This window comes from Chlorocebus sabaeus, chromosome 2 (genome assembly GCF_047675955.1).
Source record: "Chlorocebus sabaeus isolate Y175 chromosome 2, mChlSab1.0.hap1, whole genome shotgun sequence".
NCBI lineage: Eukaryota > Metazoa > Chordata > Mammalia > Primates > Cercopithecidae > Chlorocebus > Chlorocebus sabaeus.
The window spans coordinates 95,694,434-95,763,641 of record NC_132905.1 but is presented as its reverse complement, the minus strand read 5'-3'; the positions used below and the strand labels follow the sequence as shown (position 1 = coordinate 95,763,641).

At 51.4% G+C, this 69,208-nt stretch overlaps 1 protein-coding gene across 1 annotated transcript; it reads left to right on the top strand.

Annotated features, from left to right (window-relative positions):
• The first annotated feature begins 12,080 nt into the window (after positions 1 to 12,080).
• RIPK4 (receptor interacting serine/threonine kinase 4) lies at positions 12,081 to 38,808 on the top strand. Its single transcript, XM_007968795.3, has 8 exons — positions 12,081 to 12,319; positions 21,307 to 21,598; positions 26,844 to 26,992; positions 28,900 to 28,949; positions 31,370 to 31,528; positions 32,276 to 32,379; positions 34,025 to 34,289; positions 36,162 to 38,808. The coding sequence occupies exons 1-8, from the start codon at positions 12,138 to 12,140 to the stop codon at positions 37,319 to 37,321; spliced, it is 2,361 nt and encodes a 786-aa protein (XP_007966986.1). The 5' UTR covers positions 12,081 to 12,137; the 3' UTR covers positions 37,322 to 38,808.
• Positions 38,809 to 69,208: the final 30,400 nt, after the last annotated feature.

Here is a 69,208-nt window from a genome sequence, read left to right as displayed (position 1 = left end):
TGGAAAGAAGAGCCTACCTATGGCTGAAGGATAAGCTGATAGCTGAGTCGTGCGCGCAGTGTATTTCTGAAGAAAATTGCAGAATAAATAGAACAGGAATGTTTCAGAATGTTCAACAACTCCTATTTCCCGAGTCCCTGGAGGGCAGGCCGGGTCCCTGCACCATGCTGCCTCTGTTTCCCTAAGGCTGGGTCCCTGGGCTTCTACTGAGCATGGGCTGAGAGGCGGGCAGGACAGAAGCCAGGCCAGGCCGCGAGTGCCTACAGCAGTGCCCGCAGCCAGGCAGGCGGCCCAGAGTGTGTGTGGAGGGCATCAGTGACACAGGCTGGGAGCTGGGACGTCCTGATTCCTAAGCAGTCTGGCCGCAGTTCCCAATGCCGCCCACAGATGGCAGGAGGCGCCCCGAGGAGCGTTCTTGTCCAGCCAGAGGGCTCTAGGAGGAAGGTCTTGGCTGGGGATGTCGGATCTGGAGCGAGATAACAGAGGCCCCGCTGGTCCGCAAGGGGCAAGCTGGACCCCCACACTGGGCTGGGCGTGCCCCCCGGGGGTGGGCGCGCCCCCCGGGGGTGGGCGCAGGCGGCCTGGCCACCGAGCTACATAGCAGGCAGTGGGGCAGGAAGAGCCAGGCCTCGAACCCGCAGGGCAGCCCCACCGCCAGCGCTGAGATTCTTGTCCCACAGCCCAGGGAGCGCCTGGGTTCTTGATTCTCTGCGTTTTTGTCTGGGGACCTGTCCAGACAGGCCGAGTCCCATCCTCGAATGCTCATTTCACTGACCATGAACAGTAGCGTCAGGCTTCACTGCCCTGGTTTAGAAATGCTTTTTTAAAAATGAAAACAAAACAAAACAAACCAAAAAAACACGTCTGCAAAAAAAAAAAAAAAAAAAAAGGTGCCTACCAGTTTTGCTGACAAAAGGACTAGCCTGGTGCTAGAAAATAGCATTACAATGAAATAGGTAACATTTAAGATCCTGAATTCATCAGGGTTATCCAGAGAAACAGAACCAATTGTGTGTGTGTGTGTGCATATGTGAGTGTGTGGATGAGTGTGTAAGAATGTAATTGTGTGTCAGTGTGTGTGTGCATATGTGTGACTGTGACTGTGTGTGAGTGTGTGTGTGGGCATGAGAGTGTGACTGTGTGTGTGTGTGTCTGTGTAAAACTGGCTCACAGGACGATGGTGGCTGACGAGTCCCACAGTCTATCTGCAGGGTAGTCCACAAGCTGGAGCCCCAGGACAGCCAGTGTGTGCTTCTGAATCCCAAAGCCTGAGCCCAGGGAGAGCTGATTGTTCAGTTAAAGCCAGTGTTCCAGTTGGAAGGCCGTCTCTTTTACATGAAGATCATCAGCTTTTCCTTCTTTTCAGGCCTCCGGCTGCATGGACGAGACCCACCTGCATTGGGGAGGACGATTTGCTTGACTCGTCTATTGATTTACATGTTAAACTCATCCAAAAGCAGCCTCACAGAAACACCTGGAATAATGTTTGATCAAATACCCCGTGGCTCAGTCAAAGGGACACAAAAATTAACCACCATAGACCCCAACACGAACTTATAGACCAGCTATAATCAGCGGGCCTGGAACGTACACTGAAGTTCGGTGTCTTTTGTTTTTGGATAAAATAAAGATTCCTGTAATTGTGACAAAAGATACTTATCTAGTTGGGTGTATTAGGTTCTGTGGCTGCCACAGCAAAGTGACACAAACCAAGTGGCTTAAAACCACAGGCATTTAGTCTCGCACAGCTCTAGAGGCCAGAAGTCCAAAGTGGAGGAAGGTGTCAGCAGGGACCCGCTCCCTGACAACTCCAGGGGAGGCTCCTTTCTGGCCTCTCTCAGCCTCAAGATGACCCTTGCCCAAAATGTCCGATGCCCCCCACCCACCCACCCGAGGAGTTGGTGAAATATTCTAGCCATTTTTGTACCCATTAGAGCTGCTCTGTCCCTCTGGGGCTCAAGAATGAGTTTATGGGCTGGGTTGCACACAGCACTGCCCATTAGCTGTAACTGGCCCTGGACCGGACTCCAGGATAGGTTTGAACCCCACAGTGTAGGCCCTTCCTATGCCTGGGTTGTCATTTGGAGCTTAGGGACTGTGCAGGAACCCTCTCCCCAGCTTCTGGTGCCCCAGGCATCACCTGGCATGCAGCTGTGTCTCTGCAGTCATGTGGCATCTTCCCAGTGTTTCCCATCTGCTTCCCTTAGTACAAGTGTGTGTCTGTGTCCAGACTTCCCCTTTTTACTTTTATTTTTATTTTTTATTGAGACGGAGTCTTGCTCTGTCACCCAGGCTGGAGTGCAGTGGCACGACCCCGGCTCACTACAAGCTCCGCCTCCTGGGTTCATGCCATTCTCCTGCCTCAGCCTCCCAAGTAGCTGGGACTACAGGTGTCTGCCACCACGCCCAGCTAATTTTTTTGTATTTTTAGTAGAGACGGGGTTTCACCATGTTAGCCAGGATGGCAGACTTCCCCTTTTCATAAGGACACAGTTCTGTTGCTTTAGGGTCTACCCTAATGACTCCCTCCCTCCCTCCCTCCCTTCCTCCCTTCCTTCCTCCCTCCCTCCCTCCCTCCCACTTGTGCGCTCGCTTTTTCTTTCTTTCTTTCTTTCTTTCTTTCTTTCTTTCTTTCTTTCTTTCTTTCTTTCTTTCTTTCTTTCTTTCTCTTTCTTTCTTTCCCTCTTTCCTTCCTTCCTTCCTTCCTTCCTTCCTCTTTCTTTCTTTCTTTCTTTCTTTCTTTCTTTCTTTCTTTCTTTCTTTCTTTCTTTTTCTTTTTCTTTCTTTCTTTCTTTCTTTCTCTCTCTCTCTCTCTCTCTCTCTCTTCTTTCTTTCTTTCTTTCTTTCTTTCTTTCTCATCTTTCGAGACAGAGTCTCGCTCTGTCTCCCAGGCTGGAGTGCAGTGGCACCATCTCGGCTCACTGCAAGCTCTGCCTACAGGGTTCATGCCATTCTCCTGCCTCAGCCTCCTGAGTAGCTGGGACTACAGGCGCCTGCCACCATGCCTGGATAATTTTTTTTTTTTTTTTTTTTTGTATTTTTAGTAGAGACGGGGTTTCACTATGTTAGCCAGAATGGTCTCCATCTCCTGACCTTGTGATTCACCTGCCTCGGCCTCCCAAAGTGCTGGGATTATAGGCGTTAGCCACCGCGCCTGGCCCCATGACTTCATCTTAAGTTGATCATCTTTAAAGTCCCTATTTCCAAATGAGGTCACATTCCAAAGTACTGGGGGTTAGGATTTTAATATGCGTTTCTGAGTGGACACAAGTCAGCCCGTGGCTGTAGGTCTCACCGGGTCCTCTGGGCAATCCAGCCCCAGCCGTTCCCCGGGACCTGGGGGCACCTTGGACTTTTTGGCTGTCCACTTGATAATGCCATTTTCCTTTGCCCTGACTTCTCATCCCTGCAGAATTTTTTGCTAGTTGGGCTGTCAAGACCCTCAAAATAGCTGTGATGAGCCCACAGTCAACTCTCAGCCTCAAGAAGACCCTTGCCCAAATGTCCAATGCCACCCTCGAGGAGTTGGTGAAACATTCTGGCCATTTGTGCATCCATTAGTGCTGCTGTGTCCCTCTGAGGCTCAAGAATGAGCTAATGGACTGGGCTGCACCCAGCACTGCCCATCGGCTGTAACTGGCCTTTCTATGCAAGGGTTGTCCTTTGGCGCTTAGAGGCACGCAGGAACCCTCTCCCCAGCATGAACCCTCTGAGAGAAGGCGGGCCAGCCATTCTTAAAGGGCATTTTTAGCAGGTCAGGCCTTCCATGGCATACCGAGTAAAAATAAGCCAGGGACTGTGTGGCACTTCCTGGCTCCTGGGACCACTCTGTGGCCAGGCTCTGCTGCCCTATTCTTTGAAGTCAATTCTACTTTCAGGCAACCTCCTGAAATTTGCATCCAGCTGCTGCAAGAGGCCTGTGGCTGTGTTTCTGAGCCCTTTGCTGGGCCTCTCCACCAGACAGAAGATGGGTCTAGCCTCTGCCTTTCTCCTAAAGCCACCGCTCATGAGCCAAGATCAGATCTCCATCCGATGACCCAGAGTGGACAACTTTCTCTGGCTCCACTCCAAGCTCAAGGCCTGTGCCCACCTTGGAAAGAAAAGCGGCTTTTCAGGACGCCTGCATGAGTGTGAGGAGTAAATGCCTCTCCTCATTCCACCTGCCCTGGATTATTTTCAGCCTCTCAGGCATACATCCTCCTCCTCAACTCCTTTCCCGTAAACAAACACGCAGGGGTAGATCCGGGTCAGTGACACTGGAGATGGCCAGCCCAGAAAATCCCGACACTTCTCCTCGCAGTCACTGTCTGTCTCTCAAAATAATTCAGGCTGGTTTTCAGGGTTGTAGAGTTTCATTTTTCCTCAATATGCTTTGTCACCATAAAATACACTTAAAGTCTGTAAAGTATTAAGAGGAGACGTTCAGGGTTTACTCTTCCCATCCAGCACTGTAACATTTCTTAAGGGTGGCACCTGGAGCTGGTCTTATGCCTCTTTCTTCTGTCTTCAGAGCAACAGGACCAGGTGCCTTTTGCTTGTGTTGTGGTTTAAAAACCTCTGGGCTCATTTTTTCCATGAGCTCTGACTGTCTGCTGATGCAAACAGCTGGCAAGTGTCCCACTCCCATCCACCTCTGTTGAGAGAGGGAGTCAGTAAGTGCAAAGAAATTCTCCAGGGTGTGTAATATTTCTTCCAGAAGTGGGTGTTTTGGGGAAGGAATTGGCCCATATTTACAAAATTATTTGAAAGGTAAGGTTGATTACAAAACAAAGAGAGAGAGAGAAGCAGCAATGGATAGACATCTTCAGGATGTATTTAAGAATTAACCTTATAATTAATTTAATCCAGCATATACATATTACTACAGTTCTCAGACTGGGTGCTGTGGCGCTGTGGGGCAGCACAGGGAACTCCTGCAGGTGCAGGAGGATATTTTAAATTTTGGGGGGAGCCCATAAAGTCTATGAGAAACTACGTGAACTGCTCACTCCAGGCAACTTACACTTTCAACATGAGATTGCACCCCATTTCTTCTGGCGATGCCATATCTTTGCAAAGTTGGGTTTTTGGAGGTTGCTGTGACAAAAAGCAGTAAGTGAAAATTAGCATAGAACAGGAAATGTCCAGGCTTGAGAAGTTGTATAGTGCCGAACAGGGGAAACCATCCCACAAGTATGTAACTGTTATTAAGAATGAGATCAAACATTTTTTCTTTTAATTGATGCAGGTCATTTTTTAAAAATCTACCAAGTTGTTAAGATGTAACTTTTTGAAAACAATTGAGATAAAATTCACATCACATAAAACTAACCATCTAAAAATGTACAGTTCAACTGGGTAGGGCGGTGTGTACCTGTAGCTCCCTGGGAAGCCGAGGCAAAGAGGGTTGCTCGAGCCCAAGAGTTCAAGGCCAGCCTAGGCAACATAACAAGATCCCCATCTCTAAAAATAAATAAAAAATAAAAATGTACAATTCATTTAGTGCAGTGCGTTCACAATGATGTGCAACCATCATCACCACCGTCCAATTTTAAAACATTGTCATTACCGGAAAGGACGCTCCAACCCCTTAACTCCCCATTCCCTATGGCCCTCAGCTCCTGGAACCACCCATCTTCTTTCTGCCTCTGTGGATTTGCCTGTTCTGGATATTTTATATGAATGGAGCATATGAATGTATATATACCTAACATCCATATACAATATTGGATAGAAATGTATCATATGACTGTATCATACATATGAACTTATTTAAGTTTCATCCACATTACAGCATGTATCAGAACTTCCCTTAGGGATCCGGTGAATTTTCGCAGCATGCCGAGACTGCGTTTTGTTTATCTATGCATCCGTGGATGGACATTTGGGTTGTTTCCACCTTTTGCTATTGTGAATACTGCTGCTGTGAATGTACAAGATTATGTGTGAACGCCTGTTTGCAATTCCACAGGCTAATTCTATATTTAACTTTTTGAGAAACTGCTAGACTATTTTTCCATCAATATTTTTAAAATTATTGGATCCTAACCACTGAATAAATGAAACCGCTGGACGTTTTCTTGGTCTAGGGATGCCATAAAAAGATTACTGATGTACTAAAGGTGCCATGTGCAGAGAACCTCTGATTTTTAGCGGCATTTGCTTGTACTTCTCAGGAGGCACTGTGGGGGGCGCTCTGGAGGGACTGTAAGTGGGGCTCACCCTTGAGTAACCAAAATATTGACTCAAGTTAATAGTACCATGCATTTTAGGGTGAGTGTCAGTAGAGAGGTAACCCCTAAACTATTGAGTGGCTCCCAGAAGGGTGGCGGCCAGCAGGAGGGGACCAGTGCTGTCTTAGATGGGTCACCCAGGAGGGCAGCTGTGAGGAGGTGATATGAAACTGGAAGCAGTGAGGGCAGAGGGATGACACAGCCCCCAAGGAAGAGGCAGCAGCAGTGCAGAGGGCCTGGGGAGGAGGGCGCTGGGTTGAGGAAGAAAGCAAGGAGGGTCAGGGTGGCTGCAGCAGAGACAGTGAGGGTAGCAGAGGCTGGCCAGGAGAGGTGGGCAGGGGTGGGTCGTGGAGAGCCTCTGCATGGTGGGGGAAGGGGCAGAGACTGCTCCACCCCACGAAGCCTAGAGTGGAGGAGGCAGGGCAACGTGTGCACGGGCTGGTGAGCTTGTAACAGAGGAATGTGACCAAGCCTGGGGCTGGGGGAGACACCCATGATGGGCCGAGTGGGGCAGACCAGGCAGGCATCAGGGAGTGGTGCAAGGAGAGAGATTTCCAGGCCCCAGGACGGCGTGTGCAACAGTCCAACAGCACCAAGCTGGAGGAACTAGGAGGAGCCCAGTCAGGGCAGAGGCGGCTGGAGGACCCGAAGCAGCAGAGGCTGCAGGCCAGAGCTGGAGGGGCCAGGCTCGTTTCCATCCTGAAAGTGAGGCCAGGGGTGTGTTATCCAGACATCCCACTGCAAGTGAAGAATGGGTCCAAGAGGGCCAGGCTTGAGAGAGGAATAGCACTCGGTGGTCGTGGGAGGATGGAAAAACCCAAACCACAGCTAAAACAAGTACCAGGCAAAGGAACCTCAGGATAATAGAAAACCCAAATAAGGGAGCGAAAACAGCCGAAAACCCTGTCAGGGTGACACGTCCAGGACGCTTCCAAGCAAACACAAATGAGGGATAAAAAGGGTGGCAATCAGGAGGTCCCTGAAATCCCCTCTGTTTTCTAAAATACTTAATGATTATTCCACCCCCTAATTAAAGAGAAGCCCACAAAATCAGAAACGCAAACTTCACTGTGTGTGACTTGTTCTCCCACACAAGTCCAAGCTCTCTCTCCAGTGCCCACTTTCTCTTTGCAATAAAAGCAAAATGGTGCCTTTCACACCATTACCACTTGTCCCTGAATTCTCTCTCTAGACTGTGTCAGGACACCCTGGCTGGGGCTAGGGTCTCATGGGTGTCTGGAGACCCTCCTGAGCCCTCTGGACACAGGGTGACTGCTGTCATGACCAGATGGAAGCGACCTTGACTGGGGTCCAGGCACTGGCTCAGGGGACAGAATCACAGGCAGGGAGGCTCAGGATGGAAGAGCTGCCAGGCTTGGTGACCAGACCTGTGGTGATGCTTCTGGACTCAAGAGGAGGCTACAATAACCAGGCCTAGGGGCCACATGTCTGAATTGTTGAAAGTTCTCCACCAAGCGAACAATGAATTAAATGAAGTGTGTTCTGTCCTCTGACTCTCAGCCTAGAGCACAGCTGAGGATTCTCAGCTTCTGGCCCCCGAAGAGCCCCCGCTCTTGCTGCCTTCAGCTCTGTCCTAACCCACGAATGGCCTCACTGGCACATGCGCGAACATCTGGGGCTTCAGGCTGAGCTCCGCCCATGGCCCTTGCACACAGCTTTCTCTTGGCTGCACTTAGGGGCTCAGGTGCTCACACCTGTCGTGCAGTTGCCCTCAGGGGAATGAACACGTGCAGGGGCTGCAGGCAGCTGAGGAACATTTGAGCTGGGAATTTCAGCGTCCACAGAGCTTTCTTGATCTATGGTGGTGGGTGTGTCCTGGCCCCATGGACTCCAGGCACTGGGTACACAGGAAGGTCCAAGGAGCAGCAGACTGGAGCCCTTTAACATTTGGGGCCAGGGCAGGTTTGCCTCTTGTCCTGGTCAAGGTGGTGTTGGGACACAGGACTGGATTGAATGTGCAGTGGGGGCCATAGGCTACTCTGTCTTGGCCTTCAGAATGGAAAGAGCTCATTCACAGAGACAGGAATGCTGCAAAGACCCAGTTTTGGGGGTGAAAAGCAAAGGCTTATCTCAAATGGGTAGAGGTGCCTTAGGGACATCCTACTGTGCGCACCATGTTAAGTTTTGGGGGTTTGAGGCTCAGAGGAAAGGTCTGGCCTGCAGAGAGAAGCTTAGGGATCTTCGTAGAATACATGGAAGCTGATGTGGGCTTGGATGAGCTGCCTGGGGAAAAAGGGGAGGATCAGGGAGGCTCCAGATTGGGGTTTTAAGAAACCCCACATTTAAAGACTACGGAGTGGAGGATGAGGGTGCAAAGGAGATTAGAACATAGCATTATTACAATTATAATTCATCCCCCGTCTGCTTGATGGCTTCTGCCATCAGACACAAGCCCCTAGGTGGCTGAAGAGCACCCCTCATTCTGTATTCCCAGGACACGGAATGAATGATCCTGCAGGAAGACTTATGGAACCACTGGGTCAAAGGAGGAGCTGTCTCTGATAAGGAAGTATTTGTGTAAACAGAAAATATTTGCTTGAGTAAAAGAGCGAGGAGTTGGGTGTCAGGTGGAGATGGATCTCCCAGAGGTGGTCTGGGAGCCCTTGTGAGTCAGGCCCTCAATGTCTCCCTTAAATCGCTTTGTCAGAATTAGTGAAAGCAGAATCTCTGCAGTGAACAAGTTATATTATTTTAGAAAATAACACAACACACAGGGAATTCTCAAAAACAACCATGCACGTGGTGGCAGGAGTGGCTGTTGTAGGGGAGTGAGGAGCCTGCTAGACAGAGGGGAGACTGGGTGCAGAGGCCTGGTGGGAGGGGACACTGTTTCCAGGTGGCCAGCCCAGCTCAGCTTCGCTCCCCTGCCCCATGGTCATGCTGGCAGGGGGACCCCAGGGGCTCTGGCTTTATTCTGGGGCCTCTGAGAGCCAGGTCAGCCCACGTCGGCTCCACGATGTCACTGAGCCATATGCTTATGAGGGCTGAGTTACTGTAGGACCCTGAGAAGGACAAAGATGAAAATGACTCCGTTTAAAATCTCACTATTCATCCACAGCCTAGCATGTGTCACACACATATAATTATCATCTGCTTGGATCCCCACGGACATCTCGAAGCACGTACCTCTATCCCACACATCAGGGACAGGCAAATGCACCATGGTCGCATCCTGGGACCCCATCTGAGGCAGGCTGGCTGCAAACCCAGAGACCTCTCTATCCTGTCTTCTCCCTGACCGGCAACCTTCACTGTTCCCTGCGCTACGATGTTAAAGGCAGCTTCCCGACACTTCCAGACCAGGGACCTTGGGCTGCCTGCTGGGTCAGTGCTAAATGGCCCCCTATGAAGAAGGGCGCAGCTTGAGGACCTGGAGGTCAAGGGATCACCTATTTCGATTCGCAGTCAGGACATCCAGTACAGGAGGAAACTGGATTTGGAATTCTTCTGGGAAAGGGGCCAGGAGGCACACAGGGTAGTCGGGGAGTGGGGACTTGCAAATATCAGCAGACAGCCCCCTTCCCCGACTCCTCCTTCCCACCTCCCACCCGCCATTGTTTCCCCTGGTCGTCCCTCCCCTCCTCACCCGCACTCCCAGGCGGGTCGACAGTCTCTCTGTGGAGCTTCATGCCCTCGGAGCTCACCTCCTGAAAACCTTCAAGTCTGCACCGCTACTGCGCCTGCGTGACTGCGCCCTGCTTTCCACCCAGGATCTGTGCTGATTGGTTTGTTTGTAACCACACCGGGCACATTGTCCATGTAGACACTTCATGAGGTTAATTAATGTTGCCCCATTAATCCTCAGGACAGCCACCTCCCAAGTCTGAGATGCACAACTTGCCCTATTATTCATTTCATCTTTTTCTTTAAATTGGTCCACTTTTCTTTGGCCCTAAAATGTATTTAAAGCGAACCTTTAAATTACTTTTATACTTGGAAATGCTAACCTTCCCAGCCTGGGACCAAGGACTGCTAACATAAATAGCAATTGCGCTCCCGGAATCCCAGCGGGTCTGGAGCTCGAATTCACAATTCCTGTAAAGGTGTTTGTTTTTCTTTTATCAGTTGTCATGTGAATCGGTAAAGCACTTCAAAGTCTGCAGAGAAGCCGGATACCAAACCAGGTTCCTGCAGCCCAGCCCATGATCTTTGGACTCGATCTGCTCACAGCTGGGAGCTGGCTATTTTGGTCTCCAGGGGCTCTGGTCTCCAGTCCCAGGCACCCGGTACTGAGCCAGCAGCAGACACTCCATAAATATTTGTCAAATGAAGGACACAGATGATTAAATATATGAAATCGGAGCGTTTTATTACTTGATGGTGTGGGCTGTTAGTCAGCCCCAGCAGCGGAGCTGTGTGCCTTGGAGACTGTAGAGGCAGAAAGGTACTTTGCTAGAGCTGAGCCCCGGAAACAGTGCAGATGATTCACTTTCCAGTCCATACATTTTTTTTTTCCCACCAAAATAATAACTATGTTTACTTCCAGGTTATCTTCACAGATTCAAAACTCCAATTATTTTTTTAAAACATTAGTTCAAATGTAAGTTACATTTGTGACAAGCTTAAAACAACTATTTGCCACTCCAGCCTTAAGGAGACCAGTTTTAATTTCCAGAGTATGTGGGAAAGGAAGTGGCTCCCTGGTGCCCCCAGGAGGCCCCCGAGCAAGCATCGTCATGTTGGGATGTGTGAGTTCGCTCCAAAGAGCGGCCGGATGGGAGCGGGGAAGCAGTGGGGAGACGCGGCTCCCCGCTACAGGCTGTGAAAGAAGGTCCGTGCCCGATTGGAAGGGGGAGCCTGGAGACGCTAGGTCTGCAGCTTCCAATGCGCTGACTTGGGGCAGCCTCTCTCTTTCCAAGTGACTAACACAAAAACACAGTTAATGTCGTTAAAATACCCTCTCCTTTAGCTCCTCCCTCCTGTCTTCATTATTCATCTCCTGTGGCCAAAAATAAGCCTTCACTCACTGTTGCGTCTCAGGAATGTGTGAGTGTTTTCTGAGGTGTGGACGTGTGCGTGATCTGTGATGCACTTCGGCCTCTAACCCAAACATCCTTCCAAGGCTGGGAATTTTTTTTTTCCCATATGTGGAAAAAAAAATCTTTCCTTTTCAAACCATCTGTAAAAAGAGGCTGTTATTTAGGAAAGGATGAGGGAACTCTTGCATTTGAAAAGTACTTTAGATTTGCTGTTGGGTAATTTTTTTAAAAAAGTTACTTTCTAAGAGGAAACTCGTGTAAAAAAGCAAGACATGAACCTGCAGGGAATTAGGCTGACGAGTGAAGAAAGCCAATTTCAAAAAACTAGGCGCTGCACGATTCCTGTATCTAAACATAATATTTCTGAAAGAAAACAGTTTTAGAAATAGAGGAAAGATTAGTGATGCCAGGGCTCCGGGCTGCGGCTGTAAAATCGCCACAGGAGGGGCCAGGTGGGGGTGGGTACGAGAAGCTACACAGGTGATTACATTGTGTAAATCTAATACATGCAAAGGAAGACGAGTAAAACAGGGCAAAACTAATAAGATCGGTGACTGTATCAAAGTCAATATCCTGGCTGTGAGACTGTACTTTTTTTTGATAAAGTTTTGCAAAGTGATAGCACTGGGGGAAACTGGGCAAAGTGAATGATTTCTTCCAACGGCATGTGACTCCGCAATTAAGGGAAAAAAAAGCAAAGAAAAGCAGGGCAGCTGATGAGCACGTCGAGGCCCTTCTCACGCCCTGAGCACCCAGGGGAGAGCGCAGTGACCCCGCGCGTCTATTCATCGGTCCGCAGTCACCGGGCGCTGGCAGGGAAGTGGGCGGGGTAGAGGGGCGGGGCGATCGACGGAAGTGACGTAACGGGGCGGGGCGCGCACCTGGGCACCTGGGCGGCCGCGGCGGCGCTGGTTAGACGCGCGCGATGGAGGGCGACGGCGGGACCCCGTGGGCCCTGGGGCTGCTGCGCACATTCGACGCGGGCGAGTTCACAGGCTGGGAGAAGGTGGGCTCGGGTGGCTTCGGGCAGGTGTACAAGGTGCGCCATGTCCACTGGAAGACCTGGCTCGCCATCAAGTGCTCGCCCAGCCTGCACGTTGACGACAGGTGAGCGGCCCGGGCGGGGTGCTGGGGCGGGCGAGGCCGGGGTCGGGGTGTCGGGTCCCGGGGTCCTGCCTCTCTCTCCCGAATTCACCCCCGGAGCTGCTTAGGGGGGTAAACCAATTGCCGGCGAGGCTGCGGGACTCCGGCAGTGACCACTTGGCCTGTCCCGGCCGGAGGGGCGCGGGGGCTTTGGCGAGCCTGGGCGCGATCGCGCACATCGGGGCCGGGTCAGGAGGCTCCTCTGGGGCTCCTTGGGGGCCGCGTCTGCCCGGACGTCCGAAGGCGCCCAGTCGTGCTTCCTGACACTCCCCGAATGGCCCCGGTTTTTTGGGGTCTCCAGCTTGCCTTGCGCCTCGGACCCGTGCCCTTGGGAGGCGCGTCCGGCCCGCCCGGGACCCACCAGGGAGTTGCGGTCTGCGCAGGGCTTAGAAAAATTGCCGTGTGGGCCTCTGGGCTTTGTGAGTGGAGTTAGCCTTCGTTCGACTTACTTAGTAATTTACGTTGGAGCACAAATTGGTGTAAGACAGTAATTATTTCGGTCGGAAGCTTCGGCTTGGCTCGGGCGAGGTTTCCCGGGTGCCCGGCGCTTGCGCGTTGGAACTCCAGGGCTTGGACCTGGCAGTGGGGTCCGGCATGGGGTCCGGGGTGTTGATCCGTCCACCCAGCCCCTTCTCGCCGCACACTCGTTTTAGCTGACTTAATTTCGAGACCGAACCGCTGGGGAAGGGCCTTGCGTTAATGCTCTGTGGCCGTGCCATGGGGCCCTCCTGCAACCCATTTTCTCTGTCCAAAAGTCAGAATGAAGCCTGTCTGTACCTAGTACCTAGCAGGAGTGTTCAAGGTAACAAAGACGAATGGGAAGGACGCAGAGCCGCCCCTCTTAAATTCGGTGGGTCGATTGTCGTCTGTGCATAATTTGAGAGGTAGGGAGAATGTTCTTGAACAGCACCTCTTTGTTGTTGTAGATTTCACTGTTTACAGTTGATTTTGATGGTTTATATGTAAGGCTTAATTTAGCACATTTTAATTATTTATCCTTTAATGAAGCTTACATTCTACATGGAAGCTACGCTTGTATTTTACCTAGAGATTCCCTGGACACATACACTCAGAAGCGGCTACTTTTAAAAATACCATTTAGCCTGGCAGACCTGGTTTTGAATGTTTGGCTGATTGAGTGATGGGGCCGCTAAGCCCCAGCTTTTCTGCAGAATCTTTGTGATGCTTGTGTCTGGGGTGGGAGCGCGTGCTGCAGCCCCATGTCGTGACTATGACGCCTCTGTGGATGAGAGACACGTCCTCTCCCTTTGCATTTTCGTCCTTTGCTAGGAGACTACACAGCAGAGCTATTGGTGGCTTTTTGCCGTAACCTTCAAATGCAGTGTTTCTTGGAAACATCAATAGAGTGTCATCCAGTCACCACTAGTTCAAAGGTGAGATGCTGGCCCAGGCTGTGCACTTTTTCTCCCCTGCCCCAGATCCTGGGAACTTCTCAGGCCAGGAGGGGTGCTGTGGTTATTTTGATGAAATCCAAACCACTTTGAGTACCAGCCAGTGGTTAGGTTCTGAAAGGGAACCCTCTCCATAGGGGCATTCGTTTTCTCTCTTGGGGATGTGTGTCTGACAGTCTTGTTGTTGCAGCGAGCTTTAATCATCAGCGAAAATTTTAACACCACTTTCTTGTATTGGAAGAGCAAAGTAAACAAGCACCTCCCCAGACTGACTCACCAGCTCACATCCTTAGGATCTTCTGTTATTTCTAGCGACCAGTCCCTGTATCTTGGGTGGCCTAGTTGGAGGAGGCTTTCTACACTTGAGGCGGATCACTTAGGATATTGCATAGCTTGGTTGAAAAGTGTTTTGTACTTTAACTGGAAGCCTTTCCTGCCCTGCCCAAAGCAGACAGGTGGTGGCATGTCAGGTGTCTAGGTCGAGGTCAGCATCGCCTAGCCTAGCAGGAAGCATTTCACCTGCTGTGCTCTGCTGGGCCTGGTAGAGCAGGTTGGGGCTTTGCCGTGTGCAGCAGTGGCTGATCTTTCTGAGAAGATGGTCAAACCCCAGCTGTTTACGAAGTTGATTCCTTTAGGTTAATTATTAGCTGTATTCGGCTTGAGGTTCTGGTTAGGAATGTACATCAGTCCCGCTGTGCTCCAGGAGCTGGTTGCATTGCAGTCTCACAAGGTTGCACCTAGGTCTTAAGGTAGTTGCTGTGTCATGTGTCCTGCCAAATTTTTCAGTGTTTTTCTGACGAGCTGCCTCCCACCCCAGCCCCTCATATTTGCAAGATGTTCCCTGAATTGGGAGATAGGATTTTCCTGGGGTCTTTGTGTGCAGCCCCCAGCCCTGTACCCCTTCTCCCTAAGTCTTGCTTCTCTTCTTGGAGGGACAGCCCCTCTCACCCCTGCCACATGGGTCTGAGCCTTTTCCAGGCTGCCTGGGGTCAGTTATGGTCCTCTCCACTTGTTGCATAGGAGCCACCACAGGTACAGGTGCAGGTGAGGCTGATTTTCACTGGCCAAGGCTGCTTGCCTCTCAAGGTGGTCTGGGGTCTCCTGGCTCCCTGCAGCTCCCCTGGGACCAGCCTTTAGCCACCCCTTGGCCACAGCACCTGCCCAGGACTTCTTTGATTAGCAGGCTGCGCCAGGCCATGTGAGCATGCTTTTCTATGCAAGAAAGGTCAGGGGGCTGCCTAGCCCCTAGACACTTGGCAGGGCTCCCAGGAGCTCCCAGGGCTCCTGGTAGTTCACAGGTGATACCCCATTGATCTGAGGTTCCCTTCGTCATGGGGCTTGGTGCCTCGGAGGGTCCTATGGGGTGGCTTTGGAGAGACAGCTAGCCTCCCTGGCTGACTCTCATCGTGGGGGGTCACAGGGCCTAGGGTGGGGTGTAGGGATGGGTGCTGTGACCAGTTTGGAGAGAATAAAGTGATCCCAAAGGCCCCGTTCTTCCCTTGCCAGCCCCCAGCGAAGGGGATGCTCAGAAGCAGCCAGTGCCTGCGGGGCGCCGGCTGGGAGCCACTCCTGCTCCTGCCACATTTAGCCCTGGCTGGTCGGGGCGAGCCTGAGCAAACCCCAGGTTTGTAACAACAGAGCTGACAATTGGACAAGCCCATTTCTTGTCAGTTTTAAAAATAGCCATGTGGGAACCCCTCCGAGGCTCCCTGGGAACATGATTGGATTCGTGTGCAGAAGGCCTCACTGAGAGGCATCAGCTAACAGATGATGAAACACGTTTTCCGGCTGCGTTTTCCCGAAGGTAGTTCCTAGGTTTCTCCTTAGGAGCTCTTTGTTACCTGAGCGGTCTCACCGCCTCCCCCACCTCCCTGCTTCTCACTTTTCCCTTCGTTTACTGCTTCTCCACTTGCACAAGACCACGTCCAGGGGCTGTTCTTTCCCCCTTTCCAGGTTGTGTGCTTCCAGGGGAAACCGCAGCTGGCCTGTTCCACAGGTCTTTGGGATTTCTGAGCCTGGAGAAGAACCCTGGGACTTTAGGAAGTTCCTTTTAGATATGGTTGGTGTGATGATATTTCTTGTATTTCTTGCTACTCCAGTACCCTCCCTAGGAGGGGGAAATACACTTTGGCTAGCCCTAAATGAGGAGAAACCCGATTTCATGTAAGTGCTACTCATCGTATCTTTAAAAAGTTGAACCACAAGTTGATCCTAATTAATGCCCAGAGATTTTTCATGTGGAACCCAAAACAGGGCCCAGGGGACTGTGGGGCGGGGGGCTTTCCCCGTTCCTGCGCGGAAGCAGAATTAGCAGCACTTTCCTCAGCAGCGAAGGAGAGGGGAACAGGGCGCCACCCCCACTGAACTGTGCCTAAGCCTATCAGCGCTTGGAATGAGGCACAGTTTTTAGGTTGTGTTTTCATTAACACTGGCGAGAGGGGGTTCTGGTCAACCCAGAAACACTGACCTCACTGTCAACAGTAAGAAATGCGATTTGGAGACAGTGCAAATGTGACTATGTGATGTTCCGTGCTCCCTGGCTGCCACCCCAGCACCTAGGCTAGATTCGGCATCTTTCCACGTCTTAAAATAATGATAATAATAAATCTACAGTTCCTTTTGTGTGGTCATCAAAATAAGCCAGAAACACTGCTTAGAAGAAAAAATGTATTTAAAAAAATAGTGCCATTGCTAAAAAGCAGTTGGTGGGTTCTTTCTGTGCTCAGAGTACCTGAGCACTTCATAACCTCCCTCCATCAGAGAAGCCTCTTCCTGCAGCTTGCCAGGAGGCCCTTTCAGGCTTATTGAATTGCAAATGCCGCTGGGCGACACCTGACCCCTGAAGGGCTGGAGCTTCCTAAAGCCACTGGAGTTTCCCAGAAGTCGCCTAGCGAGCACCTGAAGAGAGGCTGGAAGGAGGGGTCGTGTGGGTTTTGGCCAGTGGTTACTGGATGGTAAACAGTATGGAAAGTTTCTGAGGATATGCCGGTGCTTCTGAACGAAATCCATGCTGGTAGGCAAGAGAGCCGCTCCACCTCCACTCCTGGGCCTCAGATCTTCCACGGGGCGGTCCCGGGACCCCCTTCCTCAGCTGGAATCCTGTCTACCCCAAGCCAGTTTGGATCGTGCTGTCACAGAGAAGACACTTTTGTCCACGGAAACAATGACTTTTTTTTCCAGGACAGCTGATTTTCCTCGTGGAAAATGTGTGGCCCGTGGAAGGGGGAAGTCGTGCTCGGCTCCCTTCAGGCAGTTGTGCAAAGATGGGGTGGACTCCGTTAGGAGATTCTAGCGGGGATCCGCTTTCGGGAGCCAACAGGCAGCAGTGGCCCTTTTTTGTTTGTTGTTTCTTTTAAAGTAAGGTAAATGGGGTCTCTGTTCTGCAGATAGGGCCCGGGGCAGGGAGAGTAAAATACTTGCTGAACTCGGTGCGCTGGGGAGGGGTGTGCTCTGCCGCCAGCCTGTAGCTGTTAGAGTTGCTAATGAGCTCGCTCTGCAATCAGAAGTCACCTGGGTTTTATGTATTAAGCCCTTGGGCAAAAAGAAGAAAACACTATTTGCAGAGTGGCTCAGAGCTTCCACTTAATAAGCTACTCAGCCTTCCTTTGATTGACTTTGTTCAAAGAATACGTGTTTGTTATCAGTCAGCTTTGGCTTAGAGAGTTCACACTCAGAATGTCTACTAAATGTAGAAAAATGACCCTTGTGAATGGCCGGCCTCTAAACACCTGAATTGTCATTTCCTCAAAACCCTCCGGGGAGGAGGGTGTGCCTCACAGGGTTGCACAGTGGATGTGGGTCTGAGTCCTGTGTAAGGACTTTGGCCGGCTCCCCGGGGCAGAGTGTCTGGAGGAGGGAGGCCGCACTGGTAGGGGAGGGGCGGCAAGCTGGCCACATTTGAGCAATCGGAAACAGGCAAATCATAACTCTGATTCTTAACAAGACAGAAGACAGAAGCGGCAGCTGGTACCACGTCCCAGTCCGACAGTTTGGAAGTTAGCGGCTGTTGCTGGAGTGGAAGTTGTGCTTGTATTCCTTTAAATAACAAATGAGGGCCTCAGCCAACCGGTGTTCCCAGAGGAGGAGAAAGGCCGGGAGCTGAGAGGTGTCATTTTCCTTCTTTGGTGACCGGTTTCATTTTAGCTGATGCTTGACATTGGCATCAGGCCCTCTTCCTTTTTTCCCAATGGTCATTGAGAGTGGGAAATGGGTTGAGAGTCCCCCCATCCCTTGATGGGTCCCAGAGCCTGGCCCACGCCGGTGGCTGCAGGGAGAGGGATTTCCCCTGGAGGGAGGGAGCAGCCGACGGTATGCTGGTGATGGGGCAGCTTTCAGCTCAGCCCAGGGACCCCCACAGGCCAGTACTGCACACTGGTGGGCATCTTGTTTTCCATTAATTGGTCATTTAACCAGAGTGCTAGGAAAAGCAGGCCATGCTACCCTCCGTTTTGTCTCATCATAATTTGACATTCATTCCTGATACTTGCTTCACTTGTTCCCAAGGCCAGTGGGATTCTTTGCTCCTTGAGTGTATTCAGACACACTCTTGACCTGCCCACCCCCCACCCCCCCCCAGCTGCTTCTCCTGAGGTGCTCCCACGTCCACCATGGGGGGCTGCCTAGCGACCCCTCGTACAGCTCCAGAGAGGTCCTGTAAGCCTTTCTCCTCCACATGCAGTCAGTGGACCTGTCCGGCAGATTCTTCCTACGGAGTGTGTGTGCTCTGCTGGCTTCCCCTCTCTGCTCTGCCAAGCCCAAGGGGGTCCACAGTGACCGCTCTGCTTTGCTGGCCTCCCGGGTGCCCCTGGACTCTGTGCAGGTCTCAGCCTTCCCAACTCTCTCAGGGGCCCTTTCCTACGCTGACTTCTGACTTTGGGTCTCTCTTGATTCTCCATGGTTCCCTGGACCTTCCTTTCAAGAGGCTTAGATTTTTCAACCACACTTCTCTTTTGGGAGTAATTCTCCATCTTCTCCCTTAGAGGGTACACGTAAACCCTGTGAAGACAGGAAAGGGACCTGTCTTTAGTTCTGACATATAGTGAATTCCAGTGAGCGCCTGCCAGTACACAGAACTGCTTAAAATAAAGGTCGGGTGAGTGCTGGGAGTACTGAAGTGCTGATTCTGGACAGTAGTAGTTTGTTGGCTGAAAATGCACTCACTTGGTTTACATCGGGGTTATTAAACTTGGCACTACTGGCATTTGGGGCTGAGTAATTCTTAGCCTTGGGGCTGTCTTATGCATTGTAGCATGTTCGGTAGATCCTTCAGTTGTGACAGCCAGAATCTTTCCAGACATTGCCCAGTGTTTCTTGGGGGGTGAAGTTGCCTCTATTTGAGAACTAGTGGACTATGCCCTGAGACGCAAGCCCTAGCTGCAGGGCTCGCATTGTGGGGGGCAGACAGACTGAGATCTCCAAGCCTTTGGTACCTGCCCCATGTATGGGAATTTCCACAGCAAGAGCTAAACAGTAGCATCCACGGGTTCCTGCTGGCCTTTCCTGCGGGGAAAGTGTTTTCACTACTGTAAGGGAAGCCTGGGAGGGGCTGAATCTCACAGGGGAGGTCAGATCATTAAGAAATGGATGCGTTCTGTTGGCACTGTTTTGGATTCTCCAGCAGGCGAGGAAGTGGGAGCCACTGAGTGATTTCCCAGCACCTGCTCCAGGGTTTGTCACTGGGAGGAGCAGGCCTGTGTCCAAGCTCCAGAAGAGCCCCCTGCTGTAGCAGTGGAGACTGGGTTATAGGCAGGGACTTGGGCTGGACTCTGGATTCTGGGGGAATTACCTGAGGGCCACCCCAGCCAGCTGCCTTGCGTGGCCTGTGTGTGGACATGGAGCTGCTGGGTTTCCTGCTCTAGGAGGTCAGATCTCTCCAAGTGTGGTTCTGAACGTTTCCTTTAGGGAGCTTATTATTATATTATTAGAAAGCAGATTGGCCGGGGACAGTGACTCATTCCTGTAATCACAGCACTTTGGGAGCTGAGGCAGGCCAATCACTTGAGTCCAGGAGTTCAAGACCAGCCTGGCCAAGATAGCAAAACCCCATTTCTACTAAAAATACAGAAAATTAGCTGAATGTGGCACACCTGTAATCCTAGCTACTCTGGAGGCTGAGGCATGAGAATCACTTGAACCCGGAAGGTGGAGGTTGCAGTGAGCCGGGATGATGCCACTGCACTCCAATCTGGGCAACAGAGTGAGACTCTTTTTCAAAAACGAAGAAAAAAAAAAAAAAAGCAGGTTTTCCAGCCCCAACCTGGAACACATTCTCAAGGAGCAAGGCCTGGGAATCAGCATTCCAGCCAGCTTCCTGGGTGCTTTCTACCATGTCTGTGTTTGGGACTGCTGACCTAGATCCTCCATGGCCAGCGTGCATCCTCGGATTCGGCCTCTTACCCTGAACGCATTCTGAGACTTTTGACCCATGACACTAATACAGACCATTGCACTGGGATTCCAGTCTGTGGAAACACAGGCTGCACCAGGAAAGTGACCTTAGACCAGAGGTTGGCAAACTTTCTCCACAACGGGCTAGAGAGGCAACATTTTAGGCTTTGCAGGCCGCAGGGCCTCTGTTGCGAGGACTCCTCTCCCCTTTGAAGTGCAAAAGCAGCCACAGCCAGTATTTAAATGAATGGGTGAGACTTTCTTCCAGTAAAAGTTTATACAAACAAGGTGGCAGGCTGTGGGCAACCATTTGGCAGTTTCTCAAAATGTTACACACAGAATGTGACCAAGCAATTCTGCTCCTAGGTATATATCCAAAATAATTGAAAGCCAGGTCTCTAGGCGTTTGTCCCCCAATGTGTGCAGCTGTACAGCATTATCCACAAGAGCCAAAAGGTGGAAATGGCCTGCACCCACGAACAGATGAACAAAACGCAGCACATCTCATGCCGCGGAATATTATTCAGCCATGAAAAGGAAGTTTTCATATATGTTACAGCGTGAATAAACCCTGAAAACATGCTTAATGAAGCAAGCCAGACACAGAAGGGCCAATTTTATATGCTTGCACATATATGAATGTGCCTAGAATGTAGAAAAGAGGTTACTGAGGATGGGGGTGAGGGAAGGAGTTACTGGCTAATGGGTGCAGACTTTTGATTGAGGTTGATGGAAAAGTTTTGGGTATAGATAGTAGTGATGGTTGCACCATATTGTGAATGTGTGTAATGCCAGGGAATTGTACACCTGTGAATGGCTAAAATAATTAATACTATGTTATGTCTATTTTACTACATTTTATCTCTTTCTCTCTATATATATGTGTGTGTGTGTGTGTGTGTGTATAAAATTAGAATTTCCCTCCTTCTCACTTCTGATAACCCTATGTTGCACAGGTACATTTCAGCAGCCTCAGGACAGAGATTCTGGAAAGCCCTGCGTTAGTGATGTGACAGTAAAGTGTGCCCCGTGTGTGCGCACTTGAGGCATTTGCTCAGCCCTCTGGAGCCAGTCGTCTTCTGGCCAGGTTGCTGTTCTGTGTTTGTGGCTGAGTGACCACTGTGTGTTCTTCATGCCTTTGAACTTTTTCAGGGAGCGCATGGAGCTTTTGGAAGAAGCCAAGAAGATGGAGATGGCCAAGTTTCGGTACATCCTGCCTGTGTACGGCATCTGCCGCGAACCTGTCGGCCTGGTCATGGAGTACATGGAGACGGGCTCCCTGGAAAAGCTGCTGGCCTCAGAGCCATTGCCGTGGGATCTCCGGTTCCGCATCATCCACGAGACAGCGGTGGGCATGAACTTCCTGCACTGCATGGCTCCGCCACTCCTGCACCTGGACCTCAAGCCCGCGAACATCCTGCTGGATGCCCACTACCACGTCAAGGTGGGGAGCCGCACGGTGCCCGAGGGAGCTGGGCAGGGGGGGCCTGTTTCTTGGGGAGCAGGGCATCAAGGGGTGAAGCCCTGAGGTCAGGACACAGTCGGAAGAGGAGGTGCTTCTTCTTGGAGGAAAGAACTTGAAACCAGGGACTTTTGCAGCATGAGGACTCCAGGAGTCTAAGCTTGTCCTGGTCGGTATGAAAACCACACGCCGTGTAGCTGGAGGGTGGGCTTGGTGAACGCGGGGGCTGTTCCCCCAAATCCTGGCGTATGACTCATTCCGGAAAAAAATTGCGGGTTTGTGGGTTTTGGTCTTACGAAATCAGGTTAGAAATCAGCCCATGGGCCAGGTGTGTCCTTGCGAGACCTCAGGCTCTGCAACGAAGGGACGCATTTCCCTCAGTGTTTTCAGGAGCTCAGGGTGGTGGGAATGTGGGGGTTCTCTGCAGTGGGGTCCTCACAGTGCTGTGGAAACAGGCTGTGAGGAGGGTCTCGTTGCCTCTGTCTGCCCCTGCGTAGAGTGTGGAGGAGCAGCTTGCTATATTAGTGCAAGGCCTGGGAGCTGGAGCTTGCTTTTGCTTTGCTGATTGGTTTTTGAAACACAGAAAAGTAAGAGGGATAATATAACTGAAAACCAGCGTTGCTGCTGGGCCTTGGCAGGTGTTAGCATCATCACCTTTGCATCAGGGCTGTATTTCCTTGGATCTCCTGTGATGGCCTTCATGGCTAGGGTTGTACTGTCATTGACATGTGGTGGTTACACCTGACGTGCTGTAGTTTTTCCCACGTGGTGACGTTCACATGCTCTTGGGAGGCCCAGGGTGATATGCTGGTCTACACGATACTGGTGTCTGCCCTGGGAGTGAGAAGGAGCCGAGAGCCATGTAATTCATGCAGGGGACAAGCAGAGGAGTCCCCGCCTGGCTTGGCTGTGCTACTATTCCTGGTGGCACAGCACTTCCAGGCCGCTCTGATGGCCTGACCATTAATTAGGATAGACCTGAATTCAGGGCCCGGCCCTGCCCCTGAGCTCTTGGTGGGGATGGGAGTGGTGGCCCGTGTGGCATGTGCACGGCCGCTCCCTGTGCCCAGACTCTGCGGCCGAGTGCATCTGGCGTGCCTTGCTCAGCCAGGGCGGCGGTGAGGAGGTCAATTTTTCACTTTGGGCAGTAATTATAAGTTGTCTCTTAGGTGGGTGTTGCCCAGTAATAAGCTTTCAGCTAGAAGATGAAGCTCTGTCCTGCTAAGTGAAGTAGGAAGTTGAGATAATGGAGACAAAAATCAAGTGACTGGGCTTGAGTGGGCTCTAGGGTGGCTTCCCGCTTCTGCTCATGTTCTGGGACCCCTGGGATTCCTGTTTCCTGTGACGGGCAGGGCTGGGCTTCACATGCGGACCCTCCATTCCCACCAACATTTATGGGCTTGTTTCTAGGTAGCTCCGGCCCTGGGGCCCTAATGACTGGTAAGGTCTGCTGTGCAACATGCACTAAATACCAGAAAGGGCATGCCAGAGGCTTCACCTGCGGGAGCTGCCCTCATCCTCAGAGCAGAGGTGCAGAGTGGACGGTGGCCTCTGGTTCTTGCTGAGTCTCGGCTCAGAGTGAGTAAATTAGCAGCCAGGATCGTCCAGCTCTAAGTCGTGGAGCAGAGACCTTGATTTCCACCTGGCCTGCCACTGTGCTTGACATGAAAGAAACCAAATGACCACTGCACGTAGCAGTCACTTGGGGGCAGAGTATGTGACTTGCAGGCAGGGCTTGGAGGCAGCCCTGTGGGAGGGGGTGGGAGTGCTACTGGGGCTGGGCCTTCACACAGGGTCCGGCTTTTCTGCCCTCAGAAGTCGGGGGCAGGCAGCAGCAGAGCGTTTAGGTGAAGGAAACAACCCGAGAGAGAGACGCAGGGAGAGCTCTGGGCTTTCTTGCAGGGGTAGCAGGCAGCAGGGTTTCCCTGTCTTTCAGGATGGCTGCAGCAGACAGATACTGCCTGGAACTGCTTTCTCAGGGAGGCTGCTGTCGAAGGCACACCGGGTGCTGGCCAGGAAGTGACGGACATCTCTGCCTGGCGCCCCTGGGACATCTTAAGGCTCTGTGTACCCTGACAGGCCACAGGAAAGATTGCTTTTGTGTGACATCCTTCTTAATCAGGCATGTTAGTCACCATCAAGAAGCCCAAAAACAAACAGAAAAATGTATTTACATGACATACTTATTTTTTCTTAGAAATAGCTACTGGTGTGTAGAGGGCAGCAGGGAGAGTGTTGGGGTTCTAAGAGTCAGCACCGTTGATCCTGAAGACAAAGTGTGGAAGCTTTGCATGGACTGGCCACTGGGCTTCTGGGCAGTCCTCAGTAGACAGTTATTCAATGCAGGAAAACTTTAATCTAGAATTCTGAAATTAGATCTTAAGTCGCCATTCCAGTCCTGCCGTTTGCCTCTGAGATGGGCTACCTCGGTGCCCAGGGCTTGATTCAAACTGAAAATATCACAGCAACTGTCTGCTTCACAAAGTATATAAATATAAATAGTATATAAAGTAATAGTATCAAATTACTACTTGATATTATTTGACATTAAATATACTAAATACCAATATTAAGATATTAGTTGGAATCAATTTCAAGTTAAAAATGAAATACTTGGTTTAAAATCTCAGGCTGCATTTATATGTCCAGTTAGCCCAGAACAGACGCTTTTCAAAGGGTCACACGTGGGTCGCGTTCTGCTCTGTCTTTCTTTTAAAGGCAGCAAAGCCCCGGCAGGCCACTTTCTTAGTCTTGACAGCTGGACCTTGAAGTTGAAGGGCCGTGTGCTTGGGGGCAGCTGTGAGCCCTCAGCTCTTAGAGATGCAGAGTCGGGTGCTGATGATAGTGTTTGTAAGTGTGGAGGCATTTGCTGGTCAGAGTAGATGCCACAGTGGCTCGCTGTTAAGGACATGGGGCAAGGGCCAGCTTGGGTGGGAACATGAGGAAGGGCGGAGGGCAAATGCAGCTGGCCCGGGGTCTGAGATGTGGAGGGAGGAGAACACAGAGAGTCAGCAACCCTCCCAGAATTCTCAATTCTGAGCTTGCATTTTGTTGCCAGAGGTTTTGCAGAGAATTGCTGCTTATTTTCTTTTCACCAAGTATAGTCTGAGTGGCTGGCTCTGTCTGACACAGAGAGGAGGAGAAAAGGCTGCAGCGCTGGGGAAGCACCAGACTGGGATCTCTGCCCCAGTCCCTCTCATTTTTTTCTTTTCTTTCTTTCTTTTTTTTTTCCTAATGATCCCAGATGTCATTTAATTTTCACAACAAAGCTACAGGAACGGTACTGTTATTGCCTCCTTTTATGAAAAAAGGAAACAGGCACAGAGAGGCTAATCATCCAGGACCACAGAGCTACTAACTTGTACAGGCAAGATTAGAACAGTGAGTCTGATCCTTAACTAACCGTGAGAGGGTGATACTTTTTCCTACATTCAGCCATACAGGGGGATGAAGGAATTGCCTAGAAATTGTGTGATGCTTTCGTTATTAGTGTATTTTATTTTACTTTTTATTCCGGGATGCATGTGCGTGACGTGCCGGTTTGTTACATAGGTATATATGCGCCATGGTGGTTTGCTGCACCCATCAGCCATCTAGGTTATCATCTAGGTTTTAAGCCCCGCATGTATTAGGTGTTTGTCCTAATGCTCTCCCTCCCCTCTTCCCCTACGCACCAACAGGGCCCGGCATGTGATGTTCCCCTCCCTCTGTCCATGTGTTCTCATTGTTCAACCAATTTCTGAATTTGAAGGCTTTCAAGCCGCCGATCACTGTTGAACTGAAACTTCCTGTACTCGAGCTTATTTGGAGAGTTGGGACACGTTGTATCCCAGTGTCCAACTGCCGCCGGGGTTTGCACAATCGGGTGATGGCGTTCCTCTGGGGAGCTGACGCTTTCCCTGGGGTGCAGAGTGTGGCTCTCAAGGCGGTGCAGGCCTGAAGGCCCTGGGAGAAACAGAAGTGGGAGGACATGAGAGCCACTGGGGTCAGGGCCTTATCCTGGTGCTCCTAGCTGCAGACGAGGAGGGCTGGTCCCTGCTCACAGGCCTTCCCCCCACCTCCCTGCAGATGTGCTCAGGATCCCTGGAAGCCCGAGTCATGGGTCATAAATTCTCCCTGCTGTTTGGTGCTGATGACAGCAGCCCTGTTGGCTCACCACATGGGCACAGCCAGCCCAGAATTAAGGCCTGACTCAGCCTCATTTCCTGTCACTCCATGGGTGTGTTCGAGAGGAGCTCAAGAGTTAATGAAAAGGATTTTTTTAAAAATCCATATGCCTTGAAGGAGAGTTGAGGGCGGCACTCCCCCTGGATCAAGAGTCCTACTAATGCTAATGACTTGTGGCTTCATCCCACACACGGTTTTCAGCAGCTTCAGAGGGGACTGAGTTACACTGGAGAGGGGAGGACAGTGGCAGGAAAGGGGATGCCCCTGAGAGAGGTCAGGCCGGGGGTCTGTGAAGTCTCCCCAGTGAGCTCCAAGGTCACCTTTGCCCGAAGGAGACCTGAGACCTGCCTCCCCCGAATGCGCACGCTAAGGGCATTCCTGGAGGAGCTGGTGGCTGGTGCTCCTTGGGGCCTGGGCCCTGCCAGCAGAGGTGTTTATCAGACCTTTGCTTGAATACATGTGTTTGAAGCAGCCAGCCAGTGTCTGATCACAAAACACTCCAGATGGACAGGGCTGCGAGGCGTGTGTGTTGTTTGCTTTAACGTTTAAGCTTCTGAAGGTATGTTCCCCTTTAAAGGACTTGCAGCCACTTGCCCGCCAGCCTCCCCAGCTGGCAGGTTGCATAACCAGCTCCCCAGCTTCCCGAGGAGCAGACCTGATCTTCACATGTGTCTCTCTTTACCTGAACCCTCTAAGGCTTGCTTTTTTCCCTTTATGCCGGCTCAGCTGGCTGTCAACCACAGTGGCAAACATGATGCCTTACAGAAGGTGGATTCTAATTCTTCTTGAGTTCTGTCTCAGAGAACTCCTTCCTTACAGTACAATTCTTTAACCTGCCCGTCAAATGTGCTGCTCCTGTGCCTCCAGGCTGGCTTCTGCCCCAGAATCTGTCTCCCTCCCTGCCTGGGGCAGGGCTACCTGGAGAGGCACAGACATGGCTCTCAGGGGCTCTTGGAAAGCTCTCACCCACCCTCAGATTGCAGAGGGCAGCTTTTGATAAAGCATCATAAAATGTCACTGTTGAAGGCTAATGAGCCCTGCTCTGATGGCTGTGTTGCAGATTTCTGATTTTGGGCTGGCCAAGTGCAATGGGCTATCCCACTCGCATGACCTCAGCATGGATGGCCTGTTTGGCACGATTGCCTACCTCCCTCCGGAGCGCATCAGGGAGAAGAGCCGGCTCTTTGACACCAAGCACGATGTATACAGGTGTGTGACATACCACCCTCATCCCCTATGGGTGCCGGGGGCTCTGAACCTCAATGCTTCATGCCCTGAGCTGCAGCTTTCAGAAGGGCCTCTTACTGCCAGTCAGAAATGGGGTTCAGGCCAGGTGCGGTAACTCACGCCTGTAATCCCAGCACTGCGGGAGGCCAAGGTGGGAGGATCACTTGAGTCCAGGAGTTTGAGACCAGCCTGGCCAACATGGTGAAACCTCATCTCTACAAAAAATACAAAAATTAACCCAGCATGGTGGGGTGCACCTGTAGTCCCTGCTACTGGGGACTGAGGTGGGAGGATTGCTTGAGCCTGGGAGGTAGAGATTGCAGTGAGCATGATTGCACCACTGCATTCCAGCCTGGGCAACAGAGCGAGACCCTGTCTTAAAAAAAAAACAAACAAACAAAAACAGAAAGGGGGCTAAGTCCACATGAAATGGGTGGGCGCTTGTAGAGTTCAGGGATTTCTTTGCTGTGAGTGTTGCTGGCCAAGGAGGAAGAATGTTCCTGGGTCCATGTTCAAGCCAGGCTGACAGCTCTGCCCTGTCAGAGCCTTGGCGATTTTATGACCCATGGGCTTTATGGCTTGTCTGTTGGAAGAACCTGCTGCTTTCAGTGGTCTGGGTGTCTGTACGCATGTGTGTTTGTACTTCCCGAAATTCACTCTGATTTTGTGAGGTGAGCAGCTCATCTTCTTCATGGCACTTCACCTTTGTTGGTCAGAGATCACTCCCCAAGTCACCTGGTCCCTTCCTTTTTCAAATTGTAAAGGTCTTAAGCACACAGACGTCTTGAAGAAGAAAAGTGGGCGGGAGCATGTGAGCAGGCACTAAGCCTCCCATTGTGTCTCTTATCCTGCAGCACTGTGACTCTGATCCAGCATTTGAGCTCTGCCTTTTGGTCACTGCCACCAGCAGCAGCCCAGGCTGACTGGTTTGACAGTAGCCATTGTGCATGTGCTTAGCTGGGGCTTTAAGCTGAGAGTTGCCTGGAAGTGTCACTTTGGAGACTAGTCACAGCTTGTAGAGGTAGGGGAGAGTTAAGATCCTCTCCATTTATTTTAGAGTTTGGAGTTTCAGCTTTTGAACCTGCCATTTGAACTAATTTTTGATAGTAAATTCGGTGTCTATAAACAGCCACTCTCACCAACTCAGTGCTCCCTGGAGGCTCAGTTTTCAGACTTCTATTTTTCTTTTCTTCTTCTTCTTTTTTTTTTTTTAATCAATTTGGGCACCTTTTTTGGTGTATCCAGAGTAATGTACATGAACATATCCTTCATATATCTATATATTTCTAAGCAGCCCCCGAAAAAGGCTTTGGGGCATTTGGCTGTATTGCCTCCTGTGTTTTCTGTGTGGTTTCTTTAACAACCCTCTGACAATGAAATGTCAGCAAGCCTCAGTTAGGAACGCTGAAATCTCAGCAAGCCTAAGTTAGGAACCAGAATCCATGTTTTCAGAGAATGAAATCATTGTTGGGGGAGGGGGACATGGGATTTGCCCATCATTCATTCATCCATTTCTTCAGTAAATGCCTGCACAGGTGCTCTGTGCCTGGTGCTTGCGAGGAGACGACAGTGAGGCACACAGGTGCTGTTCCCCAGGAGCTCATGCCCCATGTAGGGTGGCACCCTCTCTGGGAGTCCCTCAAGCTGCCTGAAGATTTGTAGCCCAGTTGACGAAGTTACTTGAGTCTGTCTGACATCTGAGCTGTCAACATGCTGGGCTTCACTATAGAGAGTTTTCTCTTTTTAAAAACAGGAGAAATATCTCAGTGTCATGGCTCTGTCTTTGGAAGGCTTCAGAACAGGTTTCTTCATGCCTCTTGCTGTGCATGAGCGCTTTCGGCTTTGAGTCTCTGGCTGTCAGATGCTAACGTGCCTGGTTTCTCTTCTAGCTTTGCCATCGTCATCTGGGGCGTGCTCACACAGAAGAAGCCGTTTGCAGGTAAGTGGAGGTGTAATGTGCTTGTCTTTCCTGGAATAATGGGGGGACACCTTGTTGTCCTTTCTCTATCCTAAAACAGAGCCCATGATCCACACTGCCATAGGTGCTGCTCTGTGGTATAATTTGCACGCAGGAAAAGGCACAGATCTGAAGGGGCCTGTTCAATGGAATTTTTGTAGGTGCCAGCTAGTTTTCTTTGTTTTTTTTTTGGTAGCAAAATATATATAACATAAAATTGGTCATGTTAGCCACTTAAAATGTTTAATTGAGTGACATTAACTACATCGGCAGTGTTGAACAAGCGTCACCACTGTCTAATTCCAGAACATTTTCATCATGCCAGAAGGCAAAGCCCATGGCCATTCCACAGTCCCTCTCCCTTCCTCCTGCTCAAGCCCCAGCAACCACTCATCTGCTTTCTGTCTCCATGAGTTTGCCTGTGCTGGTATTTCCAACTAATTCTTTTTTGTTTACTTTAAAAAAAGTAATAAAATACACATAACAAAACTTAGCATGTTGACTGTGTGAAGCGTACAGTTCAGGAGTGTTATGTGTGCCCATGTGCTTGCACAGCCAACGTCCACAGCCGTTCAGTGTCATGGATTCGCATGCGGAAGCGGCGCCCCTGCCCAGCCTGAGAGCTGTGCTGTTTCCTTCCCCAGCCAGGCAGCGACCGTTCCGAACACCATCCTCAAAGTTGTCACACCTTGACTTACTTATCATAAAAATCTAGGACTTTTTAGCTTTGTTGGACAGATTCCCTTTTCCTCTAAAGGCATTTCTGGGCTACTTATGATATTTTGTGGTGTGACCGAAAATGTCTCAAAATGAAGATGAGAGTCAAGGCCTACCCCCTTGTTAGTTGGGGCTCAGACTAGGAGCTGATGTATGGGAAAGGTGATGGGGCGAGAAGAGATCTTCCCAGCATCGCAAGGTCAAGTATCTTGGCAGCTTTGAAAGAATGCCAATAGAAAGCACGGAACACGTTCTGCCAGGCCTCTGCCGGCCGGTGTCTCTCTGTGTTGCCTGACCACCTGTTGCCTTTCTTGCCTTCTGTACGTTCTCCCGCACAGTGCCTACGGCCCGAATGCTTGTGAAATGTGGCGGTGTCTGATAGATGAGGGGGTCTGATAGATGTGACACCCGAAGCTAGGCACAGGGGACAGATCAAGGCTCAAGTCCCTGTGCTTTATTGCTGAATATGCCTAGTGTTCCATTATTGGAATGCTAAGCATGTGGGAATTATTCATATCCTACTGCTCAAGGTCATCACCAAGGTCTGATTTTTCAAATTCAAAAAGTTGCAGCCTCAGGCATAAACGGGTTAATAGATAGGAGGGGGTTCCAGGTGCAGGAGAACAAAGCCTCTCCCCAGCTTTTCCAGTCTGCGTTTGGCAGCAGGACATATTCCAGGTGTTTACTTCAGTTCACTTTCATTTTATTTAGAAGAGCTGTTGGTTTTGGAAGTCTGAATAATCATGGAAATAGCCTGTTAAATACTTAAGGTATTTATTGCACAAGATTTAATGGGAAAGTGGAGCAAAACATCGTATGGAATCCTGGCAGCTGTGGGTGATTCTCGGCGGATTTTCCACACCTGCTGGGGCACACGACCTCTCCAAAGAGCTGCCATTCCATGGGCTGGCGTGTTTGTATCTGGAGGGCAGAGAGGGCTGTTGGGAACAAGAAGCTTGGAGTCCACCTTGAGGGTTCCAGGCTATGCAGAAAAAAGAAGTTGGCCCACTGGAGGTCACCCTGAACCCTTCCCAGTCAGGGTGGAAGTTGTGGCCATAATAATAATAATAGTATGCCAGAGTCCATGCATGCTAGTGAAGGCAGTCAGAAAGGACAGGTGCGGCCCCACATGGTGAATTGAAGGGAAAGAGCCCTCCCACACACCCCAGCCCTGGGGCAGCTGCAGGGGAGGCCAGCTGGGGACCTGAGCTTGGGATTGGAGTTGGAACTGAGGAAGACTTCTTCGCCATTGTAGACAGAGTTGGGTCTCTGTGGATGCAGGACGCTGTGGCTCCTCCATGGTGCGTGAACCTCATTCCCTTTGCTGGCTTGGGCTGTTGATGGAATGAGCCTCATAAGATATTGTTCTCCTTTGAACCTCTTCTTCTTTTGGGTGGGATGCCGAGGAAGATCTGCTCTGTGACCAAACACACTGACTCCATCTGGTAGATCAGAACCCAAGGAAAGAGGTCGATTTCAAAACTAGGAAACTAGAGAGCACGGTGCCCCGTGAGGATGAGGGTTACAGGAAGCTCTGGCTATGAAACGGGAGGGGAAGCCGTCTCCCTGGGATGGTGTGGGGATGGTCCCACCGTGGTCCCCGGCAAGTGTGTCATTTCCTCCCAAGAGTGAGACGCTGCCACCCAGCCCTGCAGAGCCCCTAACTCGCATCCTTCCCTTGGCAGATGAGAAGAACATCCTGCACATCATGGTGAAGGTGGTGAAGGGCCACCGCCCCGAGCTGCCGCCCGTGTGCAGAGCCCGGCCACGCGCCTGCAGCCACCTGATACACCTCATGCAGCGGTGCTGGCAGGGGGATCCACGAGTTCGGCCCACCTTCCAAGGTGAGTTCTCCAGGGTCTCCCCAGCATGGTCTGTGGGTGTCACAGGAGATAGTGGTGATGGACAGGACAGGGTCAGGGACCAGGCCTGGGTGAGAAACGAGGCATGTAACAGGTGGGCCGAAATGAGCCCTGCACAGATAGGTTGGCCCCAGCACCTGCCCGTGGCCTCTGGTACTCAAGGCTTGGCCACAGCAGCTGGAACTGAGTCGCCTCCAACCATCCATCCCCTGCTCCCCGCCAGGGCTGGGCTTGCTGCCCAGAGGAGTCTGTATGGGAGCCTGAAGTTCAGGTGCAGCCATGCCTTTCCCAGGGACTCACCTGGCTGGTGGCTGCAGGTGTTGCCCTTGGGGAGTTGACTTCCTGGGACAGATGTGTCTCTGGCATAGGAAAGTCACCCTGATGAGATGGAAACTGCTGCATTTAAAGCTTACGGCAGGAAACGGGATGAATGGGGAGCTCGTCCGCCAGGTGCTGGCAGCTCTGCTCCCTGCAACTGGCAGGTGGGGCTTCCCCGGGGAAGGCTTCTGCTTTGAGTCTGGTGAGGCCTGCAAATGATTACCAACGGGGAGCCTGGGTTTGGCCAGCAAATCGCCCATGTAGGGCCCCTGGGCTTGCCTGGCGAGCTCAGCCTGGGCCGAGGCATGTGAGAAATCCCCCAACTTGTGGAGGCCCGCCCGTGTTTAAATGGAAGGCTTGTGTACGCAGAAGTCATCATCCGAGTGACATGTCCCCTTTCTTCCCCACAAGAAATTACTTCTGAAACCGAGGACCTGTGTGAAAAGCCTGATGATGAAGTGAAAGAAACCACTCACGACCTGGACGTGAAAAGCCCCCCAGAGCCCAGGAGCGAGGTAATGGGCCCTTCCCACAGGGGTCTTTTGTCTCCTCAGCTTCCAGGCAGGGTTTCCAAACCACTCCTCCTCTCTGCAGACTCCTCCGCCGCCCAGACCACTCTCCCTCTCTTCTGAGCCCATCCCGCACCCAACTCCGTTAGAAGTGTAGGTCCCACGGGGGCACCTGCCCGACTGCATCCCCGCCCCACCTCCTGTCTGTGATTCTGCATGAGTAGTGTAAGGGCTTCCCTGACACGAAATAGCCACTCATTGGATGTGCGTAGAACCACGGGGATCAGAAGGCCCAGCCCCAGACGGGGAGGGAGAGCTGGTGTCTGGGTGTCTTTGCACCTCTGGTTCGGGGATCCAGTCCCTTTATAGCTGCTCATAAATGGTCTGTACTCTGATGAGTGCCCCCTAGGTGATTTCAGATGTGATAAGAAGTTCCAAGTGCCAGGGCTGGCTAAATACCCTTTCAGGTGATGAGACTGGAGCAGACCTGTGAGGCAGAGCTAAGTGAGCTTTATAACGTGTTATCTGGTGTTGGGCAATTGATCCCAGCCTGTTGGTGTGAGCTCAGGAGATCAGGAAACATGTAGGGCACGCCCACTGTCTCAACATAAAGTGCATGCGTGCCAGTGAGTCTGGGAGCAAAGGTGCCTGGGGGTTGCTGGTGAAGAGGCAGACTTGGGCCCTAATAAGGGAAAGAAGGCAACCAACATGTGGGGGTGGCTTGGTACACCCAGCAACAGTGCGGGACATTGAGCCGTCCCACAAAGAGTGGGGATTTGGGGCAAACAGGTGTGCCCAAGGGAAGAAACGTGAAATCCTGTCAGATTCCACTTACCCACCAGAAACCTGCTGCCCCTGCAGTCCGTGAATCAAGACCCTTTATAAGGTGTCATTGGTGTGCGTCGGATTGGATCATCCCTCATCCTTGTAGCCGGGCCCTTCCCCCTTCCCTCCTCCCCACACAACCCCCAGGCCAGCCCCACGTGGTTCCGCAGGAAGGTCGCAGTTGTAGCCACGTGTGGGGGTCCTGCCCAGTTCTTGTCTGTCCTCTCGTTTCCTGCCAATGCTGGCCTGTGCTGGGCAGCTGTGTCGCGCCACACATGCTTCACACTCTGCAGCTTGACATTGCCTGCCTTTTGTCTGGGTGACGCTGTGCGCAGTGCTACTGAGCAGATGGCATCCAGAGCTGCATGAGGCTGGATTTTACACTTTTATGAAGTCGATCTTTCCTTAAAATGTTTCTGGGCTGGGTGGAGCCAGAGCAAGTCTTTGTAGCTCCAAGTCTTTGAGCTCCCCGGCACTGTGCGGACTGACAGGGGCGTCTGAGCTCCCAGGCACTGTGTCAGGACGTGGCGTCTGAGCTCCCTGGCGCTCTGCGGCTGCGGAGTCTGAGCTCCCTGGTGCTGTGCGGACTGACGTGGTGTCTGAGCACCTGGGCGCTGTGCGGACTCGGTGTCTGAGCTCCCTAGTGCTGTGCGGAGGTGGGGTCTGAGCTGGGGGACCGATAGGTTATCTGTGTTGCTTCCAGGTTCCGTCCTTTCTCCCCCACCTCCCTCCCATGGCCCACCTTGCTCTTCCGTGTTTGTGTCATGGGCGGGCCATGCGGGGTATGGCAGGGTCTTCACCCACCCCCTCTTCTGCATCTTCGCAGGTGGTGCCTGTGTCTGCCAGGCTCAAGCGAGCCTCCGCCCCCACCTTCGATAACGACTACAGCCTCTCCGAGCTGCTCTCACAGCTGGACTCTGGAGTTTCCCAGGCTGTCGAGGGCCCGGAGGAGCTCAGCCGCAGCTCCTCTGAGTCCAAGCTGCCGTCGTCCGGCAGTGGGAAGAGGCTCTCGGGGGTGTCCTCGGTGGACTCCGCCTTCTCTTCCAGAGGATCACTGTCGCTGTCCTTTGAGCGGGAGCCTTCGACCAGCGGTAAGTAGGGACGCCTCTTTGTGCCCCGAGAGATGCTGGGCTCGGCGGGACAGTTGACTGGACTCAGTAAGCAGCTAAACGGAATCAAGGGGAAGTTTCTCGACCCAGCAATAATTCTTCTTTGTGTTCTCTCTGTCTGAAGTAATTAATTTTGGGTGTTGGGCATTTGGCTCCATCCTATGTCGCTTAGCATATGTGGGGAACAGGCCACATCGCCAGTCTGTGCAACAGGCTTGCCTGTGCCAGTGCCATGGGTAGAGGCTGACCTCTGGTCTACAGATTGGAAACCCCATCCAGTGCAGTGAGCCCGGTGAGGAGCTGAGCCCCCTCCCTGGCGGGCTCCTGTCTCCAGGATGGCAGTCCCACACCCTCTGCTCAGATGCTGCTGGGTACACACCCATGCCTTCGCATATGTGGGCTCCCCATTCACGGTAGTCCAGGCCTTGTAATGTGTCGGTTATCCTTGGAGGTTTTAACACCAGGCCACCTTTGCAAACCCCCTGTTAGGGAGGAGCACTTCTCACTTAGCGAATCTCATCTTTTTATGTTAATTTTGATGGCTTTTGTTTTTGGAAGGTGCTTTTTTTCCTATCCCTGCCCCAGGGTGCTGGGCCTGGTGGTCATTCTGGCTTCCTCTTTGCCAGCTGCAGTGGTAAGATGTGGTCCTGCCCTACTCCTGAAGGGGCTGCAGCTCCGATGGAAAATACAGGGATTTACACTCAGGGCTACAGCCACAGGGGCTGAGGGCCAAGGCTGTGATCTTGGGGGGAAGGAGAAGTTGGCTTTTCCTGGTGGATTGGTACATCCACTTGGAGGCAAAGACTTTTCCTAGATCTTACAGACCTCCTGGGATTTTTAGATTAGAATAGTGGGGGCAAAAGAGGGTGTCTTGGGTTAAGGAAATGCTACATAGACACAGTGGGGAAGACCTGGTGTGACGGCAGATAAGCAGTAGGTGATGGGGTTGAGGAAGAGAGTCAGGGAGACTGGGCAGAAAGAAATACCACCATCTCCCATGGAGAAGTACGTTCTAGAGCATTCTCTTTGGGTCTAATACTCTGAAATGGCATGTCATCTTCATGCTCGAGAGAGGATTATTTTACTGGCTCTACTCAGAATACCAGTGTTCAAACACCAAGCCTGACTGGGAGGGTTCTGTTTTCTTAACACCTTAGCACCACCACCTTCCAAGTCCCCATGTGTTTCACATGAGGGTGGAGGAGAGTCTTATTTCAGGGACTCAGAATTCCAGGCACTACAGTAGGATTTTTGTGGTAAATGCAACTTTTCATCTTGAGTGCTGGACTAACGTCTTCCTGAAATAAGAGGCTCAGTCCCTTCAGGATTATCATAGCAAACTTCCCTCTTGACCTTCCAAGGTCAGGAGGTGCCACTTCGAGGTGGGGCAGGAGCTGCAGCAGCCCCTTCCAGCTCTGGGCACCAGCTCTGCAGGCTGCTAGGCCTGGGGTGTCCGTGGATGGCAGGTGCCAAGGCTTCCAGGCGAAGGGGGCTCTGGCCTGGTCTTTTAGTCTGTGCCCTTTTTCCTTCTTTCTTTAATGAAGGAATGTTTGCAGTCACTGCCATCTCTAAGCACTAAGGGGGTTCAGCACCCCGCAGGACAGCGAGAGTGGGTTTTATTCTGCAGACCAACTAACGAGCACCTGGAAGACATTCGCCGGCCTGCCCCGGGGCTCCCACTAGGACTGACCTTAATCAGGAGGCACAGATAATGCTCAAACATGGTCAGGTGTCCAGCAAACAGCCTGGAGGCCTTGGCACTCCTCCACCTGAGCGCCACAGCCAGGCTCCCAGAGACGCTGCGTCCCTGGATGTGCAGCCGCGCTCTGACGCTTGCCTCTCCTCTCCCTGCAGATCTGGGCACCACAGACGTCCAGAAGAAGAAGCTCATGGATGCCATCGTGTCTGGGGACACCAGCAAGCTGATGAAGATCCTGCAGCCACAGGACGTGGACCTGGCGCTGGACGGTGGCGCCAGCCTGCTGCACCTGGCGGTGGAGGCCGGGCAAGAGGAGTGTGTCAAGTGGCTGCTGCTCAACAATGCCAACCCCAACCTGACTAACCGGAGGGGCTCCACCCCGCTGCACATGGCCGTGGAGAGGAAGGTGCGGGGCGTCGTGGAGCTCCTGCTGGCACGGAAGATCAGTGTCAACGCCAAGGACGAGGACCAGTGGACGGCCCTCCACTTTGCAGCCCAGAACGGGGACGAGTCTAGCACGCGGCTGCTGCTGGAGAAGAATGCCTCGGTCAACGAGGTGGACTTTGAGGGCCGGACGCCCATGCACGTGGCCTGCCAGCATGGGCAGGAGAATATCGTGCGCATCCTGCTGCGCCGAGGCGTGGACGTGAGTCTGCAGGGCAAGGATGCCTGGCTGCCGCTGCACTATGCCGCCTGGCAGGGCCACCTCCCCATCGTCAAGCTGCTGGCCAAGCAGCCGGGGGTGAGTGTGAACGCCCAGACACTGGATGGGAGGACGCCCCTGCACCTGGCTGCACAGCGTGGGCACTACCGCGTGGCCCGCATCCTCATCGACCTGTGCTCCGACGTCAATGTCTGCAGCCTGCTGGCACAGACACCCCTGCACGTGGCCGCGGAGACGGGGCACACGAGCACTGCCAGGCTGCTTCTGCATCGGGGCGCCGGCAAGGAGGCCGTGACCTCCGACGGCTACACTGCTCTGCACCTGGCTGCCCGCAACGGACACCTGGCCACTGTCAAGCTGCTCATCGAGGAGAAGGCCGATGTGCTGGCCCGGGGACCCCTGAACCAGACGGCGCTGCACCTGGCTGCTGCCCACGGGCACTCGGAGGTGGTGGAGGAGTTGGTCAGCACCGACGTCATTGACCTGTTTGACGAGCAGGGGCTCAGCGCATTGCACCTGGCCGCCCAGGGCCGGCATGCACAGACAGTGGAGACTCTGCTCAGGCATGGGGCCCACATCAACCTGCAGAGCCTCAAGTTCCAGGGCGGCCATGGCCCCACCGCCACCCTCCTACAGCGAAGCAAGACCTAACTGGCTGCCTGCGGAGACCGGGGTCCATGTGGGGCTCTTGTCCTGTCCTGTCTTCCTCATGGGGATGGAACGATCCTGCGTGGGGCCCTGTTGTGGCTTGCTTAAACATTGACCAAGCGGAGGTGACATGGTGCCATCGGGAGGTGGCTGCTGCTGACCAGAGTGTCCCCTCCAGGCGAAGCTGGCTCAGGTGCCCATGCCCGCTCCATCACCGATCTAGGCACCTGCTGTCTGAAAGGACCGTGGGTCAGAATCATTTCGTTGTGCTCCTAATGGGCTGCTGAGGCTGGTCTCTCAGTGATGAAGCCCCAGGCAAGGAAGCATCCACTCTCTCCTGAGGCGAGCCATCTTGGGCCGCTGGAGCTCACCAGTCTTGAGGGAAGAGGTGCAGGAGAAACTGTGTTTTTTTATCTTCATACACAGCAGTGGGCAGAGAGGCCTGTCTTAAAGTTTCCATGGAATTGTTTTATAAAATATCTTAAGAGATGAATGCCTTATCAGCTGCTGCTTGAAACCTGTTAAAAATGTTCATAACATTGGATAGTCTAGTCTGTAAATGATGACTAAGTAGTGGGGTTGGCTTTGCAAACAATGTTTTATGCAACAAGGAGTGAATGGTAGCAGCCAGCATTGCGGGACGTGTGTGTGCCCAGCTCTTAACCATTCCAGTCTGTTACTTTGGTGAGTCCTTGTGGACAACCACACACACGTGCTCACATGGTACTAGCTGCTGTTCATTTCTCATTGTCTAAGGTGTTTTGGGAACTCTAGAGCCACAGGCATAAGAGTCATTAAAAAAATTCTCCGTTTGTAACCTCAGTCCTGGGGACTGAGGCGAGCCCCCTCAGGTCGCTGGAGTACACCAGTCTTGGGGGAAGAGGTGCAGGAGAAACTGTGTTTTTTATCTTCATAGACAGTATGAAGATAGAACTATGTAGTATTACCTAGACATGGGCAGTATTACCTAGGTAGATGCACTGCTCATCTGCGTCCTTTCCAGCTCTCATTTTTGGTAGGTGATTTGGGCTAAGGATAGTGTTTTGGGGTTATAGGGGGAGGGTTTCTGACCTGCTTTGCAGACGTGCATCCGCACCTCAGCAGTTTGGGGTGTGGCCCCAGGGCGGTTATTGGATGTAAAAGATGCGGCCCATCTTGTCTCGCAACTTAACTATCACCTGTGTCCCATAGGGTGCCTTCCTAATACTGTTATTAGAATAAGTTTGTTGCAGAACGTGACCCTGTGTGCAAACATGTACCGTGGCCTGGTATATGATAGAGATTGATATTAATGTACCATGTATGTTAATGTGAATCTGTGGGCAGGATACTTTTCCATGACAGGAAATATCCAAGCTGTTAAAACTGGCTATGTTTTAATATGCCTCATTTTGCCTTTACTGTGTTATGCTACTATTGTGTGGACTGCATGAGGGACGAAAAGTTCCATTTGGTGTCAATAAAGCAAAGTACTTGCCTGCTTTTTTGAAGCTGGTTGAGACTGCTTTTTCTTATCAACAAGCTCATATAATCTGATTTCTGAAAACCAAAGGCTTGAGGCAGTGACAGAAGCTTCCAGATGGCCTTCTGGAAGGGCCCCTGTGTCCTGAATTAACCTAGGCCGTGGGGCCGTGAGAAAGCAGAGGGTGGAGCTGGGCGTCGTCCTCTGCCTGGGTCCCTCCACACACTGGTGATCCAGTCGGGGAGAGAAATGTGTCTGGATGAAAGCTCCCAACACTAAAGTTTTTATTGAAATGTTATAGTTCTTATGTTCTGTATTTTGAAATATTTTCATATTGCAGAAAAGTGACAGGAATAGTACATAGAACTCTGGTAGCCCTTCAGCCAGATTCCCGGTTTGCTTATATTTGATTGCATTTGACTTTCTCATCCACCCACCTACCTGTTTGAGAGTAGGTTGCAGACAGTGTGCCCTTTTACTCCTAAATACTTATGTGTACATTTCCTAAAAGCAAGAGTTTCTCCTACATCACCCACAGTTTACTCATCACATTCAGGAAATTAACATTGGTACAATATTACCATTGAATCCACAAATTCTCTTCAAATTTTGCTAATTATCTCAAAACTGTCCTTTATAGAAGAAGAAAGTTGAAAAACACAGCAGCACCTCTTTTTTTTCACTCTGGCCTGGGACCCCATGGTGTTTCAATTGCCATGTGGCTTCCGTTTTCATCCATCCTCAGTTCTGTCTTCTCTTTTCTGACTTTGAATTAACTTGTGACATGAGGCTCCTTCATGGGTTCATTTAGACCTTTTGGGAAGTAAGGCCAGTTATTTGGTGGGATGTCCTCAGTTTAGGTTTATGTAATTTTCCTCAAGATATGGTTTAGGTTACACATTTTTGGCAGAAATACCACAGACATGATACTGTGTACCAAGGAGGGCTTTTTCCTCTCCCACTTTTGTTTATTTACATCAATATGCAGTCTCGGATCCCTGTTTAATCAATGGGTTATACTCTTAATTATTTTGATGGTCAGGTTAGCCCTGATTTGGCTGGTTTGGGCACCTCTACACAGGCTCCTGTGCCCCCTCACCTCCCATCTTTCTCTGAGTGCTTTCTTGCTTTCTGACACAGTTCCAGGCCCACCTTGTACTTACTTCCCCAGCCTTGGAAGCAGGCATTTCTCCAAGGAAACTGTTTCTCTGAGTGGAGAATGGTTCTTAGATGCCAAGATCTGGGTGCTGGAGGTGCTCATTGTTCCTGGGCTGTCATTGCTTCTAGGCCCTCAGCAGACAGACCTAGAAAGCTGTGTGTGACTTATGCGAATATCACATATACATTTCTGTGTCTTACTAGAAACAGATTTCACATCCATGCCTTTGGTTACAGCCCAGCACCCCAGCAGTCACTCTTGCTGGTCTGTATTTGTATCTCTTTTCTCTGGCTGTGAGAGCCATTCCAATCATCCTCAAAACACACACATGAGGTCAATCTTGGTGTGTGATGATCTCCCTGACACACTGGTGGCCTTCTTGGCTGCGCCGTGCCTAGTGACCCTGTCAGCGGGGCTCCCTGGCCCTGCAGAATGGTGACTCGCCCTTAAAGATTTTTATGCCAGGTAGCGATGCCTAGGAACTGTTTCTTACTAAGACTGTCATTTGGCTTAATTTCCCTTTTGTTTTTTCATTTAGGAACCTACATTATTTCCTTGCCTGTCTTGAAATAGTGATAATTTAACAAGCCTCCCATTTTTCTTCTTCTTTTCCCAGAAAATTCAGGCATTTTCCTTCCCCTCTGATTCCTATTCTGTGTTTTTTCGTTCAGGAGCATCTTCTGGTTTGAGGATTGAATGCATTTTTATATCTTCCACTTTAGGAAAAGTCTGCCCCTTTGTTCCTGGGAGGAAACAAAAGTGGGTCTTATGCTTCACATGCTCTACAGTTTTTCTGGGGCCAAGGGTCTTTTAGTACACCCCTGGCTATTCCCTCCAGAACCCCAGCCCTGAGCAATGTCAGAGAGATGATGACAGCCTGCGTTCATCAGCTCTGACATGTGGAGATGGTAGGTTCTAGGAGAAAAGTGGTTCTCCCTGGCTGGGGCAAGCCAAGGTGCAAGACAGGTCCACATGCGCTGACATCCAGGCCCCCAGACCATTTAGCTCACTGCAGCCCTCCCAGTGGCCGGGGGATGAGGTCAGGACCAGGGGGATGTGGTGCCAAACTTCCCCTCATTATTGACTGGGATATCCAGTTCAGGTACCAGCCAAAGAGTAGTAGTGGAGGACTCCACCCAGGCCTCCCACTCTGCCCCGCTTCATTCACACCTCCATGACACCAGCTCAGAAAACTCCTGTCCTTGGGATGCTTTCTTCCTATGCTCCTCCGTCCTCAGCTCCAGCCAAGTCAGAAACAGCCTGCTGGGCTCAGATGCACCAAGATTTCATTGTCAGCACCCCACCTAGACCCACACCTGAAGCCACACTCTTGGAGAGCAGAGGGGAACACCTGACCCATGATTGGCGTGTCACTTCTGGTTCCATGGTTTCAGTACCCTGTCCTATAAATCTTAGGACTTTTAGGGCCCCACTTCAGAGTCCTTCTGAAGTCCCTCTTGAGCAGAGGGCAGTGTCCAGTCAACCTCTTGGTGCTTCACCAAGATGGCTGACAGCACCAGGACCTGTATACCTGAGGGCTTCCTTGGCAAACAACTTTTTTACCCAGACTGTTCCACTCCCAGGCTGTTGAACCAAGAGTTGCCATCTTCTCCCAGGCCCTTGAACCTGACTGACCCCAGTACTTAGGGGACTTTGTTTACCAGGACCATCCACAGTGCCAAGGTTAGTTGCTCATTTCAAAAGAGTGGGTGTGGTGTGTGAAGGCCTCCTACTGGCACTGCAGAGGGAGGGGCAGGCACTGGCACAAGGTGATATTTGGAAGACAGAACCCTGCCCCAAAGGTGACACTTTGGATGCCAGGTTCTTGACATCTTGGACTATCAACCCTGAACAAATTTTTCTTCCTCCCTCATTTTGTCTTTCTTTCTTCCCTCTCTTCCTCTCCCTCTCCCTGTTTCTCCCTTCTTTTATAACTAATTGTCACATAAGGTCAGGAGTTCAGAACTCCACTGCACGAGGCAACGGGCCCCTGTTCTCAGGTGCCCGGGCTCTGACTTTCTCTGCACTGCACACCTGTCCACGGACATTGATGTTCAGGAGGGCAGCGGTACCAATGTTTACTGCAGAGTGAGGAGGCACTAAGTGGCCAGTCTGTTCCAGGAATGGTGCTAGTCACTGCTTTAGGCCCTGCAGGCAAATAATAATGATAATAATAATAATAAGTACTGCTTCATGAAATCCAATGTCAGAAATGGCTGGATCCAATTGTTCAGTGTCTCCTTTCCCTGTGTCACCTTTAGTAATGGGTGAGCCCTTTGCAAAATATATCCCTGTGTTCTTGTCTCCAAGGTTAAATGGCCTGAGGATCTCAGCAGAAAGAGAATTTCTTTCTCCCAATAGTTCCCCTTTCCCAAACTCCAAATTAAACATCGTTCACAGTTTCTTAGATGCTATTTTTTCTGCATTCTAACAGCTATGAGGGAGTCAATGGCCTCTTACAATAGTCATTGGCAGCATTTTTTCCTATTTTGGAGGTGATCAGGACAACAGTACATTTAGAATTCATGGCATCTCAGAATGGATGCAGTGTGGTGACCCCGCAGCAGGTTGCGCCCATCCCCAAAAGCCAGCATTTCAGCCCGGGGATGGAGGGTTCCAATGGCCCGGGCTGGGCCAGGCTGGCAGATGCCACCCTGAACGTGGAGGGAGGTGGTGGTTTCCCAAGGGAGAATCGGGAATGCCGTTCCTGGAAAAGGTGGCCCAGAGGCCAGTTGTCACGGCCACAGAAGTCCCCACCCAGGATCCCTCACAGGGGCCCTATGGAGGGCTCAGGTACCACTGGAGAATGACCTGGAATTGGGTGTAGAACACATGCATTTGCTCAGAAAAATGGAGGACTCCCTCATCCAGGGTGTCTTCCTTCTGAATCATGGGATGTTCTGGAAGGTTCTGGAAGGTCTGCCCAGCAGTGAAAACTGTGCAGCTTTGAAGTCATAGTGGGTGGGTCAGAGTGAGAATCTAGGACCACCCACTGGATCCGTCAGAGGTGAGGGAAGGGCCCCTGGCCACAATCCTCGGTCAAGTTCCCAAATTGCATCCAGAGTGAGGAAGAAAGTCATCTCCACATGCTGAACTCCAAGAGAGTCGGGGTGACCCAGGGTGGGACCTAAGAGAGTGCACACTTACTAGAAAAGGTCATGGCCCTGAATGAAGGTGAGCCCTGGGATGAACAACCCCCTTGCTCAACTAGGCACCTCAGCTGGCTTCAGGAGTCAAAAAACCTTCCGGAGCCTTCCAGGCAACTGCAGTGGCCACGAGGAAGGTGCTCAATAAAGCACCTAAAGAAACGTGCTAGGATCTACATGTAAAATGTTAGCACACAAAGGAAGGAAGTTTAAATTTAAAAAAAAAAATGCATTGGATGCTGAATTAAGAAAAAAATGCTGGATTAAGAAAAGAAAGTGAGGAAACTGGGGGGTGAGGGGGTGGGCAGGCTGGGGTGGGCAGGATCGACTTCTCATTTCTCCACACAGCATGATGTAAACCCGACAGTATGAATGTACATACAGCTGCATGGAGCTCTTCAGAAAGGCATTCCCCAAAGCATGAGCAGGGCTGGCCCCAGAAAGTGGGACTCAAGGTCAGGGGAGGACCTCCCTTTACATTGTCATGTTTGGATGGATCTCACCCCTTGGAATAGAGCCTGGAGGTTTCAGCAACCTCAGCCCCTCTGAGGCAACCCAGAGGAACCTGGTCTCTCTGCGGTGTCTTCCTTCCTCGTTACATCACTGCCTGGTCCCAGTGGTGCTACAGGAAAAACTAGACTCAGGGAGTTGGCACCTGACAGCTCTGCAGGTTGGGCTGGTGGGGAGGCTGCCCTTCTTCCAGGAGAAAGGACGGGGCAGCCTCCTCCTGGACTTTGGAACTCAGGCAGAGCCTCTCCTTATCCTTTGCATCTTTCCTAGTGGCTGTGGGGAAGAACTTGTTCTTTGAGGGCTGCCTTGGTTGGCATGGGGAAGGACACTGGGCAATGTGGGACCCCATCTTTGCCTTCTGGGAATGACCCTTTATACATGGGATGATGCTGGAGCCCAGGGGAGGGCATGGCCACATGCTGGCACACAGCCAAACCCATCACCTTTGTGGGCTCAGTGAAGCTAGGCCAGGCCCCCTGAGGAGGGGTCTGCTGAGGAGCCAGCCCAGCTGGTCTCTCCAGGGTGCATGGGAAGGGGTGCATGGAGGAAGAGGAAGGGAGGGAGGGTGCGGAGGGATGTGTCCCCGAAGAAGAGCTAGAAAGTACCCTCTCACGATAATGGTGGAAATAGATTTGCTGGCATTTCCCTTCATTTGTTGATCAGCCAAGGTGTGTGACTGACAAGCCCACCTGGTGCCCTAACGAGGCTGTGGCTGGATATTGTTGCCTATAGGCCAGCCACGGGCCCAGTGGACACCACACTGGGAGGTGGTGCGACCAGACTGGGAGTCTGTCTGTGGGCCGTGTGGCTCTGAAAACCATTTGTTCCTAGACCACAATGAGCTGAACAAGCATTTAGAAAATGTATGCTCATTAGACAGAATAACGTTGTCTGTTGAATCTACCACCAATAATGTCAATCTTTAGGGGTGGAGGCACCAGACTCTGGAGGACAGAGAGAAGAGTGGGACAGGAGAGGACTACCTGAGCGCCCTCACCAGGAGCAAGTAGACACCCAGATGGCTTCCCACTCTCCACTCCATCAGCAGACAGGACAAGTTTGAACCAGGTGTGCCTGAACCCCACGACTCCAGGCATATCCAGAGAGGGGCTGGGGGAAGCAACTCAACAGGAGGAAATTGAGTAGACTCTATGTACTCAAGGTGTCACCTGCACCCCACCTCCACCCCTGCAGGCTCTCTCCCTTCTCTCAGCACTTCCAAGCAGGAAAAGATCTGCAGACCTGACATTTAGAGGTTCCCTCCATCATGCTGCAGTGACAGTCACCCAGTGATAAGCTCTCCCACACACATAGAGCTTGCAGATATCTGTGGCTAACTCATCTGAAAAAAGAACAGAGAGCCCACTAGAACAAAGAAAGCCCTAACATGAAAGACAAAGACACGACCATCCTAACCAATCCAACAAGCAGATTAAAAAAATCAGAGAAAACAAAGTATGGATCAGAAGAAGATTTTTTCAAAATCTATAATATCTCAGAGAGAACATACATTTTAATGAACACCAGCTCAGGAATGTGTGTGTGTGTGTGTATTTAGAGAACAGAAATGGAATTTTTTTAATGTGATGAGAAAAATAAAACTCTCAAAAGTAGAAAATAAGTCTAAGAAATCAAAGATAATAATTTATCACAGAAAAAAGAACAAATAGACAAAGAAGTGGACCATAGGAGAGGAAAGGAAAGAAAATCAGAGAATTATTCCAGGAGGCCCATCATCCCAATAATAGGAGTTTCAAAAAAAGAAAAAGAAGAAAATGTTTCCAAACTAAAGGACAGGAATTTCACATAAGGAGGACACAGCAAATGCATAGATTAGTGGCTACAAGAATGGCCATCACAAGCCTAGCATGGAAGGATGCCAGGTTGGGGATGGGGTGGTGATGCCAGGACAGAGATGGGTAGGTGATGCTAGGATGGGGCTGGAGAGGTGATCCTAAATGCTTCCGGGTGGAGTGCAAGGAGATACTAAATCAGGTATCAGATGCATCAGACTTCTAGACAACAGAAAGGGAAGCTTGAAGGCAAGAGAACAATGCTGTCAACATTTGAAGAAAAGTGATTTTCAATTTAGAACTCCTTTTAATTTTGTCCTTCAAATATCAACTTCCTGTTCATATTTCCATTTTTCTATCTCTTTGTGCTACATTCTGCATAAGTTACCTTGAAATGGGAACTGTCCCTTCTAGTTGCTGAGTTGAGCTAACTTTGTTATAATGAGGCTGTATCTATTCTGCAGTTAAGATATCCACTGAGATTTTTATTTCACTCACTATACTTTCCATTTCTCAAAGTTCTACTCCATTCTTTCTGAATCTGCCTTGTTTTCTTGGTAGTGTCTTGTGCTCATTTCCTTGTTTTACATCTATAATCATTTTAAACATACCCGTTTAAAGCATTCATCTGATAATCCTATTGCCTACAGTTCTTAGGGATCCAATTCCTCTGTTTGTTGGGTCTGCTGGTGGATTGTTTCCTTATGTGTTTCATAATTTTGGATTGTGAGTTCATTTTCAGTGGGGCTCTAGCTGTGAGAATCTTTTGTGCTTGGGCTGAAGCTGTCTTTACTGAGAGATTTTTGTGTTTGCAAGATTCTCAGTTGTCTTGCCAGCCTGTGATCATTTTTTGTGCTAATTCTGTGGCTCTGTGAGTCCTGAACTGTGCAGGGAGTATAAATTCAAATCCCAAACCTGAACAAGACAGGCCCATCATTACAAGTTCTCAAGGGGCATTCCCTTCTCTTCCCTTCCCTTCTTCCTTTCCCTTCTTCCCTTCCCTTCTCTTCCCTTCTTCCCTTCCCTTCTTCCTTTCCCTTCTTCCCTTCCCTTCTCTTCCCTTCTTCCCTTCCCTCCTTCCCTTCCTTTCTTCCCTTCCCTTCTTCCCTTCCCTTCTCCTCTCCTCTCCTCTCTTCTCTTCTTTTTTTTTTTGTTTTTGCTCCTGGCATGGTCTGAGATAGATATGCTTTCAGGTCATCTTCCTTTGCTGGTGGGTGGCCAGCATTTTCTCTCAGGGTGGCTCTTCAAGGATTTTGCTTATAATATCCTACCTCATTTGGGGCCCCTGGCCTTATCTTCTGTCTCTGGGCTGTTCAACTCAAGGTCCCTGGGTGCCAATATTAGTGCAATCCCCATGTCGGTCTCAGCCCAGCCGGTGTTCACTACTCAGGCTTTATTTCCCTCTTCTTTTGGTCCCTGGATATTTTGTCTCTTTTCTTCGTGTATGTATAGCTAGTTATTTAAAAGGAGTCTCTCATTTTATCCAATACTTGTAGCTGTGCAGTAGGAATGTTTTCATATTTAGTCCATGCAATTGGCAGCAAAGAATGCCTCCTCCAAGCTAGAACTCAACATCCAGCCAAATGAGCAGGCCTGGGTTGGGTGGAATCACATTGAATCACCATGATGTACAAACAGTGGATTTTGATTTCATTGTAAATGATGACATAACTCTATAGGGTGGCTGTGGGTGTAGGTGGGGCTGTCAGGAAAGCACTAAATCTTCATCTTCCCTAGTTGGGAATAAATACACAAAATCTTAAACAAAAAAGCAAACAAACATCAGTGTAAGCATGTGATGGGGGGATACTAGAAGAAAGCGCTGCAAGATTGGAGCGTGACTGCCTATGGTGTGAGACCTGGATTTCGGGTATGAGCAGGTGGGAGAGCAGGGCTGCATGCGTTGTGTTTTCTCACCCTGAGTTTTTCAGTTTTTGCACTGTGTGCATTTACTGATTTGGTAAGACACAGACAATAAAAAGGGAAGCTTGAAGGCAAGAGAACAATGCTGTCAACATTCTAAGGAAAGTGACCTTCAATCTAGAACTCCAATTTGTCCTTCAAATCTCAACTTCCTGTTCATAACATCTTCTATCTCTTTGTGGTATATTCTGCATAAGTTACCTTTAAATGGGAACTGTCCCTTCCAGTTGCTGAGTTGAGCTAACTTTGTTATAATGAGGTTATGTCTATTCTGTAGTTAAGATATCCACTGAGATATTAACATGAGAGAGGTGAAAATGCTGCCTAAAGGTGTTTTTGTCGGCAGGAGGGTCCAAGAGGGCTCAGAACAGGAGTGAGCCAGGGGCGGGCAGAGGCGTGGGGAAGTGGTGGGCGTGTCTTCTCTCCGAGGGATCCCGGAATGACAGGCATCAAGGGCGTCTGCTTTTACTTTCTATGAGGGCTACCTTGGGTTTCAGCATTAGTTCCTATAACAAGCATTTTTTTCCACACCCCGTACATGCCAGCTACTGGACTAGGTGTTGAGAATTTCACAGCTTTCGTGGAGGAGAACAGGTGACGTCCCAGATGCATGAGTGACCTCCTAGTTGATGACATAAGGGATACCATAAAACCTGCTCCATTGATTTAGAGCTGATTCGTTGAGGTACAATCATCCACACCAGATTTCTCTTTCCATGCAAACAAACCCTCAAAGGCTCACAGTAGCTCCTTGGGGAGGTGACATTCCCAGGGAATTTTCCTTCCCTTTCCTTTAGCCCGGAGTGGGAATAATCGATGTTTACCAGGTGCTGAGTAACTGGGTGGGGCTTCTCTAATGAGCCTGTTCCTCCTGCTCGCCTCCATACACCCAGACTCTGAATTTGCCGCTGAAGGAAGCAGAGGGCCCTTTGCCTCCTGCCTCTGACCCCTCGGGTGACTCCAACCTTGACCCCTCTCTGAAGCCCTAACCAGGTTTCCTCTAGCTGCCCCCATGTGTGGGCAAGCCTGGCTGCCTCCTGTGACCTTAGTGGGTGGTGGGAGGCGATGGGTCCCCGACTTTAACAGCATTGCCTGCGGCCTGGCCTGGTGGGTGTTGCCCAACCTGCTAAGGTGAGTGGGTCACACCCTCTGTTTCCTTCCATGGGGACCTTCATCCTCATGGCAGTGGAGGGTATGATCAGGAGACCAGGTCCCAGGTCTGGCCCTGCCGTTCCTGACCCTCTGTGCCCTTGGTCAAGTCATGCCTGGAAATGGAGGGAGGTTGAGGTAGACATTCTACAGATCTAATGTTTTATAAACTATGAAAAACTGTTGGTGGCACAAAGAATTGGGACTCCAATGACTACATGTACACCTGTGTATGTGCATAGCAGCACTATTCACAGGACTGAAAGAGGAAATAGCCCTCATGCCCATCCACAGATCAATGGACTCACAAAATGTGGTCTACCCATACAATGGGATATTATTCAGCCATAAAAAAGAATGAAGTTCTGATACGGGCTACCATGTGGATACACCCTTCAAACACGATGCTGAGTGAACGATGGCAGGTGGAAAGGCCACATATGGTACCACCCATTTTATATCAGAACAGGTGAATCCACAGAGACAGACTGGTGGCTGCAGGGGCTGGGGAGACGCTGTTTCACAGAGCCAAGGTTTTACTTGGGTGAGAAGGGATGTTTTGGAGCTAGAGGGTGAGGCTGGTTGTACAACATTGGGAATGCACTGAGTGCCAGAGATTGCTCACTTTAGAATGCTCAGTTTTATGCTATATGAATTCTCCCTGAATAAATTCAACACCAATATGGCTGCGAAACAGAGGCAAGTCCTATACGGCCAGGACATGAGCTAAAGCCAGCAAATGGGTGTGTGTTCACGTGACTCTTCCGGTCCCATTGGAGGGTTGCTGTGGGGCCAGGCGTGCTCATGACAGTTTTTTTTTTTCCAACCTTCCTTTTTTTGTTTCATAATTTGCCCGATTGCTTTTTAGCTGTGCTAACATCCTGAAACCTACCTATGTGGTATGAAGTCAGACTAAAGCATTCATTCATTCGTTCATTCATTTCTGTGGTCGTTTGATAGATGTGTACTGCACGGGACCACAGGCCAAGGGAGTTGGCCGCCAACAGGACAGTCAAGGCACCAGGGAGCCCAAAATCTCCCAGAGGCACCCAGCTCAGTGCACTGGTGGTCACTTCCTGTCCTTGGGTTTACAAGGGTCAAGACCACCAAGTCCACTGCCTTCTTCCCTCTACCCACCTACTGTGTGATGGTGGCTCACCAAGGGAGCCACATGAGGAGGTGCCCAGGCTGGAGGGCCCGCCCTCACACACCTGACTGTCCTGCAGGAAGAAGCAGCAGGAAGGACCCTCTGCCAAGGAGAAGGAGGGCACGCTGGGGAGTGCCCAGGGGCAGGTGCTGCTCATTAGAAATGGGGAGGACGCAGGGATGCTGGGAGCAGCCCCAGGGTCACCCTCAAAGTGATTTCTGGACCCTTTTTGGAGCCAGCTGGGCAGTGGCTTAGAGCTTTCTCCCTGGGGCCCCAGCACGGGAAGGAGGTGCTGATGAGAAGAGCGTCCGGCCAGGTCTGGCTGGGACACAGGTGCCAGGTGGGAACACTCAGCCAAGCCTCCCTGGTCAGAATTCCCTGCGTGGCCCAAACCTTAGCTCCCATGAAACACGTTTGTGGGAAGGGGTGGCTCAGGGGGGCGCCCTGAAGACCACACCTTCCTGGGAGCGCTTCTAAAATGGCAGATCAGAAAGACTCCCAAAGGGCCCGGGGAGGTGCCGGGCACAGAAGCACTCTGTGGGGCGAGGGCCTGTGGGTTTTCCTGGAGGGCACTGTGGAGGCGGCTGTAATGAGCAGCTCCAGACGCCCGGGTGGAGCAGCGGGGCCGGCCCAGGAAGGAGGGGCCACAGTGGGCGCTGTGGGGTCTTCTGGGTGATGTTTTGGCCACAATCTGACCCTCCTGAAGGTCCCCTCCACCCTCACTGTGCCTGGGGAGCTGTGAACCCCCATGGAGCCTGCCCATGCCCTTCCTGTCTGCACTGGCCTCAGGGCTGTGCACGCCATCCCAGCTCCTATTGGCTTCCACTACTGGGGGACAGGCAACATCATTTCCATTCTGCATGGGGTGAACTCAGGGGAGGGGGACCCAGTATGCCTGGCTTCCCAGGGGTGCACCTGGAAGTCCCACATGTGTGCTAGGCCACGCTTCAGGAGGGAAGAGGTTAACCAGACAGCTGGGCAGCCTCTGAGGCTGCCAAGACACCAGGAACCGCTTCTACCTATCCGGGCACATTTTTCCTTCATTTCTCAGAGCCAGCGAGCCTGTTGCGACCTGCCACCGGAAATCATTACCGTGACCTACCTGAGCAGGCCTCCCTGGGGCGGTGGTGGCCTCCCCAATGGGCGACCTACCTTCGGGCCTCCCCTCCCCTCACAGCTCAGGGCCAGGGGGCATACTGTCCCACCACCCACTGGGAGGGTTAGGACGTGACAGCCAGGGGACAACTGGTCTAGCCTGTGTTTGTTAAAATGGAGACCATGGTCATCTTTTCTTAGGACATGGACTAGCTCAGGCCCCAAGAAAGGCCGAGAGTCCAGCCTTGTGTGCATCCCTGCGAGGGCAGACATTAGCAGTGGGAGCCAGGCCTGAGCAGCCTGTGGGTATCAGGTGAGGGGCCTGGGGTTCCACTTCTCCCACTGCAGGGACAGGAGGCTGGTGGCCAGAGGTGCAAGGCCTCAGTGTCAGTGAGACCTGGGCCTGAGTCCCGGTCTGCCACTCGGGGGTCAGGGGTGAGTCATGCCTCTGCAGTGTTCAGCACACAGGACCCTCCATCAATCCACGCCAGCCCCCATTTCCCCAGACCTGCTGGTCCTTTCCTGCCTTTCCTGGAGGTGCCAGGCCCCCGCCTGCCCCGCCCCCTCGGTGGGAACCCTGGAGTCTCCCATGGCTCCTCCCTTGGCCCACTTAGCCCAGCCTTGCCGCCTACTAACCTCTTCTACTCCTGCACTCTGTCCTTGCTGCCGGCCTCATCCTGCCACTGGCCTCTTCTCCAGAGCATTTCTTGGGCCCCACAACACTGTCCTGAAGTGTCCCATCCTCCAGCTGACCTTCAGGTTCCATGACACCCCGGCAGGGGAGGGTGCAGGTTCCATGACACCCCGGCAGGGGAGGGTGCACCCTGGCTGCCATGGCTCTTTCCCACCTCTGCGCGTACAAGTCCCTCTTGCCGTTTACCAGCCCGGCAGGCCACCTGCTCTCTCCTCTAACAATTGCCCCAGCCCTGCCATCCAGGCGGAAGCAGTCCCCATTTCTTCAGGTCTGGCAGCATTTTGCTGGGACTTCTCTATAGCATGAATTTCATTCTGCTTTGTGTTGTGGTGTCGAGGAAGAAGAAAGAAGAAGAAGGAGGAGGGGGGAGGAGGAGGGGGAGGAAGAACAAGAGGAAGAAGAGAGAGGAGAAGGAGGAAGAAGGAGGAGGAAGGAGGAGGAGGAAGGAGGAGAAGGAGGAAGAAGAGGAAGAAGAAGAACAAGAGGAGGAAGAGGAGAAGAAGGAGAGAGGGAGGAGGAAGGAAGGGAAAGGAAGGAGGAAAGCCAGAGGGAGGGAGGAAGGACATGTAGAGAACCCAGACTCCCTGTGGGCCCCGCACCGAGCATTTCACAGACCTGATTTTGTTTGGTCCCTGCAGCCTCTGCAGCGACCTGCCTGGCTCTGAAAGCAGGGCTCTAAGGCACTTGCCCATCAGCTCCTGGGAAAGGGAGTCTGTTAGGGTTGCCTCTGCTGAGGAGAAGAGGGCCTTGACCTGGCTGGAGGCAGAGCTTTCTATGGGGAGGCCAGGCTGGCCTTGCTGCTTTGCAGCCTGCCTGCTTTGTGCCGTGGAGGCAGGAGGTATGGGGGAGGCCAGGAGAAGCCCTGGACATGGCCAGTTTTATGTGGGTTCTTAGGGAACTGACAAAGGCAACTTTAAGCTTTGGGTCTCTTCTAAAGGACACCAGTGTTCATCATGAGGAAGGTGCTTGGTTAGAAAACAGATTCAGACTGGCTGTGAATCAATTCCAGGGTGCTGGACGTGTGCAGAACGGAAGTGCTCCAAAGAGACAGACCCGCTGCTCTGGGCACAGCCCTGCATGCCTCCCGACCACAGGCTCCGGCCGGCCTGAGTCGGACTGTGTCAGGCCAGCACAGGCTGAGCTCAACCCTCACCCCAGAGCTTGGGGTCTTTCATCCCTCTTGGGGCTTCCACCCTGTCCCCTGAAGAGTGAGCAGTGGGCGCTAATGCAGGGAGGGACCTCAGGGAGTCAGCTGTGGTTCCCGGGCTGCAGGAGTGCTAAGGCTGAACTGAGCGGGGTGGGGCTGACACCGGAGGCAAGAACAGGCTCCCAGCAGAGTTAAAAGGGGCAGGAGGAATGCTCAGGCAGAGGCTCTCACCGTTACACTCAGAGGGCGTCTGGCCACTGGTTTGCCTCATGCACCCTGTGTGTACCTGCGAGCAGCAGGGGAAGACACAGCCAACCTTGTGGCAGAGGGCTGCAGCAACTGTTAAGCTTCATCAGGCCGGGAAAGCTGCCTGCCAGATTCACCAAATAAAAGTACAGGACGAAAGTGACTCCAGGACACCCAATTACCTGTGAATTTCACGTAAACGACAAATCCTTGTTACTGTATGTCCCACTTATTGCATGAGATGTACTTATACTAAAAAGTCATTCATTATGTATTTAATTCAATGTTTAACAGTTCAATTTTACTAAAATTTTATTTAAAATTTTTACGAAACATATTCATTGTATTTTAGCATAGGTATATTTCAAATATTGCATGGGACATACTGATACCATTAATAAAAGTTTATGAATAATCTATGAATACTTGTAACTTATACATTATTATTTATGAATGTTTATACTAAAAGTTATTTGTTTTAGCTGGAATTTTATATATATACATATATAGACATATATATACACACATATATAGACATATATATACACACATACACGCACATATATATTATTATATTTTTTTTCTTCTAGAGACAAGGTCTCACTATGTTGCCCAGGATGGTCTCAACCTCCTGGACTCAAGTGATCCTCCCACCTTGGCCTCCCGAAGTGCTGGGATTATAGACATGAGCCATCATACTCAGCCTTTAAATTTTTTTTTTATAATTAGCTGAAGTTCAGATTTAGCTGGGAGCCTTATATTTTATCTGGCATCTGTACTTATGTCGCATCTTCCTAGTAATGCTTGGTTATTAGAAAATAATTAAATTTATTTTTAAATTCTCTGGAATTTGGATTTTCCTTCAATAAGTGTATTCCCCAGGTTGAACTATACCCCACTAGCAGAGAGGTTCCTTCCCTGCCTGACAGAGACGGCACGCTCTGTCGCCTGCAAAGCTGCACACAGTGGGAGGGGTCCAGGGAGGGATGCTCCTCACAGTGGCAAGTCTCCTGTTGCACACCAATGGCCAGGACTTAGGGGAGCGCTCTGAGGGTCACAGAACCGCAGGAGACCCAGACCTGCATGCAGGGGCTGCAGGCTCCACCCTGAGTGCTGGGCCAGGGGCCAGGGGCCAGAGACAGGGGCATGGAGCTGGACCTGGGCAAAACCACCCCACAGTAGCCGGGCTCAGGAACCTGGCAGTGCCAAGCCTCTTCCAGCCTCAGTCTTTTCCACAGGATGGAGTGAGGACAGTGCTGGATGCAGAAGAGTGCTGGGAGGATTGGGTGAACTTTCACGTGGACAGTGTGGCACACATCTGTCTGGCAGGACCAGCTCAAGTCCTGTTAACCATTGGTCAAAGGTATCTTCAGCATTTTCCTATTAATTTCCTATTAATGTGATTAGTCAGCCAGGATGGTCCCACAAGGCGAGGGAAGGATGGGGATTCTCACTGAAGGTGGAGGAAACACTGGGGGAGAAGGGCAGGCATCAACCAGCTCTTTCCTCCTAAGGCCCCTGATAGGGTCTGGCTGTGTCCCCACCCAAATCTCATCTTGAATTGTAGTTCCCATAATTCCCTTGTGTTGTGGGAGGGACCTGGTGGGAGATAATTGAATCACGGGGGCGGTTTCCCCCATACTGTTCTCGTGGTAGTGAATAAGGCTCATGAGGGCTGATGGTTTGATGAGGTCTCATGGTCTGATGGTTTTGCTTGGCTCTCATTCTCTCTTGTCACCATGTAAGAAGTGCCTTTCACCTTCTGCCATGATTGTGAGGCCTCCGCAGCCACGTAGAACCGTGAGTCCATTAAACCTCTTTTTCTTTTTCTTTTTTTTCTTTTTGGAGATGGAGTCTTGATCTGTTGCCAAGGCTGGAGTGCCATGGCACAATCTCAACTCACTGCAACCTCCACCTCCTGGGCTCAAGCAATTCTCCTGCTTCAGCCTCTAGCGTAGCTGGGATTACAAAGGCGTCCACCACCATGCCTAGCTAATTTATTATTATTATTATTTTTAGTAGAGACAGGGTTTCCCCATGTTGGCCAGGCTAGTCTCGAACTCCTGACCTCAAATGATCTTCCCGCCTTCGCCTCCCAAAGTGCTGGGATTACAGGCATGAGCCACCGCGTCCGGCAAAACCTCGTTTTCTTTATAAATTACCCAGGCTCGGGTATGTCTTTATCAGCAGTGTGAAAATGGACTAATACAGACCCCAGCCTGCCTGCAGCACTGAGAAGGCCACACGGGGGAGCGAGTATGCGCAGGGTCTGGAGCCGTGAGCCGTCTCTCACTCATCCTACCGAGCCTTTTTGAGCAAGGCTTTCAGCTGAGCCTGGTCCTCAGGCTTCGACCTGCCTCTTCACCCTTTCCTACGAAGCAAGGCCCGGATGTCGGAATTCTCACCCCTGCACTCCAATGAGGAGGCTAAGGGTCGGGAGGCTGCACACCTTCCTCAGAGCAGAGGTTTCACCGCGGAGGCTGGGTTCCCACCTGGGTGGTCAGACCCAGAGCCCAGGCTCCGAACCGCCGTGCCTGCAGTTAAGCTGAGGGCAGATCCTATCTTACAGACTTTGGGGTCTTAATGTGAATTCACCCTATTAGAGCAGGTGGGGGCGGGCGGAGTTGTTTTTCTCTTTCCTAAAATCTCAGCGAGCTGCTGATTGCGTGCCTGCTACTTCAGGCCCCCCACACCGTGCCGAAATCCAGAGCTGTGCGTCCATCCATCCTTCCTCCAGGCCAGGCCTGCCCCTCGGATGCCCGGAGTGGGAGTGAGTGTGTGTGTGTGTGTGTGTGTGTGTGTGTGGGTGCAGGGTGGGTGTCAAAGCAACAGGCAGCATGAGGAGGACGCATCATCTGGCCTTCAACCCGTGCCATGGGCTCTGCTGTCCCTGCCTCTTTGGGAGTCGCTGGTGTCCCCCTGAGTCTGGGGTAGCCTTCCTTCTCTTCATGCTCCTCCCCATATCCAACCAAGCATTGGGTTCTGCCCTGAATCTCCCTTGAATCTGAGCCCTGACCCTTGCTTTCCTTCTCTCTGGGGAGGGCTCTAAGAGGCTCGAGGTCTCTAGGCCTCCCTCCGTCCGGCCTCTCTCAGCCCCTTTCCCTGCAGCAACCCTGTCTCCAGCCCCATCTCTGATCCCCCTCCAGACCCTCGTCCCAGGCCCCGCGTCTCCTGTGGTCTGACTTGCACACTCAACCCCTCCTCCTGGGGCATCCTGCCTGGCCTGAAGCCCTGCCCTCCTCTGCCCGGCCGCTGCCTTTCTCCAGGAAGCCTCCTGGCCCCACGTCCAGGTGTGATGTCCTTGCCTTAAACCCCATAGGAGAAGGCACTTTATCTCCAGGTGGTGCTTCCCTGTGTATCTGCGTCAAGGCAACCAGGGAGGGTGTGTCCCCAGACCCCTCTTCTCTAGCGCCCAAGAGATTTCCAACAGAGGGCACCTCCCAACAAGAGAAAGGTCTTTTTCTTCACAGCAGGTTCCGGGCAGATCGATGTAACAAATGGTGGTAGAGAATTGGGAATGTTGAGGAGGAAAAGGAGGAGGGAAGAAGGGTGGGGGACAAGGGCCAGCACTGGGGCAGGGTGAGGGCCAGTAGCTCTGGCAAGGAACTTCAGTAAGACAGGAGAGGGGCTGGGTGTGGTGGCGCACACCTGTAATCCCAGCACTTTGGGAGGCTGAGGCGGGCAGATCATGAGGTCAGGAGTTTGAGACCAGCCTGGCCAACATGGGGAAACCCCATCTGTACTAAAAATACAAAAATTAGCTGGGCATGGTGGCATCCCCCTGTAGTCCCGGCTACTAGGGAGGCTGAGGCAGGAGAATCGCTTGAAACCGGGAGACAGAGTGAGACTCTGTCTCAAAAAAAAAAAAAAAGAGCCTTAATTGACTCCCAGTTCCACATGGCTGGGGAGGCCTCAGGAAACTTATAATCATGGAAGGGGAAGCAAAAGGCGGCAGGAGAGAGAGGAGTGTGCGAAGGAGAAACTGTCATTTATACCACCCTCAGACCTTGTGAGAGCTCACTATCACAAGAATAGCATGGGGGAACCGCCCCCATGATCCAGTCACCTCCCACCAGCTCCCTCCCTCCCTCCACACATGGAGATTATGGGGATTACAATTCAAGATGAGATTTGGGTGGGGACACAGGCCCAAACTGTATCTTGGACTCTCTGTAGAGCCTCTCAACAGGAATGCACCTGGGCCGACATCCAAATTCTATCCTCAAAGAACCTGAGTGAAGAATCCAGCCCTGCTGGGCTGCAGAACTGTGAGTCAATCAATGGGCGTTGCAAGCGGCTGTGTTTGGGAGTAACTTGTTATGCAGCAACAGAAGGTATGTACAGGTGTCTGTGATTTGGGATCTTTCTGAAGCAACCTGAGCCGTTGCTGAAAACTGGGACATAAGCCTCGTCACTGCCAGCGCTGCTAAACCTCATTTGCTTCACAATAAACAGCAATAGCTATTTAGATTCCAACTTTTTGGCGCCAGGTACTAGACCCACATTATGAGTAAGTGGAAAAGTTCACCTCGCCACTCCGGGGGGTTTGGTGTTATTTTTCTGGCTTTCCTCACCAGGAAGCTCAGAAAGTCATTATTGGCTCAGATCACCCACCAGCGAAGTGCTGGAACAAACACGGAAAGCCAGGCCTCCTGCCTCCAGGGTTTCAGCTGTTACTCCACACCCTGTTGCCTCCAGGTTTACCTGTTTTCAAAATCATTGCAGCTTTCTCCAAATAAGATATAAAAATGGCCAAACAAGCTCATTAAAAGATGCTCACAGTTGTTAGTTGTTAGGGAAATGCAAATCAAAACCACAATGAGATGCCATCTCACACCCACTGGGATGTCTATAATCAAAAAGTCAGACAATATTAAGAACTGGAGAAGATGTGGAGAAATTGGAGCCCTTGGATGCTATACATGAAAATGTAAAATGGTTGCAGTGCCTGTTCCTCAAATAAGTTAAGCATAGAATTGCCACACGACCCAGCCATTCCACTCCTGGGTTTATACCCAAGAGAAATGGAAACATATGTCCACACAAAAACTTGCACGTGAATGTTCACAGCAGTCCTATTCCTAATAGCCAAAAGGTGGAAATAACCTAAGTGTCCATCAACTGAGGGAGGGATACATAAATGTAGCCCATCCATACAGTGGAATATTACTCAGCCAGGAACAAAGCACTGACACACACTACAATGTAGATGAACCTTGAAAACACTGTGCTCATTGACAGAAGCCAGACACAAAGATCACCAATGACATGATTCCTTGTATAGAAAATGACCAGGATAGGCAAATCCGTAGAGACTGAAAGAAGACTGATGGTTGCCAGAGGCTGGCAGGACATGGAGGAACTGTGGGGTGCTAGCTGAAGTCTACGGGCTTTCTTTTGAGGTGATAAAAATGTAGTAAAATTGACCATGTTGATAGTTGCACTACTGAATATTGTAAAAGCCATTGAACTGGAGACTTTACCTGGTGACTATGGTGGATGAATTATATCTCTCTCTTTTTTTTTTTGAGACGGAGTCTCGCTCTGTCACCCAGGCTGGAGTGCAGTGGCCGGATCTCAGCTCACTGCAAGCTCCGCCTCCCGGGTTCATGCCATTCTCCTGCCTCAGCCTCCCGAGTAGCTGGGACTACAGGCGCCCGCCACCTCGCCCGGCTAGTTTTTTTGTAGTTTTAGTAGAGACGGGATTTCACCGTGTTAGCCAGGATGGTCTCGATCTTCTGACCTCGTGATCCGCCCGTCTCGGCCTCCCAAAGTGCTGGGATTACAGGCTTGAGCCACTGCGCCAGGCCTGAATTATATCTCAATAAAGCTGTTACCAAAAATTAAAAAATAAAAATCATTGCTGCTGAAACGTAGCCCCCACACTGTGCTGTTCCCGGCTGTTCGGCTGTGGATGTAGCAGCTCCCTGGACGGATGCCATGCGTCAAGGTAGGGAGGCTTTGAGGAGCCCCCTCACCCGCATCCTGCAGCAAGACTCCCTCCAGGATCCCCTCCGAGTGTCCCTGGGAGCCTGTGCTCCTCCTCAGCATCCAGGTCTGCAAGTGGGCAGCCTGCAGCCTCCAGGATCTGACGTTCTTGACCTTGTCTTCACAGGGAAGGTCGCCCTGAGGACTTACAGGCCTGGAAGAAATGTGTTTTTTGTTTGTTTGTTTGTTTGAGATGGAGTTTGGCTCTGTTGCCCAGACTGGAGTGCAGTGAGACGATCTCAGCTCATTGCAACCTCTGCCTCCCAGGTTCAAGCAATTCTCTTGCCTCAGCTTCCTGAGTAGTTGGGATTACAGGCACACACCACTGTGCCTGGCTAATTTTTTTTTTTTTTTTTTTTTTTTTTTTTTTTGTATTTTTAGTAGAGATGGGGTTTCGCCATATTGGCCAGGCTGGTCTCAAACTCCTGACCTCAAGTGATCCGCCCACCTCAGCCTCCCAAAGTGCTGGGATTACAGGTGTGAGCCACCGCACTGGCCTTCTGGATGAAATGTTAACTGCTATTTTCTGAGGGTTAATCTCATGCAGGGCAAATGACATTATCTCTGTGAACTGTGGTTGTGGCCATGCACAGGAGATGTTCTGTGCACATTATGCAGGCAGAGCCTCTGGAGACCCTGAGGCAAAGAGGTTGAATGACACCCAAGGGGGCAGAGTCACGGTAGAGGCCCTGGTCTCTGACGCTGAGGTTCTTGCCCCTCTGCTCCCTGGCTTCCTGATGGATTGGAAGCGACCAACAGAAGCTGGAGGGGGGCGCAGAGGAGATGTGACTTCGGAGCCTCCAGGAGGAACTCACCCTACCCACACCTTGATTTCTGACTTCTGGGTTTGTGATACTTTGTTATGGCATCCACAGGACACGAATCCTCCTGCAGAGTTAAAGGAAAGATGCTCCTGTGCACTGTAAATGCTGATTAAAGCTACGTTTGCTTATAGCTCTTCTAGAGTTATAAAAGCAAAGCAAATAGCTAGCCTCAGATAGTGCTTTGGAACAGGCCAGGCGAGGGGTGAGAGCAGGTGCCTCATGGTCCAAGCTTGGGGGAGCTGCTGTGGCTGAGCACTGGCCTGCATGTGGTGGCAGCACCGTGAGGCTGGGGCCAGACGGCTCCCTTCTCAGGTCTTGTTCTCTTCTGCAAAATGAGGGGTTGGTGTTGATCATAATTTCTCGAATTTAGTGTATTAGAGTGAGTAGTGGCCCCTCAAAAGATGTGTCCAAGCCCTACCCCCGGTACCTGCGAAGGTGACCTATTTGGAAATAGGGTCTTTGCAGATGTAATTAAGAATCTCGGCCAGGGGTGGTGGCTCTTGCCTGTAATCCCGATGGGGGAAGGGGCTCCTGGGCCCGTGTCGGCAGGGCCGGATTCTTCTGGAGGCTCAGGGGAGAAGTTGCCTTCCTGCCTTTTCAGCTTCCAGAGGCTGCCTGCATGCCTCATGGTCCCTGCAGCAGACCACATCACTCCGACCTCTGCTTGGTCCTTGCATCTCCTCCTCCGCCTCCCCTCCCCCTCTCATAAGTACGCTGGGAGGACACTGGACCCCCCCAGCTGACCCAGCAGAATCTCCCCTCTCGAGATCCTCACTTGCGTCACATCTGCAAGATCTCTGCCGAAGCTCTGGGGATTCGATTTGGCATCTTTGCAGCGGCCGTTATTCTGCCCACCGCAGGGGCCCCCACCTGATGATAGAGAAAACGCACATAGAAGATGCTCAGGAACACGTATTGAGTGAAATTGTGAGTGGCTGTGTGGAGCCAAAACTAGGCTGGTCTGTGCAGGAGGTGTAACGAGAGCTGCATCCTGTACTTCTGCCTGCCTTCCTGCCTCCGCCATTGACTGGAGGTCAGCAGGTGTGACAGGTCCAGAAATAGAACTTTGGCTCTGATCTGATCCACACGAAGGTGAAGGTCAGGTGCAGGATCCCCCACCCCCAACTTGTGAGTTCTGGGGGTGCTGAGCCAGGGCCCCACCTCTGCCCTGGGGGACACCCCCTGCCAAGTTTGCTTGGAGGCTCCTTTGAGCTCAGGCACACCCAGGAGCCAGAAGGAGAGGACTTGTAAATACAGGGCCTGTGACCCCGGGCAGGCCTGTGTCCCGGCCCTTAGGGAAGGAATAATGAGCAGACTATTGTGTAAGAAAGATGAGAATCAGGCAGATAAAGGGCCCAGTGAAGCTGCCTGCCCCACTCCCTACCCCCGGGACTGAACCTTGGACCCCACCTAACATTCCAGCTCCACTGCGGTGCCCTGGTCTCCGTGACAACTGGGAATCATTTTACAAATAGAAGATTGTGGATATGTGGGAATGCAGAGGTGAGGAAGTCTCAGGAGTAAAGGTTTCATTTACCGCACCTTGGTGCGAAGGTGTCAGGCCAAGCCTTGGAGCCAAATTCTGTGCAGAACGACCAGGTACAGAGAGCAGAAAACATGAGCTATGTTCCTGGCCCTTTGCCTGTTAGCTGTGTGGCTCTGGTTATGGAGTGAAGGGAGCAGCAGGGTGCTCTGGGCCTTAAGTGACAGAATTCCTAACTCTCTGAGGCCAGAGCAAGGCTTTGGAAAGGCTGGAGGGAAGCCATTAAGTCAGCGAGGTTTTCCTGGCTTGCCCCATGGAGGCAAGATGGCTGCAGGGCTCCAAGCATCATGTCCGCTGAGGACAACATCCAATGCAGAAAGGAGGGCAGGTGGCAAAGGGGCTTCTCCTCTCACAACTGTTTTATCACAAACTCCTTCCTCATCCAGAAGCCCTCAAAGACTTTGCTTTGTTTCCCATCAGCAGGAATGCGTGGCAGGAAGGGATCTCACAGGGATTCACAGTTTAAACCAATCCCTGGGGCCCGAGGGGCAAAGTGTCTGAGTGACCCAGCCCTCAGTCACGTGTCCATTCCTGAGACAGAGGTCAGTCTTGCGCCTCTGGAACTGCATGTGCCAAATGTGAGTGCGTTTGTGCCTAAGTGTGCCTGTTCACCTCGGCGAGTGGACATGTGTGAAAGCGGACGTTTGCATGGGCATAGGTGTGTGCTGTGTACATACAAAGTGGGGGCAGGGCTTGTGGGGAGGTGGAGGGATTGTGCAAAGCAGAGTGAGATGGTGTTGCTGGAAGACACGGACGGAGGCATGACACAGACTGTCCACTGCAAAAACCATGGACACAGGCTGCCTGCCGCAGGGACCACAGATGGAGGTGTGACACAGACCGTCCACTGCAGAGACCACGGACGGAGGCGTGACACAGACTGTCCACTGCAGAGACCACGGACGGAGGTGTGACACAGGCTGCCAGCTGCAGAGACCAGCCCTTCCAGAACCTGGCTGCCCTTCTTCTTGGTGATGGTCCCATTTTAAAGGGCGTGGTCCAGGAGTGGATGTGCCACTCCCTCCTGCTCTCCCTGAGGTCTGGATTTGCTGCTAAACAGTGGTTAGGAAACTTGCAACAGGCCCTGATTAGATGTGAGATTTCTTCCAAGGCATTCAACACAGGCCACCTGAATTCACTTTCAGACGTGTTCTCAGTCCTTTCTACACGGGTGATCTCCGCTCTTCCATTAAAAAAGTGTCATTTTAATGATATAAAAAAAGCAGTGTTTGCTCATTGTAGAAAAACTGGAAAATACATGGAAAAAACTCCTCTCCTACAAATTAACATTTTGCAGATTCTTGTCTATGCAGCTGAATTCATATTCTCTTCCTTTTAGATAAATGGGTGTCATAATCCACGTCCCACCTCGCGATCTCCATTTTTGCTTCCGTAATAGATGCTCAAAGCTTTCTTATATCAGTGAAGGTTCTTCTGCAGCATGGCTTTTGGTAGTATTCCATCGTATAGACACAACAGAGCTTATTTAGCAGCTGTTTTGGCTCCTGTGAATTTTGGGTTTCCCTGAGTTCCTTGTCAGCAGCCACGTCTGCCTGAGTTTTGTGGGCACCGGACAGGCAGCCCCACCTGCCAACCACACAATCCACTCACGTAAGATGTCCCAACTCAGAAACTGGCACCCAAAACTTTCCAATCACTGATCCCATCACAGCCACTCTTTGGAAGCTGTGGGGCCCGGTGAAAGGGCACTCCTGAATGGACTCCTGAGCTCCTGGTGCTGGAAGGCACCACCCCCATGCCCTGCACCCCCTCTCTTCCTCTCCTGCCCCCTCCTCCTCTCAGCACAGGAGATGCGTGGAAGCTGCCTGCTCCAGGACACGGGAGGGGTGGAAAGAGGAGAGAAGGGTAGAGGGGAGGAGGAGCGAGGAGCCGGCCCGGGTGGGAGGGAAACAGGAGCTGGGAGATCCCACAACGGCTTGTTTTTACAGTGCCACTCTGTGACCCTGGGAAGTCACCCAGCTTTTCTGTGCCTCAGTTTCCTTACCTATAAACAGAGATCCTGGGAGGAGAGGCCTCCAAGGTGGCCTTGGGGCTGACATCCTTAGAAGAAGGCAACAGTAAGGGCCTCCCTCTCCCAAGGTTTCTTTTAAGTGGGGGTGAAACTTGCCAAAGATGTGGAGGCCACTCTGCAGGGCACCGCCCCTCACTCCTGAGGAGAGCTCACCCCTCGCCTGTGGGGTCTGGTGGGAGCCTCGGAGCCGGCCCAGCAGCTCTCCTGTGAGCGGTCCCCAGCGTTTGTACCACCGGTGCTGTAGAAGGGCGGGGAGACAGCACCTGGGGACTTGCCGTTCCCGTTCTGTTCCGCAGCACTGGAGGGGTGGACAGGACAGGACCGGCTGTTCATCCCGCACTGAAGGTGAGGCCGGGGCTCCAGGAGTCTTGGCTGGATGCAATCACCTGGCCTGGGGGTTCAAAGTGCCTAACACAGGTGCTTACCCCTCTTCCCCCTCACCCCTGGCTGCACCTGGGGCGTGGAGCTTTCCTCTAAGCCTGATCTCCCCGCTCCCCCAAGAAGGTCCTGGGGGGATGGCCTGGGATCAGCCAGGACTCAGTTCCCGCCTCAGGAGGCCTCTGGCCATGGAAGTGCTAAGGTGCCTGGTGTCCGTCTGTCTGGGTGACTCTGACTTGGGGGTTGGGCGGCCCTGCCTGTGTCCAGTGATATGGGGTGGTGTGTGCGGAAAACCAGATGCTCACATGGCAGTGGGCGGGGGAGTGGTTGGGGGTTGGGGGTGAGGGCTACTGGTTCCTCCTCCATCTGGGGACCATTTCCGGGGACCCTGGCACCCACAAGCCTGGATCCTCCCATGGTCTGCTGCTTTCCTTCAAGCCCTGGCCTTGTCAGACCCCCAAGGCTCCCTGCACAGAGTTAATTATTCACGTGGCCTGGGACCCAGGTACAAAGTCTTCTCCTTCCCACATCTGCAGAAGCTGCTCTTGTGGACGGGCTCCAAGGAGGAGAGGGCAATTGTTTTATTTTAATCATTAAAACATTTTGTGGGATATATATGTTGGTTGAAAAAAATTAAAGGGTATAAAAAAGTATAAACAAAAAATTAAAGACAGGCCCTGTGACTCACGCCTATAATCCTAGCACTTTGGGTGCCCAAAGCAGGCAGATATCCTGAGGTCAGGAGTTCAAGACCAGCCCGGCCAACATGGCAAAACCCTGTCTCTACCAAAAATACAAAAATTAGCCGGGCGTGATGGTGCACGTCTGTAATCCCAGTCACCTGGGAGGCTGAGGCGGGGGAATCACTTGAACCTGGGAGGTGGAGGTTGCAGTGAGCTGAGATCACACCACTGCATTCCAGCCTGGGCAACAGAGTGAGACTCACTCTCAAATAAATAAATAAATAAATAAATAAATAAATAAATAAAAGAAAACCACCCATAAGCCCACCAACCAGACAGGCACTCCTAACAACTCACGGCGTTTCCTTCTGGGGTCGGTTTGTTTGTTTTTCCCTGACACAGTAGGGTCCACGAGGAAGTCAGGATCCACTGGCAATGTTTGCAGTGTTGTGTTTAATGTGGCAACTGGTTGCGTGACGACAGAGAAGTAAACAGCATGTCTGGTGGCAGTCGGGTTACCACATAGAATTTAGGACGCTCAGTGAAATGTGAATGCTAGGTCAGTGACATAACTTTTTGATATAAGTATATCCCAGGCAACATTTATTTATTGGAAATTGAGACAAACAGAGGTGGGGGTGCTGCCAGGGAGGGAGAGCCAAGGTCCACTTCCACGCCCCTCCCAGAACTGGAGCCAGAGGCCCGCTTGTTGGGGGCCTGGGGCTCAGAGGGGAGCGAGTGGCTGCTGTCATGCTGTCTGCAAATGCTGTCCAGCTTCCCCCACTTTCTCTCGCTTGGCAGGTCACCTGGCCCACACTCTCCTCCCCTGATCCCCTGGGTGCTCCCCTCCCCTGATCCCTTGGGTGCTCCCCTCCCCCTGATCCCCTGGGTGCTCCCCTCTCCCTGCAGGTCCCCCTCCCTTCTGGTGAGCCTGGATGCCAGCACCCTGTTTCGCCCACCCAGCATGCAGAACCAAAGCACAATGCTCAGAAACACCGCCAGTGTGCACAGGGCAGCAGGGTGGCTTCTCCCTCCCTCCTGCTGAGGTCTCTGCCCCCTGCCCCCTTCCCTCCTTCCTTCCCCTCTCCTCTTCTATTAGAAACTGTGAGTGTTAGGGTTCAGTTGTGTCCCCCCAAAACAGGTATGTTGGGGTCCTCATCCCCAGTCCCCTAGAATGTGACTGTACTTAGAGATAAGACCTTTACGGAGTAATCTGATTAAAATGAGATCATCAGCAGGGACCCTAGTGCAGTATGACCGGTGCCCTTTCAAAAAGGAGAAATTTGGATACAGATACAGACACACACTGAGGGAAGGTGGAGTAAAGGGGCAGGGAGAAGATGGCTTGCGATGGGAGTGACGCTGTTACAGGCCGAAGGACGCCTGGCAGTGCCAGCAGACACCAGGAGCAGGGAGAGGCCAGCAACAATTCTCCCTGGAGACATCCGGGAGACACCTTGATTTCAGGATTCCATGATAGCTTCCATAACTGCCAAAGAACACATTTCTGTGTTTTCAGCCACCCAGTCTGTGGTGTCTTATGACTGCCACCCTAGCAAAGTAAAACAAGGAGTTAATTCATGAACGGTGTGGGAAATACGTATCCTTTGAAATACCACCTAGAGGAAGGGGTAATAGTATACCCGATCACGGCTCCAGTTTATGAAATAGTTGCACGTCACTCGGAACTTTGAAAAACAATATATTTTCAGGAATCAAAAGATTTGCTTGCTATGGACTTGTCTTGCAAAATAAAGAATCTCTTTGTAGACCACATTCGTAGATGTATTTCATGTATGTTGACATTGATTTGGCTTGCTCAGAAATAGGAAACATGAGAACTTGAATATCATGGTGTTTACAAAGCCAGTGAGCTCAGTTCCTCTCCTGGGCCTCAGGGGCAACCATTGGCCGCCTGGCCCACCTCTGGAAAACGTTTGGAGAGGGCGTGAGTTCTTGCACCCACCCTCTGGTTTTGCAAGCTCCCTCTGCCATGGTGGGTGGAAGGCTGTGTTGGGGAGGTAGTGGAGTCACAGTGGCCTCCACTCTCAACTGCACAGATGCCTGGTGTGGAAGGTATGATGTGCTGGATTCTGAATGCAGGTTGGGGCTATTTTTAGCATCTGGACTGGGCAGCAGGAGGCTGGGGGTAAGGCAGAGGGAGGGCCAAGGCCAACACCATTTGCTGCTAGTGGAGCTGGAGGAGAAGGCACCCACATGCTGGCTGGCCGCCCTCCTTTCCTGCTGGAGTTCCTGGTGAGTGCTTCCCCGGGGCTGAGTTGTAGCTGTCTCCCTAAACACCTGGAAGGATGTGGAAATGGGAAATGGGAAGTGATTTGAGGGTGTGGGCCCTGCCCTGCTCTGACTCTAAGGACAGATGGCCCAGACCTTGGGAAGGACGGTTCTGCCCCGTCTGGTACTGGGCTCCTGACCCCTGGGAGGCCTGTTGGTCGGTGGTGAGCGGCTTTGCCACATCTCATGACACATGGACATGATGCCATGTTGCCTCAAGGGGCACTTGTGAAAGCCAAGCTAGAAATGGATGAGCAGCGCTTAGCCCATGAGGAAGTGACGCACCAGTGATGGCCTTGATGGTGGTGCCATGGGCTGAGAGGGTCTGGTCTCTTGGCTGCCACCAGCCTCCCAGGGTTGGGCAGCCACCATCCACAGGGCTGGGGCTCAGCCTCTCTCCCTTCATGGGAGCCGCTGTTTTCCAAGGGTGTGGACATACACGTGGTCTGCTCCCTCCTTCCATGTTTCCTGGGCTGGAGAAGACCTGAGTCAGCACGTGAACGAGGAGAGGAGGTGGCTCTCTGCAAAGAAACCTAAACACAAGGTCTGATTCCCACTTCCCAGAGCCCCCTTCAGGGAGGCCGTTGACCCAAACCGCTTGACAATCACAGACTATTTGTGCGGAGGGAGACATTCCAGATCATCTTGCTTGATGCTTGCCAACACATGTCACTTGGAAAGTGACTTGGAGGATAATACTCTTGGTTAAATGAACTGCAGGACTTTTCAGGGCCTTGACTAAGCTCACATGATCAGAGTGTCAATAAATAGAGGTGTGGTGTGCAGCATTCCACAAGTGTGTTGATTGAAACCTTTTACAAATTTTATTTTCCCTTTATTTTTTAGAGACAGGGTCTTGCTCTGTCATCCAAGCTAGATTGTAGTTGTATGATCATGGCTCACTGTGGCCTCAAAACCCTGGGCTCAAGTGATCCTCCTGCCTTAGCCTCTCCAGTAGCTGGGTCTACAGGTGCATACTATCATGCCCAGCTAATATTTTTAAAACATTTTGTAGATATGGGGTCTCCCCATGTTTCCCAGGCTGGTCTTGTGAGTCACTGCATCCAGCCTGAAATCTTTTAAAAGTTAGGCTTATTGAGATATAGGCTGGCAAGGTGGCTCACACGTGTAATTCCAGCACTTTAGGAGGCTGAGGTGAGAGGATCATTTGAGGCCGGGAGTTTGAGACCAGTCTGGACAACATAGCAAGACCACATCTCTACAAATAATTAAAACTAGCTGTGCATAGTGGCACACACCTGTAGGTCCTAGCTACCAGAAGTCGGGGGTGGGAGGATTGCTTGAGCTGGGTGACAAGCAGTAGAGTGAGGCCCTATTTTTAAAAAAAGAGAGAGTGATATAATCAACATACAGTCAAACTCATTGTTTTAGTGTACAGTTCTATGAGTTTTAACAAATGCTCACAGTTGTGTAACCACCACCAGAGCCAAACATAGACCATATCTATATCACCCCCACGCCCCTTGGCAGCCAGTTCCCTGCTCCTACTCTCAGCCCCTGCCATCACCGATTTGTTCCCCGTCTCTACAGTTTTGCGTTTTCCAGAATGTCGTCTCCATGGGATCTCGGCGCGTAGCTTTTGGTGTCTGGCATCTTTCACTCAGCATAACACGTCTGAGATTCATTTATGTTGCTGCAAGTGTCAGTAGATGGTTCCTTTTGTTGCTGAACAATAATATCTGCTGTTGGGATTCCCCACAGTTTGCTCATCCATGTCCCAGTTGATGGATATTTGGGTTGTCTCCAGTTTGGAACAATTATGAATAAGCTGCCAGAAACATTTGTGTCCAAGTTTTTTGTGATCTCTAGGTTTTGCTTGTTTGTTTGTTTTTGTTTTTGTTTTGCTTTGTTTTTGTTTTTGAGACAGAGTCTTGCTCTATTGCCCAGGCTGGAGTACAATGGCATGATCTTGGCTCACTGCAACCTCTGCCTCCTGAGTTCAAGCAACTGTCCTGTCTCAGCCTCCCGAGTAGCTGTGACTACAGGTGTACACCACCACACCCAGCTAATTTTTGTATTTTCAGTAGAGACGGAGTTTTGCCATGTTGGCCAGGCTGGTCTCGAACTCCTGACCTCTAGTGATCCGCCCACCTCGGCTTCCCAAAGTGCTGGGATTACAGGCATGAGCCACCGCGCCTGGCCTGATCACTAGTTTTTGCTTTTTGGGTAAATACCTAGGATTAGGATTGCTGGGTCCTTCATTAAGTATCTGTTTAACTTTATAAGAAACTGCCCACCTATTTTCCAAAGTGGCTATTGCATCTTGCATTCTTGTTGGTGACTTGTGTGAGCTTCACTGGCTCCACGTTCTCACCAGCCTGGATTGCTTGAGCCAAGGAGTTCAAGACCAGCCTGGGCAACATAGTGAAACCTGTCTTTATTTAAAAAAAAATAAACAAATTTAACCAGGTATGGTGGTGTGTGTCTGCAGTCCCAGCTACATAAGAGGCTGAGATGGGAGGATTGCTTGAGCCTGGGAGGTTGAGGCTGCAGTGAGCCAGGATTGCACCATTGCACTCCAGCCAGCCTGGGTGACAGAGTGAGACCCTGCCTCAAAAACAAAACAAAACAAAAAACAAACAAACAAACAAAACCCAAAAAAACAATCTGCTGGAGATCCTGGGAAATACTGTTGCTGACATTGCAGCAGTACTGGTT

What these genes read in the sequence shown, in the direction of transcription:
- RIPK4 (XM_007968795.3), top strand. Translation starts at nt 12,138, where the DNA reads ATGGAGGGCGACGGCGGGACCCCGTGGGCCCTGGGGCTGCTGCGCACA. An exon ending in ACAGAAGAAGCCGTTTGCAG is followed by an intron (nt 28,950 to 31,369) that starts GTAAGTGGAGGT and finishes TTCCCTTGGCAG; the next exon opens with ATGAGAAGAACATCCTGCAC. An exon ending in AGTTCGGCCCACCTTCCAAG is followed by an intron (nt 31,529 to 32,275) that starts GTGAGTTCTCCA and finishes CTTCCCCACAAG; the next exon opens with AAATTACTTCTGAAACCGAG.